General features: G+C 41.7%; 3 protein-coding genes and 1 long non-coding RNA gene across 4 annotated transcripts; 3 read left to right on the forward strand and 1 right to left on the reverse strand.

Moving 5' to 3' along the window:
* Window positions 1-1319: 1319 nt before the first annotated feature.
* On the forward strand, window positions 1320-7849 carry LOC140360408 (homeodomain-interacting protein kinase 1-like). The gene is made up of 3 exons (XM_072445616.1): window positions 1320-1478; window positions 2268-2450; window positions 7667-7849. The coding sequence occupies exons 1-3, from the start codon at window positions 1320-1322 to the stop codon at window positions 7847-7849; spliced, it is 525 nt and encodes a 174-aa protein (XP_072301717.1).
* Window positions 7850-10129: 2280 nt separating this feature from the next.
* Window positions 10130-16710, forward strand: LOC140360409 (homeodomain-interacting protein kinase 2-like). Its single transcript, XM_072445617.1, has 7 exons — window positions 10130-10138; window positions 10236-10328; window positions 10764-10912; window positions 11976-12150; window positions 14386-14571; window positions 16451-16629; window positions 16698-16710. Exons 1-7 carry the CDS (start codon window positions 10130-10132, stop codon window positions 16708-16710), a joined length of 804 nt encoding a protein of 267 aa, XP_072301718.1.
* Window positions 16711-17707: 997 nt separating this feature from the next.
* On the forward strand, window positions 17708-21149 carry LOC140360410 (uncharacterized). Its single transcript, XM_072445618.1, has 5 exons — window positions 17708-17736; window positions 19393-19516; window positions 19598-19705; window positions 20781-20876; window positions 20985-21149. Exons 1-5 carry the CDS (start codon window positions 17708-17710, stop codon window positions 21147-21149), a joined length of 522 nt encoding a protein of 173 aa, XP_072301719.1.
* A 46949-nt stretch (window positions 21150-68098) lies between these two features.
* LOC140360379 (uncharacterized) lies at window positions 68099-69660 on the reverse strand. The gene is made up of 3 exons (XR_011926918.1): window positions 69599-69660; window positions 68723-68877; window positions 68099-68337 (listed from the first exon to the last, which is right to left on the reverse strand). It is a non-coding gene; the product is annotated as an uncharacterized lncRNA (long non-coding RNA).
* Window positions 69661-72089: the final 2429 nt, after the last annotated feature.

Consider the following 72089-nt stretch of genomic DNA (forward strand, 5'->3'; position numbering starts at 1 on the left):
CTGACTCTGGACACCAGCAGGAGGCCGGTCCCTGAGGTCCTCAGAGTCCGAGATGGTTCATATGGCACTAACATATCCAAGATGTACTTTGGTGCTAGGCCATGGAGAGACTTGTACACAAGCAGAGCTGCTTTAAAGTCTATTCTCTGAGCCACAGGAAGCCAGTGCAGAGACCTGAGAACAGGACTAATGTGATGGTACTTCCTGGTTCTAGTCAGGACCCTAGCAGCAGCGTTCTGGATGTACTGCAGCTGTTTTACAGCTTGTTTGGAGAGGCCAGTGAGCAGGCCGTTACAGTAGTCTAATCTATTGGAGACAAACGCATGGATAAGTCTGGTTTGACACTATATTTTTGATTTTGGCAATGTTTTTTAGATGGTAAAAAGCTGCTGATGTTATTGATTTGACGTGGCTGTTAAAATTCAAGTCTGAGTCCATTATTACCCCAAGATTTCTAACTTGGTTTGTAGGTTTTAGAGCAAGACTCTGGAGGTGACCGCTAACACTTTCTCTTTGTTTCTGTGGGCCAAAAACAATGATTTCAGTCTTGTCTGAGTTCAGCTGGAGAAAGTTGTTTTGCATCCACACACTGATCTGTTGGATGCAGTGACAGAGTGAATCCACTGGTCCATATTCACCTGCCGACAGTGAAACATAGATCTGAGTGTCGTCTGCATAATTGTGATAGGACACATTTTCACTGCGTATCAACTGACCTAACGGCAGCATGTAGAGTTTGAACAGAAGGGGACCCAGGACTGACCCTTGGGGCACTCCACAGGTCAGGGTCATGTGGTCTGAGACACAGCTACCAATTTCAACAAAGTACTTCCTGTCTTCCAGATAGGACCTTAACCAGTTTAGGGCAGTGCCAGTGATGCCCACCCAGTCCTCTAGTCTCTAAGAGGATCCCATGATCGACAGTGTCAAAAGCAGCACTCAGATCTAACAGAATTAAGACTGAATAACAGTAACGCATTTTGACTGAGTACATGACTAAATCTCTTCATGACACCAACACATCTAGCCATTTTGTAATGTTAATAACTTATGTGGGGTTTCCAGGGAATGTTTTCTTTTCTTTTTGCCTCTGGTTCGGAAACAATGCTTTAACAGAAAAGCAAGGCTGCTTCACACTTCACTGGGATTGGTTAAATTGGCCTGTAAATCTTAGAAAATGTGACAGGCTGACCAGCATATTTTTGTTTTGTTTTTGAGAAGAAAAAGCACCAAATAACATTTCTTCAAATTAGCAAACCATTTTGCCGGTCGATTTTATTGACATTTATTTTAATGTTACAGTTATGGATAAAATGACCATGGAGGAACAGAAAAGCGTGATCCCTGCAGACAAATACAAGATCCTCCAAGTGCTGGACAAAGGAGCGTTTGGTCAAGTATTTAAGTGTCAGAAGAAGGACACACAGGAAGTTGTGGCCATCAAAGTGCCGTTGGTTTACCAGGACACGGAAAAGGAGGTAAGATTCAAAGCTATGTTTAATTATCATTTTAGCTGTTTCAAGTGGTTCTCAAGAGAATATGGTGAAATTAACTTTAATGAGCATTTATCCTTGTTACAACAGAGTTGTATCATTAGTTTCCTTAGTTTATTAGTTTTCTCATTAGTTTATTTTGATAGAGTCCTGCATGTTTGAGTTAATCATGTATTTTCTTGCAAATGAGACTCAATTCCTGTTTTCACCTACCCCCTATTCCCGCCGACATTCCTGTACGTTGTATGTACAAAAAGACTCCTTTCAAGTATTCAACTTGAGTGATAGTTTTGTTTAATCTTTTTACTTTAAGAAACAAAGACACATTAGATTTGATTAACTTAAATTTTACATTACACTTAAACAAGTAAAACTACTGTTACTTCAAATACTATTACTCAGGAAGAAGTACAAAGCACTGGTTAAAAAAATGAAAATAAAGTAAAAGTAAAATATCATTGGATATACAATGTATACGCATGTATATCTGATGCATATTTTTGTTAAAGTATGCTGCTAAAAACTACAACAATTTTATAAAAAAATACAATAACTAAACCTGGACTACATCTTGACTAAACCCAGACTAGATCAGGACTAAATTGAATATAATCAAGAAGATTTAGATAAACAGCCTACTACTATGGTACTCTGGATAACTGGATAAGTTCTGACATGCTGTGTGGCCGGGACACTTGGACACACTTTTACAGAGCATTCGACTCAAGTTCCATACTCGAGTCGACTTATAAAAATGTTCGATGTTCATTTTAGGAGAACTTCTTGAAATTGCTGATGGCAAAGTATGGGGACCAGAACAACATCATCAAGTTCTACGACTCCTTTAAAACTCCTTATGGAAGAGCCATGATTTTTGAGTGTCTGGAGATCAATTTAGAAGATTACCTGTTTGATAATATGACAGATTTGAGGGACATCTGGTCTATCATTCAGCAGGTAAGTTTGGAGTACAGACACCTTCACAAGATTTGTTTGATTTATTCTAACACTTAAATTACCTCCAATGAAACTCAAAGCAATAGTGGTTTTAGCCTTATTTTCACTGTATTTTCACTGTTCTGACCTTTGCTAACTATGACAGTATTTTGCATGTATTCATGAGTTTCAGCTTCCTGTTATGTGCAAATTTTTTAGATTGTTTTCCCATTTTTAACATAAACATGTAATTAGATGATTTGGTGTTAATGGCGTTAGCTCAAATGCCAATTTCACATGCTAATTATTAGCAATGCATATGTTTACTCAACTCTTTTAATTAAAGCCTTACACCATTTAATGTTACACTCACGGTCCTCCATAATTGTTCCAAAACCTAAAAACCAAGAGTTTGCCTTCAAAAATGCAAAGTGTGTATAATGATAATAATAACAGTAATAAATATAGCCACAAGTGGCAAGGATCAGGCCTTGCCATTCCGCCACCCCACAATAGAAGAGATGTTTTTGACAATATGACAATAAGTCTCGGCAACGCTGACCCAGTGCATCCTATCTATTGGAGATACCAGGTGAAAGGCGAGGGGGGATGGGTGGTGGGGCTTTTGTTGGTGTAGTCGGCTCGTGTGGGGGTTGGAACTAGGTCATATAGGGAATTGGAAAGGAAGTGACGAAATCCAAGATGGCGGAGCTCTTGCGGCCCAAATCACTTGCGATTCACCATTTTGCTACACGGTTTTGGTACACCTGGTGGTGAGAGAAATAAATTTAATGTCTCGCAGCTCTAAGTTTGCAGACTTGCTGGCCCGATGGTTAGAGACACGGCTTTGCGCAAAGCCTTCGAGGATTCGAATCCTGCACGGAGCTTTATTATCTCAAGTTTAACATTTTTTTGCAGTCTAGTTTGTTTTGGGATGAGTTAACTACACTTTTGCTAATACAAAGTCATGGTATAAACTAGTTTTAGCCAAACGAAGTAAACCTAAAACTTAGGGTTATGTTTAGGGGTTAAGGGTTAAGATTAAGGTTAGGGTTAAGGTTAGGATTAGGGTTAAGGTTAGGGTTAAGGTTAGAGTTAAGGGTTAAGGTTAGGGTTAAGGTTAAAGTTAGGGTTCAAATCAAATCAATTTATTTTTGTAAGGCCCAAAATCACAACAACAGTTGCCTCTGAGGGCCACAGGGAGAAATGAATCAACAATGTCTGTGGTGGCGATGAAGTCAGACAATGTCTGTGGTGGCGAGGGAGTCAGACAATGTCTGTGGTGGCGAGGGAGTCAGACAATGTCTGTGGTGGCGAGGGACGATGTCCCAGGGTCCTCTGTCCTTAGACTCTCCTTCTCGGCCAGGAAAAACTACAAAAAAAACCTCTTTGGGAAAAAAGCGTAGAAACCTGGAGGAGTTCCAGTGAAGGAGAGATCCGACTCTCACAGACGGACAGACGGACACGAGGGAGACTGGAGCTGGACCCACTCTTCAGGCAGATGAGGGACCGACTGAGGCGAACTGGACCCACTCTTCAGGCAGATGAGGGACCGACTGAGGCGAACTGGACTGGGCAGGGGTTAGGGTTTAGGGTTAAACCCAGACCCATGTGATTTACATTTTCACAATTCTTTGTTTCAATGCACGCCCATTTAAATTGTTTCTCAGCAAGACAACACCGCCAGGAACTCATTGTTTGGTCCTTGTACACATCAAATGCATCGTAAACTTCAGGTTTGGACCCAAGAGTGAAAATTATTGATGGATCAGCAGAATTAGCGGGACTGTTCGCCATGTTTACTACGGTCGACCACCTCTTTACTTCCACCCGGCTCCCGCCATGTCGTCCTCGCCATGTCGTCACAGGCATTGTCGTCACTTCCTCCTTTCCAATTCCCTATATGACCTAGTGCCAACCCTTGTGTGGGGAAGAGTTGATAAGTATTGACATAACTCTTGATCTTGCTATATTGGGCGTGAGTGGAGCCATCTTATGGCCTGATTTGATCAGACATTCAAGATGACTGAGAAGGCCCCTGGGTGAGGGTGGAGATGGGAAGGAGAATGAGGAATCTGTAGTGGGAGTAGATGTTGCAGGGGGAACTCAGGGCTCCAAGGCCTTTTGAAGATTGTTGTGGTGCTGTTGCTGATGAGTCCTTCGCTGGAGGCGGCGGAGGTGATTGTGGAGCAGCTGGAGCTGAATCCTTTGCTGGTGGTGGTGGAGCGGCTGCTGATGAATCCTTTGGTGGAGCCTGTGGTTGTGGTGCTATTTGATGCTGAAACATTGGCTTGGTCACTGGCTGATGGACCTGGAATTCTTCTCCCATTTCTCTCTTCTCTAACTATCTGTTCGGGACCCAGTCAAATGCCTCAGAGCGTGGGGCAGGTTCTCTGTCAGCACCCTCACTCCACCTCTGCATAGGTGGGGGCCATTTTCTTAAACAGGTCCTCTTGTTTCCAGAATAGATAGAAGTTCTCAATGTAGTGCAGTTCTCTAGGTGCACACTCTTTGGTCAGCCATGTGTTCATCTGAAGCGGCCGGCTAAACTTGTTTATCTTCCTGTCGATGTTTGGAAGAGGTCCACTTATAGATGTTTTATTTCCATTTTATCAAGCACGTCGAATAACTTCAAGAAGTCTCTTGTCAATCTTTAGTCTGTTCCCGTCCATACACATGTCATATGTGGTACATATGTCCACTGCACCCACATGCACAATCAGCTGTTTTACTCCTCGATGTGTGGCCAAAACATCCGGAAGGAGTGACGTTATCTCAGAAACAATGATGCCGGGAAAAGAGTGTGTTTAAATTTTTTTGTGCATCACATGACTTATCGCGCCATCCCCAATCAAAGCAGTTCCAGGGAACTTGAAGTTTGAAACAGATTCTCTGTCTGCTGCCTTTTGGCCACGTCATGTATTACATTTTTCCTTTGTTTATTTACTTCAGTCTCTTAAAGTCGTAAAAAAAAAAAATCCGTTTGTAAGCTGTGTTTTAGGTGACTTTACGTTATCGTTGTATTGCTTTGCACCGACATTGTTCCAAGATACAGCCTGGTTTTTCTGTTTTTTTTTGGGGACCGACACAAATTCACTCCGGTTTTAGTAGTTTAAAAAGTAGCCCTTTTTCTTGTAAAAAATGTGGAATTCTTACCACTGGATGACACTGGAATCTTCTCCCATGTCGCTGGCATTAGATATGTTGTTAAAACTTGTAAAAATCTTCTTAAAATCCTTGGTTTACTTAGAAAAGTCATAATTAAAATAGTTTGGAAGACAAAAACTGATTAAAAAGCAAAATAAATAAGGAAAGCAGCTATATAAGGCTGGAGCAAGCAGGAACGTGTCTGGACTCTTCGGAAGCAGGATATCTGTTAGAGATAATGTAGATAGGAGCATGGTCACTTAGGTCTATTGTGCCTATATCTGCTTCAGTTATTTTAAATCTGTTTTTATTGAAGATAAAATAATCTATTCTGGAAAAGATTTTATGAGGATTAGAAAAATGGGCTTACTAGTGTGCACAAGGGTTCATTTCCCAACAGATGTCAATCAATCCTTTATTCGTCATTCATTTATTGAACTTTTTATCTATTGTTCCTCCAGTGCCTCTTGAGTTTGACACGTTCAATAAAGGTTGAACACGGATTTTCCAATCGCTGCCATAGATTAGGGTTCCCGCAGAGTGGTTTACAATCAGGTCCATAATATCAGTATAGAAGGTGATATCACTCTCTGGTGGAGCATACACATTGAATAGAGTCTTTACATTCAAAAGATTTTTCAAAAGCTATTCAATTTTAAATCTTGAAATATTGCAACTCCCCTCTTGTATTTACCTCTGTATGACGAGTGAGATTTTTTTTATGACAACATTTTGTTAGTTTTTGATATTCAAAGTAGTTCAAATGTGTCGCTTGTATAATAGATATAATATATAAAGTCCATTCTCTCTTTTTTTCATTTTTATTAAAATATTTGATCGTTAGGGTTAGGTTGGGTTCAGTATGCCAATCACATTGAAGGATGCTATCTGTAACACTTGATTTTGCCATTCATCATTTTTGAATGTTTTTAAACTCTCTATCAAAAAAATATGAAAAACTCCCCGGACACTCCTGACTCCAATCCTCACAAAGAACTGGATATATTACCTCCCGAGCTCACCACTTCCCCTTGGTGTATGGAATATATGGGGCAAAGAAAACACACTTGCCTTTGTACAGGAGGTCTCCTTTAACCTTTGAAGCCTTCATGACACGTTCCTTCACACGATCATTAAGAAGCCTCGTGGTTTATCAGTTGTTGGTCTTGGATTGCCCAGGTGATGTGCTCTTTCAGTATAATTTCCTTCCTCCCCCTCCATTTGCCCCACAAGAAGTTGGGCCTACATGATCTGGACTCCAAATCTAGGATCTTATTTTTCATATTATTGTTCTCCATCTGCAGCGTCAACACCTTGACCCACAATGCGACCATCTTGGCCTTTATTGTCTGCACATCATCGATATTGTCTGAAATACGCTGCTCAGCTTAGTCCATGCGTGCGCCGCTTCTTCGTGAGAATCTTCATCTGGGCCAGCGGCACCCCGTCCACCCGCAAGGAAGAAATGTGGTCTGCCGCATTGGGCCCAATAGCCATATTAGCCTCTTTACTTATTGAGGAGGGCTGTTATCCAATGGAGCGGTGGGTCAGCAGCTTTATTTGTCTTAGTCCTGTAGTGCTACCAGACTTGAATTCTCCTTGCTTTTTCTTCTTTTTGGGATTAGATGGGTCAAACAATGATTTTAAATCTAATTTCTGTAGCTATGGGGCAAGTGCTTCTGCTAGGCAGGCCAACATACTGGAAGTCTCCTTGTGCACACTTTCACACAGGCTTCGTTCACTTACAACGATTATGTTAAATTTTCCCATTTTGTTGCAGCCGTGCTTCGCACAGCCATAAGAAACTAATAGGCCTCTCGCCAGTTTGTGGAACTCGGACCTAATATTATTCTAGTAAATACATGTTAATTTCTTTCTAATTTAAATTGTCTTAAAACCAGGCTCTGACTCACAGAGTACATGTACAGTAGTTTTCATTTGCCAAAACCCCTTTGATTTTTCATATTTTATGATATTCTGTGGTTAATCCTAATTTCTCCACTGAAATCTCATTTATTATCTATTTGTTTACATACTTTTAAAGGGTCTATTTGCCAAATCCCAATAACATTAAACTCCTGTCTGTGCAGTTGGCCACGGCTCTGGTCTGCCTAAAGAAGGAAGGGATCATCCACGGAGACCTCAAGTTTAATAACGTGATGCTGGTCAACAAGAACAAGCCCCTCCAAGTGAAGCTGATCGATTTTGGGTTGGCCATGTACAAAAGCAATGTTTGGAAGGGCAGGAAGATGGGCATTGTGGAATACAGGTAAAACTGGATCAACACTGCACATTTGAACTGAACAAAAAGTGTAAAAATACCAAAAACACAACACTATTTGATTTTTCTCTGACATGCCTGAATAAAAAACACAGTTTTTCTTTTTTCCATTCATTTTTATTCCTTTTAAAAAATTATGAAACGCACACAAAAACAAAAACAAATCAGGTAACATTTTAAAGAAGAATTTGACTTTTATTTTTTATTTTTTCCAGCACCGTTTATTCAATTTATGTTTGAATTATGGTTTTAAAGGCCCATTGCCCGTTTATTAACAGTGAAATAGATTATTACAATAAATGAAAGCCATGTTTGAAATATGTTCATAATTACAATAATAACATTCCAATTTCAGGTCCCCTGAAATAATCCTTGGTCTAAAACTGACTGAAGCCTTGGATGTGTGGTCTTTGGGCGTCATGACGGCAGCTATGGCGATGAAAAACCCCATCTTCCCCTCCAGCACTGAATTTGAGATAGTAAGTTGTTCCTTTCTCACGTAATGTATAAGACTTAAAAACTCCAAAGTTCTTTCTAAATTTATCTTTCGTCTCTTTCTGGAGCTCAAAGTCATCACCAAACTGATAGGCCCCATACCGGACCACCTGCTGCACCGAGCTTTGTGGAGCTCAAGTTTTTTTGAAACTGACGGGACAAGTTTCAGACTGAAGGTAAAGAATGGTCAGTGTGACCAATGTATTACAGGAAAAGATAACAATAACAACAATAATTAGCCTGGTTCACTGCACTTTTTTTTGTTTTATGAGATTTATGGATGTCACACTTCAAGATATGAAGAATTTAAAGTTGTAACACTGTCACACTGTGCGATGATCCACATGATCAGTCTACGACCAAAGTTTGTCTTTGTGAATATCAAGCTCTAGGCTCCGTGTGAAAGTCACTATTGCTGTCCCGATTAGCTGAGGCTAGCGCAACATGCTAGCAGTGTTTATGCATTTGTAATTACTGAAAGAGAAATGAGAGACTTGGGTTGAGCACTTCTGCTGTTACTTGAGGAGCGCTTGTGTTTACAATTATTTTCATGTTTGACAGAGATTGATTTCCAAATATGTTGACCCTGGGACGAGCGAGCCCCTGCCCAGGGTGTACCCCGCCTAAGGCCCACTGGGGTAGGCCACAGTCACTGGGGTGCGAAGTGGTAGAAGATGCTTCATATCAGTTGCATAAGATGGTACAAAGTTTAATCTTGGGCCCTGTTTCACTGTGAAACCTATTGACTACGGTGGCCAGCCGTCCCCATCTACCCGGCAGATGTATACAAAACCATTGATTTGTCCCAGTTGTCCAAGTTTTTGACTACTTTGAGACCCACCGACAGTTAAAAGGGCAATATAATGTTGTTTCTTTAGCCAAAATAAATAGAATCTGTCTTTAGAATAACCGGACCAGAAAAATCCACTGATTGGAGCCTTTAAGATTATATACTGACTCACAAGTGAGCCGTGAAAGAGGTGTGAATGAGCCATGAAGAGTGCATAAAAATGTGCTTAATTACTTTTTACAATTTTGTTATCCCAGTTAGTGTGAGGTTCACACCAGACTTTAAAGGATAACATTATGCTAAATACAACTGCCCACTTTTTGAAACCCTGCCCACTTTGCATGGTTTTTCAAACTGCACATGCCCAGATATGTCCCCGCATGGGCTGTAACCCTAACCCTAAGACGCTATAGTAACCAGATGGTCTTGTAGATATATAAAACTTTGATACATCTACATTTAAACTAAGCATTACAAGGGGCTAAGAGTTAAAGGTGCTATGTATAGATTGAGTACAGAAATTACCCAGCAGACTGCCCGTTCATGCTGTTTTGCGTCACATGTGCTCCCAACTGCACAACACTAAGCACAGAAACCCAAGGTGCAAAAGTTTCTGTGGTAAACAACTGAAAACTCTCTGTGGTGCTTTCCACATAAAAGCTCCAGCGTTTACATCCACAGAAAGGGCCTTATTGTGAAAAGGTTGGAAAATGGGGCAATGTTCTTTGTGCAAACACCACAAGGCCGAGAAGAGTGACTGTGGGGTCGGACGTAAATATACATTTGCTTCAGAGGCAACCCTGGCAAAAATAAACATGCATGAATTAGGCAATAGCTTCAGATTTAGAATCAAATCAGGCCCACATTTTGTAAATAAATTTGAGCTGACTGGCTTACAGTAGCAGCCATAATGGAGAGTGAAAGTGTCAGTCAAGTGCAATCCTATAGCTTCATAATCTATTTCTTGAGCCCCTGTTGACAAGTGGAATGAAACAGGTACCAAATCAGACCAGGAGCCAAAATGGGAAATGACATGCATTACAGGCTAACGTAACATTGTGTTGAATGATTTTTGTTTCTGAATGACTTTCAGACGGATGAAGAATATTTGGAATCTCACTTTAAAGAGTTTGAAGTCCAGACCTTCTACACAGAGTCGTTCACTTCATTAGAGGAGCTGGTGGAGGTGAGCAACAATCATCAAGGACCACTGTTAGCTTCCCCCATCCACTTAAAACAAGTGCCATACATACATAATAGTAGAGAAGTGAGAAATATAATACAAATAGTAATATTAAGAAACTTATAAGTAATGAAAAGGACACACTTTACATATCGAAAATGCAGGGAAAGTATACCTCGCTGTACTCATAATCATATACTACACTCCTGTCTACATTAGCATTTACATGTACTTATTATAATAGTACCTGCCAAATGCAGTTTTCAGCACAAATTATTTGCAATTTTACCTTATGGCCTGACACTTTTTTTTGTCAAAGATATGAATCATCATAAACGTTTTGTTTGCCTTATGCATTTATTATTTTGATGTCCACAATCCTGGTTTGAAATATCCAAACAACAACAATGTGATGTTTAATTGTTTTATCAACTGTAGACATTTGTGGAAGTGAACAACCAGCAAGAGTCAGAAGATCTGGACGCGTTTATTGACCTCCTCATCTGCATGCTGCACGTCGATGGAGAGAAGAGAATCACCCCTGCCCAGATCTTGGAACAACCATTTATTTCTGGCATATCCATAAAGTAAGTGCATGTGTCCAAGGAATTTTCAGACCGAATTGTGCTGATCTTTGGTAAATAGTAGCAATTACAATCAATTTTTTAATGTTTCCTGTGAATTGTATGTGTGTTTTTGTTTAACCCTTCAAACCATGTGAAAATACGTTCACTTCGCTTTCTCTCTGCATTCTTCTCTTTCTTTGTAATTCACTCTACTGCCAGTAGATAAACCTCTAACTGAATTGTTGATGAGGGAAACGCCTGACTGAGAGAATGTCATCTATTCTTTAAAAAATCACATTATTTTCAGTTCTAAAACATGTGATGTCAAAGCAAAGGTGCTCAAGAGCATGTTTAAAGGCCAATAACAATGCAAAACATTCAGAATATGTTACAGTAGTTTTACTTTTGTACTTTGTTACTTTCCACCACTGTCCCTCGTTTCATTGTTATCATGCAATTTCCCATTCATTGAGTGTCACCCCTGAATGTTTTTAAAGATCCCATATCATGCTATTTTTCCCGTTTTGTAGTCTACCCTAAGGGTATATTTGATAATAATAAGTGTTGTGCAACACCCATAACATAATAGTTATAATACCTTGGACTCCCCTCACAAACCCGGAAATGCAAGCGGCTTGGTTTGAGATTTACCCCTACCCTTGCAAAGAGCAATCGGCCTCCAACCCGTGACGTAGTCTCAGCGAGAGCGTGTGTCCTCCGCCCAGCCCCTGATGTAGCATGGAGATGGTGGTTATGACGCGTTGCTGTGAGTAGGCCCCATCCATCTGCTCATCCAAGGAAAAGGATATAGACTGTCCTCTCGCTAAAAACTGCCGGAATCAATTAAAAAAAAATACTTTGGGCACTGTAAGGAGGCTAAAAGCACTGAAAAGTCGATTTTGCATTGACCTTTAAACTTGTCTTGTCAGGAAAAGGAGCAGATCTTCCCCAGTGGCCTCCAGTTCCAATCAGAAAGCTCAACAGAAAGAAGGATTTGTGTGAGAATCACATTCATTTACGACTCTTTCAAACAATGTTGTATCGTACGTTTGTGAGCCTAACTTTGTTTTCTTTTATGGTGCAGTATATTGAACCCCTTGACTTCCGACGAGATCAAAGACATCCTCCCCAGAAAGTACAGCTTCATCAAACTGCAGGCCACCGGACAGTTCGGTCAGGTCTTCAAGTGTGAGTCCAAACATAACCAAAAGGTGCACTCGTTCAAGCTGCCTTACAGTCATCACAACATGGAGAAGGAGGTAAGAGCCAGGCTACATATTCAAATACTTTATAAAATGTCATGTATTTCCAGGGCTTGGATGTTTGTCATGACATGTTAAAATGCTGAGGGGAATATGCAGAGTCACATTCAGACGAGTTAATATCTTAAAACTGCATCATTCTTGATGTTGGGTGTTTTGTTCTTGAAGCTACTGGTCAACCTTAAAGCTGCACTGTGTAACTTTTCTGGTCGGGGGTCTGTCGTCTGATTTTCTCTATGGAGATGTTCTCATTTTTAAAGATAGGCCGATAGATTGGTTATCATTTGGGGAAAATAATCAAAATTTGCCCAAAATTGTATTGCTAAAAACCTCAGTTTATGGTTGACGCATCCATGAGGGTCCCACACGCCCTCTCGAGGGAAATTTCCCTGCAGTAAGCTTGATTTCTCCTGTCTGCGGCTGCATGAGCTGCACAGACAATAAATGCTTTCCATGTGGGAAGTATAATCCAAGCTAAATCTATCTTTCGCCAGTTTTGAAGTTTATAACTTCCTGAACACGAGCAGCAAATGTGACATAGGTAAAGGTCATTCCATAACTGTTACATATCAACAATAATGTAAACTAAAAGGATTGTTAAATGGTGCCCCTTGCGTGTACATTTTTGATGGAATGTGGCTTATTGATGACATCACAGAGGGATTCTGTTTTAATGCCTACTTTCTGTAACGTTTAATATTTATATTGAAATCAAATCAAAATCCCATTGCTGTCGTTGTGTCCTTGGGGCAAACATCTGGTGTGGTGTGAAAGAATAATGCATGAATAATGTGAGTTACAAAAAAACACATTTGTAATAAATTCTTTAGCATTAACTTCGAAACAACTTAACTCTTAAAGTCGAACCTCGGATTCAGGAGGAGCAGAGTGGTTTTCATCCTGGTCGTGAAACACTGGACCAGCACTATACTCTCCATTGGGTGCTCGAGGGTTCATGGGAGATTGCCCAAACAGTCCACATGTTGTTTGTGGATCTGGAGAAGGCTTTTGACCATGTCCCTCTGGGTGTCCTTTGGGCAGTGCTGCGGGATTATGGGGTCCGGAGCTGTGTTCGCATTGCCGGAAGTAAGTCAAACCTGGTCCCAGTGCATGTTGGACTCCGCCAGGGCTGCCCTTTGTTACCAGTTATGTTCATATTTTTTATGGACATCATCAGGTGCGGTCAGGGGTCGGAGGGTGTCCGGTTTGGAGACCACAGGATCTCATCTCTGCTGTTTGCAGACAATGTTGTCCTGATGGCTCCATCAAACCCAGACCTGCAACATGCACTGGGACGTATTGCAGCTGCGTGTGAAGTGGCTGAATCAGCACTTCCAAATCCGAGGCCATGGTTCTCGACCGGAAAAAGGTGGTTTGCCCTCTCCAGATGGGTGGGGAGTCCTTGCCCCAAATGGAAGAGTTCACTGCATCGGAGCTTTGGGAAATGACTGAAAGATCAAGATCGCGGATACAAGCGGTGGGGTGAGAAGCTCAGTCACGCGGGAGGAGATCGGAGTAGAGCCGCTGCTCCTCCACGTCGAGAGGAGCCAGCTGAGGTGGCTCGGGCATCTGCTCGGGCAACTGCCTCCTGGGTGTCCTCCAGGTGTTTCTGGCATGTCCCACCGGGAAGAGGCCCCGGGGAAGACACAGGACACGCTGAAGGGATGTCTCTTGGCTGGCCTGGGAACGCCTCAGGATCGACCTGGAGGAGTTGGAGGAAGTGTCTGGGGAGCGGGAAGTCTGGGGATCTTAGACTGTTGCCCCTGTGACCCGGCCCCGGCTAAGCAGAAGAAGATGGATGGACAACATAAATTCTAATACTAAAGGCTCTGTATTTGATTTTCCTTAAAAATGTGAAAAACAAAACTAGTTCATTTTTAACTCTGTGCAGTGGTCCAAATGTATCTCTCACATTCCTTACGCATCCTGAGCAATTATTTACCACAATGCTTTTCATGGCTGAGCTTCACATGAGCTGAGTTTACCTTCACTGTAAAGCAAACACACATTAGCATCGAGAGAATAAAACACTCTTTAATCAGATGCAGACAGCACACAGCGGTCTCAATGTGATCTTTAGAAATGTTTTTACAATATATATGTTTTAGGGAAAAACAGATCTGACTTAACTGCATGAAACAAAAATCACAATATATCGGTTACATTCACATTTTATAAGTGCGATTTATAAAATGTCTACTGAATGGATTTTGTCTTTTTTTGTGTGTCCAGGCTCAGCTGCTGAGGAGAATGATGTGTAAAGGTTTGGAAGATCAACACATCGTTCAATGCATGGCCTTTATAAAGACGCGTTTAGGAAAGGCTTTCATCTACGAAAACCTTGACATGAACTTGACCCAATTCATGGCCACCAATTGCCCCTTGACCCTCGGAGATGTGCGCTCCATAGTTCAGCAGGTAAGAGGCTGAAGTCTGCATCATATAGCTACTGTTCATTTTGACACTTTTACTATCAATGGGAATTTCTGCACTTATAGTTAAATTTTAGCAATCACCAATTATTAGATGATCTACAGTCTAAATTCAGTGTAAAATCAGTGAATCCTTGTCTCCTTTATTCATAAACCGTAAATCTCGTCCACAGGAGAAAAAGGCTTTGCACCACAGGAGAAAAAGGCTTTGCATTTTGGATATTTGCTGAAAATAGGTTCACTGGGATTTGTTTTAATGTTAAGGAAATATGTCGGTGTAATCCCTCATTCGTCCAGGCGTGTTCCATTGTAGAAAAAGCTTCAGTTGTAGTCATCTGAACTCCATCCATCCATCCATTTTCTACCGCTTGTTCCCTTTCGGGGTCGCGGGTGACTGGAGCCTATCCCAGTGACTTCGGGCCTTAGGCGGGGTACACCCTGGACAGTGGCCAACTTGTCACAGGGCCAACACAGAGACACAGACATTACACGCTCACATTTATTCACTAGGGCCAATTTAGTGTCACCAATTTTGCCTAACACATGCATGTCTTTGGACGGTGGGAGGAAGCCGGAGAACCCGGAGAGAACCCACGGTAACACGGGGAGAACATGCAGACTCCACCCAGACGTTCATATGACGTTGGTCTGGTCCGGGAATCGAACCCACAATCTCCTTCTTGGGAGGCAAGAGCGCTAACCGCCTTTGCCACCGTGCACCCCTCATCTGAACTCAGTTAGAAAAAATAGACGTTTCGACTCTCATCCAAGAGTCATTGTCAATAAAAGAATTTAGGTCGAGAACTCCGATATTTATACTATTCTGTGGTAAGTCCAGCCCATTGGGAGGAGCCTTCCTGATGAGGTAAGAGTTGTTTGTTTCAACAGAAACTTACCCTCTTTGTATCTACCGAGCCTATTCAACCCTTTAATGGGCTATTAGTCTCCCCTTTGTCTTTGTGAGACCCTGGCTTACCCACCCTTAGTACCTGATTAGCATCTAAATGTCCTGGTACTGGTCCTCTAACTCTCCAGGGGTTCAGAATACCATTGTAGACTACAGGAAGATTGAACCTTAGACCTCCGTTTCTGTTTAAAGAAGGTTTTTCTTTTTTAACAAAAATAGCTTCCTTAACTCCTCTTTCAAACCATCTTTTCTCCCTGCTTAAAACCTTCACCTCACCGTCTTCAAACGAGTGATTAGAGGCTTCAAGATGGAGATGCACGGCGCTCTGTGGTCCTGAACTAGTATTTCTTCTGTGCTGATAAAGCCTCTTGTGTAGAGGCTGTTTAGTCTCACCTATGTAACGTTCTTTACAACTTTTTTCACTGCATTGGATAGAATAAACTACATTGCTCTGTTTTTGAGTCTGCAACTTGTCCTTTGGGTGAACCAGTTTTTGTCTTAAAGTGTTTCCTGGTTTAAAATAAACAGGGACTTCGTGTTGTCTAAATATTCTCTGCAGTTTTTCCGACAGGCCAGAGACATAAGGGATAGAAACACCCTTCCTTCTCTGTTCAGTTTCCCTTTTGTCCTGCTTCTTGGTTCTCTTCACTTCTCTTACCACAGAATAGTATAAATATCGGAGTTCTCGACCTAAATTCTTTTATTGACAATGACTCTTGGATCAGAGTCGAAACGTCTATTTTTTCTAACTGAGTCCAGATGACTACAACTGAAGCTTTTTCTACAATTTTAATGTTAAGGGTTAAAACATTCAAATCTACAAATGTGTCAGTATTTCAAATTCTAAATCGGATGAAACTACTTTTCTGTATTACATTGGCAAAAATTGCGAAAATGCAGTGAAATGAAAAGTGAAATGACACCTTGTTAAAATGGTTGACTGCTTTCTCTTGTTCAGACTGCGACAGCGTTGAAATCCCTGAAGTGTATGAGAGTCATCCACACTGAGGTGACGCTGGACCACGTGTGGTTGTGCGCTCAGACCGCCCGGCTCGAAGTCAAACTGACCGACTTCCAGTCATCCATTCACTCCAAAAGCGCTGAACCAGGGATGAAGCTGCAAAACGTAAACTACAGGCAAGTGTTTTTTGATTTTTCTATAATATTACGTTATCTTTCTTTAATGCAACTTTTCTCCTTCCCAGAATAATTTTATAAAATAATAGTAGAAAATATAAATAATTATAAATAATAATACTGGGATGACTGGGATATATACAAACTATAAAACAATATAAAACTGTTAAAGGACAATAAAAATAAATCAAATATAGAAATTAGAAATAAATCATGAAGAAGAATATTTTTTTTTAAACGTTTATGTATGCTGTGTAATTTACATTGGTTTGGTTATTTTAATTGATTTGTATTGTATTGTGATTTAACCTGTTAAAAAACATAATAATAATGAAACAATAATTATTGGAAAAAACAAATGTTATAGAAAAAGTTACAAATATAAGAAGGTAATGAGTGGCAAGTAGCAGTAGGCAAGGCAAGTTTATTTGTAGAGCACAATTTGTGCACAAGGCAAATTGAAGTGCTTCACACAAGAAAACAATCATCAAAATCACATGACAGAAATCACAAAACAGTTTAAGACATGAAAGTTAAGAGTGCAAAGAAAATCATTTCAGTCATTTGCAAAGCTGAACAAAACTGTTTTTAGCTTTGATTTGAAAATTGTCAGAGTAGAAGCCTGTCTCACATCTTCAGGAAGACTGTTTAAGATTTTAGCTGCATAAAACTGAAATGCAGATTCCCCATTTTTGGTGGTGCCCAGAAGGCCGGTCCCTGAGGTCCTCAGAGTCTGAGATGGTTCATATGGCACTAACATGTCAGAGAGGTACTTTGGTCCAAGGCCATGGAGAGAATTGTACACAAGCAGCGCTGCTTAAAAGTCTATTCGCTGAGCCACAGGAGCCAGTGCAGAGACCTGAGAACAGAACTAATGTGATCGTACTTCCTGATTCTAGTCAGGACCCGAGCAGCAGCGTTCTGGATGTACTGCAGCTGTTTTACAGCTCTTTTGGAGAGGCCAGTGTGCAGGCCGTTACTGTAGTTTAATCTACACACTAATCATGTGCTGAGTAAGACCAAAGGTTTCAAGGACAGCATCAAGATCTTTAGCGTTTCTGTCACAAAAGTTATCAACATGAGCATTGAAACCACCAAACCATCAAAGTGTGCATACAACAGAACGCATCTCAGTGAAATCATCAATGAGACTTTGGCAGTGCTAGGAAGGCTTGTATAAAACAATTAAGAGAATGGATGGAGACTGTTTTAGCTCCATTTTAAAGGATGGTACATAGGATGAGCTCAGTAATTCACCGTTGATGATTGCGTAGTTTGCAATTCAAATAGTAGTTTGTCCTGACAAATTGCATGATTGTGCTGAACGCAGACCTGAGCAGGGAGAAAGAGAGAGAGCCTCGGTGACCCGTGATTTTTCATTGATGTTCAGGGGGTCAAAAATACCTGAGTTGTGGCAGAAAGAATAAAGTCTAAAGAATAAAGTCAAAAGAATCAAGTCTAAAGAATAAAGCCTAAAGAATAAAGTCTAAAGAATAATAATTCTAATGCGGCACGAGAGGAAATGTCCCATCAAAATAAAAGCAGAAGAGGAAGTGAAGGGATTCATTGCGCCTCTGCTGGCCAATTGTGAAAATACACAATATCTGCAATGCACTTTTTTCATGGCGTCTCAAGGAGAATATAAACCATGAGTTTCAAACAAATCAGACAATGTTGAGTTTTCCACACAATGGGTAGGGGGCGTTATAGAGTAAATTTGTTACATGGGTATTTATTTCCAATCAGACCATAAAACCACATTAGTGAGTGAAATATGAGCTCCGTAGATCATTTCCAATAGGCATGACTTGTCCTTGAAAGAACTGAAAATTAAGCCTTTTTTGAGGGCGTGTTACGCCGAGATAATAATATAAATAATATCAACATTCTTTTGAATAATTATTAAATTTCAATGTCTTTAGATGCAAAAGGTGTTGTATTGAGCGTGATCGGACAAAAAACCTAGGACAAGTATGATTTTGAAAAAAAAAGTCAAGCGTGGCGGTGCCACTTTGATTCGACATGACTGACTTCCTGTTTATCACAGAGCGATGCTGCCAGGTGCGTTTTACTTGTCAAAGGTAGCTCTATCACTGTCCCAAGTCTCATGTGCCTAGGCCAAACATTAAGCATTTCATGTTTTTTCTTTTTTGAACTAGTCGGCACTGTTGCGAGAACGCAACCTCCATTTTATTCGAGTTCGGGCCGAGCCGATCGCGTCTATGTCCCTATGTGTGGCATTCATCAATGTTAGGGGGTCAAAAATTGTTGGTCAAATGGGGGTCAAAAAGAGGGGGGGTCAAAAAGAGTTGTGGCAAAATTTTAACATGCAAAACAACAATAAGAAACCTGGCAAGAACAATGTCTCGATCCATTCCATTCTGGAAGGCTCAAGCCAATTTAAAGAAGAAATACATTTATTAATTAAGAATTATTTGTTACATGAGGATCTGACATTTAACACAGCAAGTTTCAGATAAGTTTCAGTAGGACCGCGCGTTATCTTTTCACATGGAATATGAATCTACTTTCTCAGATTGGGCAGCCTGACTCGCATAGAAATAGCACTAGGGGAGACATTGCGCCATCTCCTATCATAACAGTCTCAGTGTCCTTGACGTTTGACACAGATTCTCTCTCTGTTGCCTTTTGGCCACATCATGTATTACATTGTGGAGCAAGCAGGAAAGCGCCTGCACTCTTCAAAAGGACATTATGTGACTTTATTTTCTTACTTGTCTTTTTAATGCATTCCTATGACAGAGCTCCAGAAATCATTTTGGGACTGGCGTTCAGCGAGGCCATAGACGTCTGGTCTCTGGGAACCATGATGGCCTCCATGCTGCTTCGCTTTGACCTGTTCCCCAACCAGTCCGAGTTTGAGACCGTAAGTCATCAGTTCCACTCTAAACAAGAAAACTATCAAGTGCAATAATTATTTAAAATCACACATTTTCTTTTTTTCCAGTTGAAGATCATGGTCAAATATTTCGGTAAACTTCCTGACGAAATTCTCTCAGAAGGCCTAAAGACCGACTCTTTTTTCAAGAAGCACGGCCAGAGCTGGAAGTTAATGGTAAAACACAGATGACATTACGTTGAGTTACATTTTCTGGAGACTGATCCAAACTTTGACCATAATGAATACTGCCAGCAACACGTCATCGTTGGTGGGTGAGAACTTTCCGTTGACTCAATAGAAAATGCTACTTTTTCCCTTTTCCAACATGTTTCCTGACAATTTAATATACTTAATGTGTGTATTCAAGCACAACTTATCAAGTCACTGCTGAGTCTTAAAGCCGTGGCTGCAGAGCCGCGGTGCGGTCAAATAACCTAGCAGTTTCAGGAGCCGCGGCACGACCATATAGCCTGATGGCTAACCCTAACCTTAACCCTAACCCTGACCCTAACCTTAACCCTAACCCTAACCTGGCACTGTCAAATAGCCCAGCAGTTTCAGGAGCCGCGGCACAAAAAAAACATGCAGTTTCGGCCGTGCACCGCGGCTCTGTAGACACTCCCGAGTCTTATGTTGTAGACGTAGTGTTGGCTTAGAAAAGTAAACACATTGTTCTGTAGATGTAATAATACAGCAGGCAGGGTAAGCATCACGGTAGCATTTAGCCCACGCTACATTCTTGGCAATTTATACAGATTTGGGCAGCTGAACCACTTTTATTTATACAGATTTTGGCAGTTGAACCACTTTTATTTGTCTCTATGTCTTTGTGTCTGTATTTGGTACGATAAAACTCCTGAAGTCTGTGCTTGCTCTTGTAGTTGTTGGACAGTAGGCGGTAGAGCAGCTCTTCTACCTTAAAATTATTGGATTGCTCCTTCACAGAGGTCTGTTAGTGGGTGTTACCTCAGCTGTATTATCACTAACCCTGTGTCTATTACCACTTGTCTAACCTTAACCTAAACCCAAACATTCAATCAATGTCAGTTATATAATATTGAAGGATTTACGTCATGGAGACTGGATTTTTGGTCCCCACAAAGCCCAAGGTTCTCATGAAGTGACTGTATAAAGAATTGTGATGAATAACCACCCACAGAAAAATAAAATAAATGTAATTCGCCTCTTAAAATAACTTAAAACGTAAAACTGATTCTGTGTCATTAAATTCAACTCTTCTTCCTTTCAGACGGATCAAGAGTTTGTGAAGAAGTTTCACTTGGCCCCGGGAGACATACAGGTGTACCGTTCAGAAATGTTTTCTACATTTGAAGAGCTCATAAGGGTAAGCATTTTGTTTCTTACATGACAAAAAAACAACTCACACAAATTCACCAAATTTGATCAAATGAATAACAATGGTATGTTTGCATTTCTTATTTGTTTGTTACAGAACAATTCCCAAGCTTCCTGTTGCCAAGAAATGCAGAAGCTGCAGGATTGCTTAGCTCTGATGTATCAGATGCTGCAGATGAAGGAGGCAGAACGGATCACAGCTGCTCAGATCATAGACCATCCCGCTCTGTCCGAAAGGTCATTTACAGTTCACACAATGTGACTACTATGCAAGAACATGTTATTACACAGTATGTTAGGTCTTACTAGGATTGGCTTACATGTTGTTATGTTGTACTTCAAAGTTATTTAACGTAAGAAGATCATAATTTTACATTTTGTCAATTCAGTACAACAATGATGAGGAAACACTGTTGTAAAACACAATTAATAATAGGTTAAAAGTTCATTAAAAAAGGATTTTGCATAAGTTCCCTTCAAATATGGACTGTAAGTTGCATGATGGTCTCCATTGAGATTCATTCATTCATTTTCTTAGGGCCTTAGGGCCCAAAGTTACACCCTGGACCAAAGGTACACCCTGGACAGTGGCCAACTCGTCGCAGGGCCAACACAGAGACATAGACATTACAGACAACCATTCACTCGTACATTCTAACACATGCATGTCTTTGGACGGTGGGAGGACCAGACCCAGAGAGATCATGTGATGTTGGTCTGGTCCGGGACTCGAACCCATGATCTTCTTGGGAGGCAAGAGCGCTAACCATCTTCGCCACCGTGCACCCCCCTCCATTGAGATGTTATTTCTTAAAAAGGAAACAACCTCCTTCTCACATTCCGCGAGTCATATCCTTCCAAGCTCAGACATTTCAGTCCAGAAGGGGAATTTTTACTCTAATAGCTGACAATTATAAACAAAATATGCATATATACCCATAGGTCCTGTTTTGCACCAGGGAGATTGATAAGATATTGATAAGCTATAACAAATCTATGGAGATAAGCAGGGGACGGACAGGTAGTGTAACCCAAACCTGCATGCTATTCATGTAATTGTGTTAGAGAAAGTTTAAGATGTGCATTGTGAGCAGAATCAAAAGATGTTATTCTGATGGGTGTCTATAGAATGGACAGTAAACAGGAGGAGTCTTGGACTACTCCGATGCTTGTGAAGTCAGACAACTCTCTCCTAGAGAAGACCGAGCACAAACCTGATAGGTGAAATCAGGCCTCGGTCTAATTGCTGGATCTTGACTTTAAATGGTCACTGATGCAAAATGAAAGCAGACAGAGTGTCTCAAACTAGTGAGAGAAAAGGGCTCCTGACAATTGAATTCTGGTATTACAAATAGGAAGAGTTTTGTTGTTTATTGCTGCCAGTTGAGTATTAAAAAGTTAAGCTAAATTAAACCATAAAATCACAAGATGCTGTTTTTTTTTATCATGTTTTGCTTGATACTAATTACATTTGAATCAAGCAACTTATATCAAAGGTACACTATGAAACTTTTCTAATGGAGGGTTTGACACCTGCTTGTCTCCATGGAATTATTAAGGCTTTGACAAATACTTTTAGTCTAAGTTAAATGCCATACTGGGGAAAATTCTTCTCAGATAAAAGTTGCTTGTGCCATTCTCAATATAGCAGTTGCCTTGAGCTGGAAACTAATTTTAGTCCATCAGAACTGAATTGCCTCTACTTTTCCAAACATAAACATTATTTATTCAACTTCTGTAATCTCACTGTGGTGAATTCTTTGCTAATTTAGTTCTTGGACAACTCCGACCACTTCTCCAGTCGACTCTATTCCAACTCCAAGCCCTGTGATGGTGAAGTCCACCCCAAAAGGCCACACTCCACCAGTAGAAGAGCCCGAGACACCAAGCGCCAGGTAAAATATATATATATTTTTTTATACATTGTCTACAAGATTATGACAAAATAGTGACAAAAAATTAAATCACATGACTTTTTCTTATTATGGATGCCATCTTGAAGACCATTCATAAGATATTTTGTATTTAAACTTAAAGGCGCAATGGACGATTTTTCGGCAATTTGAGAACTCAGGCGGAAGTGCGCATGCGCACTCCCCCGTGCAGACTGATACAACACACACGTGCGTTTGTTTATTAGCGCGACGGATCGCATCGCATCTCTCGTCTCCCGTAGATTTCCGTCTTCTTCTGAGTCAGCTCGAACAGTCTTTCTCCATCTTCATTTTGTCCCGTACACTGAGGGAACTATATTATGATAGATCAATGCGCTTTAGACACACGGAAACGTGAGACGAGCGGCACGCGCCTGCAGGTGAGCGGTAGGTGCGTTTTATGATTGATACGTGGCAGGACTAATTGGCAGTCCAGGCCACGAGGAAATAAGACTCAGATTTGGGCCAAAAAAATCGTCCATTCAACCTTTAAATTGCCCTAGTCCTCACTGAAAAGCATGGATGGTAAACAAAAACTATCTGGAAAAATTTTGCAAACCCACAGAACGAAAAATTTAAAAGGTAAAGGAAAAAAGTTGGCGTCATTAGTCTTGTTTTGTCTTGACAGCAGAAATGTTGAGCGCCCATTACAGTCTCTAGAGAGAGCCAGCAATATGTCCTCTGGTCGCGCTTCACAAAAACATCTCACTGGAGAAGATCCGAGAAGAATTCCAAAGGTTTCAAACTCTGAGCTGGTACCTTCACCAAAGCTCAAAGACTGTGTCGATCACACATGCAGGGGTTCTTCAAGTAAGTGACATAGACATATCCAATGGTGTGTAAAGTAACCAAAGAGACTACTTCTACTTAAATGCACAATAGAATGTTTATTATTGCTGTAACTGGAATGTTCCATGGCATGGCATTAAACATATCCATCTTGGAATTGTTCATTTACAGGTGTTTTTATTGCAAAAATACCTGAAAAAGAATGAATTCATACTATGAGCAGGGTCACCTCATCACAGACTTGTAACTTGTTTTACCATCCACTAGAAAGGTTAGAAAGGCCTGGTCTAACAGGAGTCATACGTTACATAGGTGGTTTATCTGTATGGCGTTTGTGTTTCTCCCCATGTCTGGATGAGTTTCCTCGGGGCATCAACCCAAAATATGAATCATGGATAAAATCCTCCAGCTACGGTGTTCCTGGCCAAGTCTAGCATGCTGGCATTGAAGATGGGTCAAATGCCGTACTGAACCAGAATATTACAATAAGTAATATTAGTCAAAAGTAGGGGTAGTGAAGTACTGGATCAGAAACAACTCTGATAATGTTTTGCAAATGTCACTCAAGTTTGATTACTGCCCAACTCTGAATTGAGAGTCAAACTGAAAGCAAACGTTGATTTTACTAATATGTAATTTATCTGTTCAGGAAAGCGTTCGAAAAAGGAAAAGACAAGCCTTTTTCACCGGTTCTACTGCTGGCTGAGGAAGTGATCCTGTTGTTTCCTTTGTGACACAGACGATGATAAAAGGAAGTACTCTAGGCCAAAGGGAAGTATTCTGGGCCTAAGAGAAGTATTCTGAGCCACATCGCGACTGCACCCAGATCTTTGATTCCTCAGGGCCTCAACAACGCGAACAGAAATGAGGGGCAGTTTACAGTAGGTGTACACATCTTCCCAGTTTGAATGAGAAGATGGGTCTACTTCTTGGATTGGTAGTTATCTAGAGAGAACCAGGAGACATCTATGGTCAATCTCCAGCATTGTGACGGGGTGGGACTGTTTTCATGAAGAATTTACAGAGTGGGCTGGGCATTACATGTTTTGTATGCAGGCCCCACGCAACTGAGGTGGTGTCACAGGTGCTGGTTGTTCATCACTTCATTTCTTTTATTTATTCTGTTGCTGGTTGATTAATTGTCTTACTCCAAATGTCACATTGGTGAAAAGGAAAAGCGTGTGGTGTTATAGATCTGTCAGACGATTTATAAAGATCAAGGTTCATTATACTCCTATGATGAGTAAAATATCGAGGATTGTGACGTCGCCCAGTAGTAATGCACAGGTTATCTTTTTTGGGGCAGGTTATAAGATGCTGACTGCTGTAACGCATGTCCGCGTCGCACATGTATCTTTCCATTTAGTCATTAAATTCAGTTCCTCATTTGACTTTTTTCTCTATGGTTTTGAATTATAATACAACATAGCTATTTACAGTTTAAAGTTCCCATAACATGCAAAATCGACTTTTCAGAGCTTTTAACCTTCTTACATTGCTATTTGTGCTTCATATATGTACCCAGAGTGTTTTTTTGATTGATTCCCGCAGTTTTTAGCGGGTGGAAGACCGCGTCATAACCACAGGCACGCGTCACCATCCCCCCTCACCCCCCTAATCCTTTAGAGTGGGAGTAAAAGTAAAAAAAAATAATAATAATGAGTTTGCATTAGAAAATTAATTAATATTTCTTCTGGAAATGTGAGAGTTTAAATTTGCATTTGTGGATCGTTCACCGTGTGCATTCAGCCTTTGTTGGTGCAGAGGATCTATTTGACGAACATTCGTTTTTTCTGCACTCAAACTCATCCACAGCACAGACAGCACAGTTCATGTTGTAACTACTAAAGAATGCGTATAGGTATTTTTCAGGGTGACGCTATAATCTGCTGGGGGAACACCAACCTTGCCTCTGTGTGGAGAGGGCTCCGGCTTCTCACCAACTACAAGCCCCGAGCCCCCCATGCTGCAGACGGCTGCAAACTGGCTGAAGAAAACAACACATTTTACTTAAGGTTCGAGACCACCACCCCTCAACCCAACCCCAGACTCTCCTACCTACCCCACCACTCTCTCAGTTCAGAGTCAGGATGTAAACAGATTATTTCGTAAATCAAACCCCTGAAAAACTGCTGGACCAGTGGTGTCTCCCCGTCCACACTGAGACACTACAGAAGAGATGCCTCCCATCTTCACAAATATTTTCAACACCTCCCTGGAGTCATGCCGTGTCCCAGTGTGAAGTGCGTGTGGCAGATTATCAGCACAGGTGTTCAACAGGGCTGTGTACTTTCTCCTTTGCTCTTCTCCCTGTATACAAACTGCTGCACCTCCAGCCACGACTCTGTAAAACTGATACATTTTACAGACAACACCACCCTCATTGGGCTCATCTAAGGCGGGGATAAGTCTGGCTACAGGAGGAAAGTGGACCGGCTGGTGTCCTGGTGCCGCGGTAACAACCTGGAGCTCCATGCGCCGATGTAACAACCTGGAGCTCAACGCTTAGAAGACAGTGGAGATGATCGTGGACTTCGGGAAAGTCACATCCCCTCCTCACCTTGACAGACTTCCCCATCACCACTGGAGACTTCTTCCGCTTCCTCGGCACCACCATCACCACCCAGGATCTCAAGTGGGGGAGCCCACCATCATCAAGAAGGCCCAGCAGAGGATGTACTTCCAATGTATTAACATTGTCCATAAAACTCTTGAAAATAATAGGGATGTACACCGTACAACCATGGTATATTCTGCTTTGCATAATAGGGAAATGTCATAATGTTGTGACAAGTTGGTGTACTGAGTCTATCATAGGTAAATACCTTTGGTTTTATGTGTTCTCATCTTGGTCGCTGAATCTCTCCATCAACAGCCCTCAGAGGCGACTGTTGTTGTGATTTTGGGCCTTACAAAAATAAATTGAATTGAATTGAACAGGATTACTGTGGGCAGGAGAAGCTAGTGGGTGAGGTTCCTTCTCAGATGGAACTTCTGCATCCGTGGGCTGGTCATGAACAGACAATTCCGTGGTGGCAATGAATCAGGGCGAGTGTTCAGATAATGACATCTCTAACAGCCAGTGGTCAAAAGGAGATTAAGATATAATGTTCTGGATCTGCCCTTTCCCTTCTCAGGGTTCAGTTCATAAACAGGTCCTTATCCAGTGACTTCTCAGTTTGCCTGGACCCCCACAAAGAGTTAAGTTCCTAACTAAGACTAGTTAGGGAACAGAGTAAAAAACCTCAGTTTACTGTCATATAGCATTATTGTCCGTATTTTCTCGTCCGACCTCATAAGCATTGTATGTTTATTAGAGTTATGTGGGGCACCATGAATGAACACTTTACCAAATGTGGTTTACGAAGATTTCTTGACCAAATAATTAAACAGATAAATATGAATTTGGAATATGCAAATGAGTCGATAACAGATGGCGACACACACATATTTTCTTATAACATAGTCCTCTTTTTCATTTTGCATGAAGGGCCAGTGAAAACGGTCCCATACCAAAGAAATAGCCCTTTCAACACCATGATGGCCCATCTCATGAAGTTCTTTAAAGATCCCATATCATGCTATTTTTCCTGTTTCATAGTCTAAGGGTATATTTGATAATAATAAGTGTTGTACAACACCCATAACATTATAGTTATAAAATATCACCCAAACCTTGGACCCCGCTCACAAACCCGGAAATGCACAATGAGATACGCCCCCACCCTTGCAAAGAGCAATCCGCCTCCCCCGCCCAACCCGTGACGTAGTCTCAGCGTGGAGACGGTGTATGTAAACACAGGCTGAGTCTCCTACACAGCGGCACACGGGAATGCCAAGTTATCAAGTAATAAAAGCAATAATCACATTTCAAGCACTTGCACAGTCATCATAATAAATGAAAAACATCACAAAACAATGTAATAACAAACGCCTCGTCAGGAAATGTGCGTGAGTCGCATATGTATATGTAGTTTTAGTACTTAGAGCTCTCGCGCTCCATTGTCTTCTTTATTGTTGGAATAGTGCCAGCACTCAAATGTTTGTTGTAAGTTCCACCCCACAAGTCCGACGGTTCACAGCGCAGCAGGCTCTCCTGTCCAACGTGAAACTAACTTCACCGCGGTGGCTCTCTTCTGCGTACACGCTGTATCCGCGTTGAGCAACAGTCGCGGCGGCACCTCTCACCCCCCCTCCCCCTTTCCCCCTTGGCGCGGAGGTGGGTGGAAGGGGGAAATAGTGACAACGTGAGTAGCACCCGTTCGTCTGCAGATCCGAGGAGGAGGATATAGACTGTACTCTCGCTAAAAACTGCGGGAATCAATCAAAAAAACACTTTGGGCACATATATGAGGCACCAATAGCACTGTAAGAAGGTTAAAAGCTCTGAGCCCACCCTAATATACCATATATTGCTATGCAAATCACTGAATTAACATATTTAGCATATTCAGAAGGGTGAGACATGGTGCAACGGACCGGAAGAGAAAAGGAGGAAGAAGTTGAAATTGTCTGAGATGGAGGTGGATATGCTAATTGGCGCGTAGAGGCCCACAACTGAGTCTTTTAAAAAAAACTTCCCAAGGCACTGCTCTGCTGCTCATCTGAAGGCGTTCGGCAGCGCAGCCTGTAGCAGCGTATTTAAAAATAAACAAAAACTCGGGACCCACGCGCAATTTGATGGTGAATGGAAACAAGACTTCTTCATTCTATCAGTAATCTGTCATAATATGGACCTGATTGTGCCAAATGTGTGCAGATAAAGCAAAGAAGTGATAAATCTAAACCTTACTCGTATGAAAATAATGTAACAGTAAACCACCAAAAGGACAAGAAATTGAATGCTGTAGGCATGTGAAGTCAGAGGAGGAGCGCAGACCTCCAGCACCCCATGCTTCAGGTAAGTGTGCAGGGAGTATGGAGGAACTGTTAATGGTCCCGTTTGACCAACTGGCCATGTGTAGATATTTCACCTCTGCCCACATCTTCCCAAATTTTCCGCACTTTCCACGCAAGCTTCAGAGTTTGCGTGTGAGTCTGCACATTTTCAAGTATTTTTTATAGATCACACATAAAAAATACGTACGCACATTTCTGGCTTTGTTTTGTGCATACCAGGCTTTGCACAAAACATATAAGGCTGTTTTCCTACACAAACTCCTCTGTTATTAAACTGTAGCTTGTCCCACTCTGTCAGGAGACACAAAACATGGACCAAGCTGTTTGAGTTCTGAACCTGAAGGTTTTGTTTCTGCTAGTTTGAGTCTAATGATATGAGACTGAGCCTATTATTGGTTCAGAACTTGGTCCACATTTTGTGTCTCCTGAGAGAGTGGGAAAAGTTACTGTTTAATAAACGAGGGGGTTTGTATAGGAAGACAGCCTTATATGTCCAACTGTAAGTGGAGCTATTGGCATACTCATTGACACTGTGGCCCATTTTGCTGAAATACCCATGGACCAAGCTGCACTAGCCTCACCCTAATAGCCAACTGCCTGTGTGGCTACACTCACAGCATCATATGACAATTTTGAAAATTTGAAAATTCCTCCACATAAGCATCTATATCTAAGGGCAGATAAACTCTCCCTGTCTGGACGATGCTTCACAGAAAATTGGAAATCTGCAAGTTCTACAACCCATCGGAATCCTGTTGCCTTCAGCTTAGTGATTGTCAGTACATAAGTAAGCGGATTATCGTCACTACACTGAAGAAGGGCGCATAGTGCGCTCCAACACTGACTGATGCACATCAGTCCATTGAATAGGTGTACTGGAAGGGACACTGTTAGTTTTTCCTCAGTGTTTGTTGTGTTCTGCTGAGTTTCAGTGTTCAAAGGGCATTGGGAAAATCATACAACAAACTAACAATACAAGATAATCCATTTATATATTACCAATAGTAGTTTAACAGTCCTGGTATTGCTCTTAGCTCACCTTTTTAGGGCTCTCAGAGCAGCTGTATCCGCTGGGATCATTCTGCTTCCGTCAGCAGAAACAATCCTGCCCAGGTATCTCACTTCTGGTTTGAAGAGGTCACATTTTCTGATAATTCAAAAATGATAAATACACAGTTTGGACATCCATTTAAATCTAATGTGCCGAGCTCTGCATGTTTTCTTTGTCATCTCAGGGAACAGCTGATGCTGAAGTACCTGGTCTGAGGAGGTAGTGTCAAAGGTGCTAAAGCAGGGTTGAGTCGGGACGAGTTGGTACCAATGGAAAAAACGCAGTAGTGGGCGCTACAGGCCTGAGCAATACTGCATGTAGGGAACCTTGCCGTCTTACCTCCACTGTACTGTCACCTTGTTCAAAGGCCCTTTCTGCTCTCTAACATGTGCTTTACAACCGTAGAGAACAGCAGCTTGTTTTAACCTGTTACCATCCACCTATTTCGCCCTGTGCACAATGGTTGGACATACCCAAATGGCATTGCTTATTATAAGAGGATATTACAGCCCACATGCAAGTGTGATGCATCATGAAGGCACACACACACACACACACACACACGCACGCACGTGCATTACTCGGCCTTGATCCACAGCTCGGTACTACACCGTCCCAGGCGCGGAGGCGCGGAGGAGGAGCAGAGGATTCTTCTTCTCTTATCTGTGCAGGATGGCTCACCGTGGGGGCGTCACGCCCTGGCGCTCGGGAACAACTCCATATACGGGCAAGATCCGGGACTAGGATCGCAACCAGTTCATGACTCATCCATCCTGCTGCCTCGGAGGGAGACCACGCCTGCTTCACCATGAATAACACTGCATAGTCTTAAACTTTTGTCTTGCTCTTGGCTTCAGCTCGTAAGACACACCGCTGTGCTCCGCTGACCTAGGCGCCAAGACCCAGATATCTGTTGTTGCACATTTCTAGAAATCTCTGTATCAGGGCAATAAACCTTTCTACTTGGAACCGTCGTTTCTCCTGGTCATCTCTCTCCGATGCATGAACACGCAGAAGGGCACAAGACGCCAAACCCCTTCAATCATTAGAAAGCTTAGGCCTTCTAGTTTCTGCAGATGTGCACATGAACACTGTCAGGGCTTCATTACTTACACTACAGATGCCCAAATATAAACAAAACATCCTTCTTTTAGTCTCGCCTGAATATTGTCAATCTGTAATGGTCCTGAGCATGACATACTTCATTGTGTGCTTATGCTGTTCACTGTACATGATGTTTATCTTGTTGACAATAACTGTGTAAAGTTTAAGATCTCTGGGAACAGGCATTTTGGTGCTGTTGACCTTTTTGTATCAAAAAGTATACAGTGATCCCTCGCTATAACGCGGTTCACTTTTCGCGGTCTCGCTGCTTCGCGGATTTTCATCATGCATTGTGTTCTGCATTCTGATTGGCTAAACAGTCTCTCCGCGTCTTCTCTACCTGTGTGTCAATAACGTTATGGATTAATATGTACACGTACGTAAAACCGCTTGCAAAATTGAAGTTTGCGAGGCCGGTGAGAGTGCGCGTGTGAGCTGCGGGAGACGCCGGTGAGAACGGCGCGCGTGAGAGGCCGGTGAGAGCGGCGCGCGTGAGAGGCCGGTGAGAGCGCGCGTGTGAGCTGCGGGAGAGGCCGGTGAGAGCGGCGCGCGTGAGCTTCAATGTTTTATGGAGTATATCATTGTATAACAACTGTAAAAAAATAAAGGTTTCTACTTCGCGGATTTCGACTCCCGCGGGTTCTTCTTGGAACGTAACCCCCGCGATAAACGAGGGATCACTGTATTCGGAACAAGTGATCCAAATATGTGCCAACAATTTTAGCTCCTCTATGATCATAAAACATACATTTTGATGTTTTGTAGGCCACTAATACCTATTATAACTGCTAAAAACAATGTATGTTAAAATATGTAAGTATGAGTTTACCCATGAATTTCCCATATAGAGGTGAAAATAAATAAAAATAATAATAATAATATTTTTATTTTATTTTTGTATTGGTATAATAATACATATATCTAACAAAATGCGCGTCCAAAAGGCTAATAAAAATCAGAAAACGTTATGCGTAAAATCTAGTCGCCTCCTGCCCAAAAATCTGTCTCTTTACAGCCGTTACGCATGTGAATACAGAGGATTCTGTGTGTGGGACCCCTAAGTCCCGCCCAGCATTCTAAAGCTATTCTTATTGGCTAGAATAATATGTCAATCAAAGTTCGCTAAGTCACTGCTAACTTTAGCTATGTGGCTAAAAACAAGTTAGCTTTGCGCGTCGGAAGCTGCGCATTTTTGTCGTCCGGAGGCTGTAGAGAACAAACCCGTGGACAAAAACATGGTCTCATGTGGTCTCATTCTGTAGGTAACAATCTGACGAAAAGATCGATGCCAAACACCATCTTATAAGTCAAACAGGTCATTTGTTATGGACGGAGAAATGCGCCGGACGGGCCTTAATCCTGAATATCATCAGAGAAGAAAACTTTGTTTACTTGACAATATCTCGAAATCGGAAAACTTCAGGAAAAATACAAGTGGATATTGTTTTTCAATGGTTCCTTATGGACAGACTGAGCAAAGGATGTACAGAATTAAAGCTGTTTCGTTCGTCATAAACAGCAAACAGGTAGGACATGCGTTTGTAAAAGTTGAGACTTTCTCACAAACTATTGGCAATTGCTTCTTGGGGCATATCATTCAATCAATGACATATTCGTTTTGTTGAGAAAATAAGCTTTAAAATGATGTATGGCTTGCTGGTTTTGACCACGGAAATAAAAGTGATGATGTAAGAGAATGTTTGAGGTATGGAAAATGCGCAACGGCGCGCAGGTGGATGGTAACAGATTAAAGGTGCACTGAAGACCACTCCAGACCAATACAATACAGAATTCACGTTTTTGATTATTAAAGGTGGTATGGACGATTTTTTTCAGCAAATTTTTTATCATATTTCCTCGTGGCGTGGATAAATCATTTGTCCTGCCACGTATCAATCATAAAACGCACCTATCGCTCACCTGCAGCCGCGTGTGGTTCGTGCCCACGTTTCTGCGTGCCTAAGCGCATGGATCTATCATAATATAGTTCCCTCAGTGTACGGGGCAAAATGAAGACGGAGAAAGACAGTTCGAGCTGACGCAGAAGTAGACAGAAATCTATGGGAGACGAGCGATGCGCTCCGTTGCGCTAATAAACAAACGCACGTGTGTGTTGTATCAGTCCGCACGGGGGAGTGCGCATGCGCACTTCCGCCTGCGTTCTCAAATCGCCGAAAAATCGTCCATACCGCCTTTAAAGTTAGTTAGAAATATAGGTTGTCATTGAATCACATAGTGAGCTAGTTTGTGTGCAATGGATCCAGACAAAGCAATGAAGACCAGTGGCATTGGCCAGAGGAGCATCTGTCTGTGCCCAAAGTTTTTGTGAAGCTACAACAGCGATAAAGGAAAAATGGGACTATTACAGAAGAATGTGTGAATCTGTGGCTGTTTTGGATCATTTCTGCTGGATATCAAGGATGTTTCTTCAGGAAAGATGTGGATTTGACAATTCTGGCACACAGCTTTATTATGATTATCTGTCTGACAAGGACGTTGTTATTGTGAGTATCTCTTCATATGTGTGCGTTTTGTGTAGTAAAGCATTAAATGCTTGCAGTAGAGCTGTCATAGGACTTGTCACTCATTCAAACGGTTTCAATCAAATAAATTACAGTAGTAGTAGTAGTAGTAGTAGTAAATAAGGCAAATAAGATAAATATGTGAAGGAAAAAACATGGCTCACTGAGTTTGTTCTTACAGTGTTTCAAATACAGGCATTTATATAAAATATGAATAAACAATGTTGGTCTAGGCTTGTTTCCAAAATGTGAAAATATGACAAAAATTGCAATTGGTATAATATTTTTTAAAATATATTAGTCGTTGTCAATTAAATATTGTGGATGTTTTCAAGTCTGCTTGCCTACTCACACTACTGGTATTGGCTGGATCTTAGAGTAAGGGATGCGATTACAGCTGCATGCCATGTGAAATGTTAATCAGCAATAGTTCAGCCTGTGTGGCAGTGAAGTTTCTCAGATCCATCTGAAGGCTTGTGCCGGGATTGACACTAGAACTAAACCAGGACTTGACAAGGACTGATACAAATTGAAACAGGAGGACTTCGGGTGTGATTTTGAAAGGAAAGGAAAGAATGTTCTGACATTTCTGTTCAGGCAAAAAATAGCCTCCCGAGCTAAGCCTAATGGCCCCTTCAGACCACGGTGTCAAAAGCGTCGAGTTTACATTCAAAGTCTATGTAAAAACGCATCGAACGCCTCCTGCGTTTTCTACGGCGCGATTTTTGTGCTACGCACGACCCGGAAGAAGACCCAAAACAAACCCCGCAAGATAAAAAAAAATCCTTAAGACGCAGCTCTTGTAGCAAATAATGATATTGACTAAACTCTGCTCACCTCTGAAGTATATGTGGGTCCCAGACAAGCCCATAGCCTCCGCTTTTGGACTTTGTAAAGTTAATAAACCAAAGCCATGGTCCGCCATTAAACTCCATTTATACCACGAGAAAAGCAACACAGCACAATTCCTCCACTGCGCATGTGCGCAGGACAACTCAAACGCACGTCTGCTGGTGAGTGTATTTTACGGACGTGCGTCCGGGGCGTCTGTCTTCAAATATACAGGCGTGCAACTTCTGCGTCGGCCGCGAATTTGACGCCGCGGTATGTACGTAGCTTTACATGGGGTTACCCCCCATGAGTCCGAAGGTTTGCTAGTCCGAAGGTTCACAAGTCCGAAGGTTTTAAAGGTTCACTAGTCCGAAGGTTCACTAGTCCGAAGGTTCGCTAGTCCGAAGGTTCACTGGTCGAAAGTTCGCTAGTCCGAAGGTTCATTGGTCCAAAGGTTCACTGGTCCGAAGGTTCACTAGTCCGAAAGTTCCTCATAGGGCTAAAGTGAAAGTGCAGACGGCATCGGGATGTAGTCAGTCTGTAAAATGCGCACGAAGCACGAAGACACGCACTGGGGCTCGTCACGTTTAATGTACCAGCTGCTCACAGGTGGCACCGCAAGTTGTACTGTGTATATTCAAATAACAAGGGAACATATCGAATCCTCCGCTTTATGCCCTCATTTGATCATAAGAAAAATGCGTGAACAGAATCTTCCGTTCTATAAGATAAGATAATCCTTTATAGTCCCACATGGGGAAATTTCATTGGTGCAACGCAGGAAGATACAGAGGCAGATACAGAAGAAAAGAACAGATCATTTATAGGAAGTCTGAAAAACACTTTCAGTAGAAGCTCTCCTATAAACAAAAACTCCCATAGACAAATAAATAAATACATAAATACCATTGCATGTGATCACGACAGTAATTGCACATGAATATGTGTCACGACGGCACATGGATTGCACATGAATCACAACAGTAATTGCACATATGACGGAATTGCACATGGTTAGGTCAGTATTGCGAGTGTTCAGAACTAACAGTGTTTGTTATAAAGTCTGACAGCAGCAGGAAGGAAAGACCTATGAAACCTCTCCTTCCCACAGCGAGGGTGGATCAGTCTCTCACTGAAGCTGCTCTCCAGAGCGGACAGAGTGTCCTGCAGTGGGTGAGACTCATGGTCAAGCATAGATGTGAATCTAGCCAGGACCCTTCTGTCCCCCACCTCCTGCCACGAGTCCAGAGCACAGCCCAGGACGGAGCTGGACTTCTTGATGACTTTGTCCAGTCTCTTCCTCTCCCTCTCTGTGATGCTGCTGCTCCAGCAGGCCACACCGTACAGGAGGGCTGATGCCACCACAGAGTCGTAGAAGGTCTTCAGGAGTGGCCCTGTCACTCCAAAAGTCTCCTCAGGAGAGGAGTCTCCTCAGGAGGTAGAGCCGACTCTGGCTCTTCCTGTACAGTGCGTCTGTGTGAGTCCAGTCCAGTTTGTGGTTCAGATGAACACCCAGGTTCTTGTATGAGTCCACTCTCTCAATGTCCCGTCCCTGGATGTTCACTGGTGAGGGGGCAGTGGGGTGGCGTCTGCGGAAATCCACCACCATCTCCTTGGTCTTCCCCGCGTTGATGAGGAGGTGGTTCCGCTGACACCAGCAAACTGCAGTCCATGGCTGAGCTCACGGTGGAGCGGAGGCGGTCCAGGACCAGCCGCTCCAGTGTCTTCATCAGATGGGACGTGAGAGCCACTGGCCTGAAGCTGTTGAAGTCTTTGGCGCGCGGTGTCTTAGGCACAGGTACCAGACAGGAGGTCTTCCAGACCTGTGGTACCACCCTCAGCTTCAGGCTCATGTTGAAGACATGCTCCATAATTCCACACAGTTCATCTGCGCAGGACCTAAGGAGCCTGGGGCTGATGCCGTCAGGTCATGCTGCCTTCCTCACTTTAATCCTCTTCAGCTCACTCCTCACCTGTGCAGCTGTGACAGTCAGTGGATGGCAGGGGGACTGTGTGCTGGGGGGATGGGTGAGTCCAGGCGAAGTGGGGAGCTGATGGTCCGGGGCAGAGAAGCGAAGAGGAACAGATGCAGGGCATTGTCCAGCTGTGGAAGAGGGAGCATGCAGCTGTGCAGGGGGAGGGGCGGGTGACCGATCAAATCTCAAGAAGCGAGCATTTAAATCACTCACCCACTGTAGATCCCCCTCTGTCTGGGCAGGGGGGATTTTGAAGCCCAAGATGGTTTTCAGGCTTCTCCACACTCCCTGAATGTTCTTTTGCTGCAGCTGCTCCTCCATCCTCCTCTTGTAGCCGGCCTTAGCCTGCCTGATCTCCCTCCTCAGCTCCTTCTGCACAGTCCTCAGCTCCTCCTTGTTCCCTGACCTGAAGGCTCTCTTCTTCTTCTTCAGCAGAGCTTTCAGTTCATGGTTAATCCATGGCTTGTTGTTTGGAAAACACCGCACCATCCGGGAGGGAACAAGGTTCTCAAAACAGAAGTTGATGTAGTCTGTGATGCACTCTGTGATGGTGTTGATGTCCTTCCCATGTGGGCCATAGAGCTCAGTCCAGACAGTGGTGCTGAAGCAGACCCTCAGAGCCTCCTTGCTCTCAGCAGACCACATCCTCACCTCACGGGACACCACAGGCTGCCTGCGCACGATGGGTTCATACACAGGCCTCAGATGTACAAGGTTGTGGTCCGAGCTGCCCAGGGGAGGGAGGGGGGAAGAGGAATAAGCCTCTTTGGTGTTGGCAAAAAACAAGTCCAATGTTGTGTGTTTGCAGCCTACAAGTGCAGGAGAGCAGTGCTTCACAAGCATTTTCAGCATTGGCAGACGGGGCCACATAGACTGCGATAAAAATCACATGTGAGAACTCCCGGGGCAGATAATATGGCCTCATGCCAATAGCCAATAGTTCAATATCCTTGTTACATAGCTGCTCTCTCACTGTGCAGTGTTCGGGTTTGGACCAGCTCGTGTTCACATACACAGCCAGACCTCCTCCTCTTTTCTTTCCGCATTCTTTTGTTCTGTCCGCCCGCAGCAGATGAAAATTGTCCAAACCTACAATAGAGTCTGGCATTTCTGCTGTTAACCAGGTCTCTGTGAAAATCAAGACGCTGCTGTCCATATAAATCCTCTGGGACCGCATGAGGAGAGCCGCAAGTAGAGCCCGTTGCGCGGACTCACACCTTCGGACTAGCGAACCTTCGGACCAGTGAACCTTCGGACTTGTGAACCTTAAAATTTCGGGAAAATTTTGGACCCGTGAACCTTCGGACTAGTGAACCTTTGGACTAGTGAACCTTAAAATTTCGGCCGTGGCTGGAGAGCCGCGGCGCGGTCAAATGGCCGCGCAGTTTCAGGGACCGCGGCATTTCCCTTATAGCCCGTTATAGTCTCATGGCTAACCCTAACCTTAACCCTAACCTTAACCCGGCGCGGTCTAAACCGGCGCTAAAACGCGGTCAAATAGCGGCACAGTTTCAGGAGCTGCGGCACGCGGCCGGCACAAAAATAACATGGCAGTTTCGGCCGCGGCACTGCAGACACTCCCTAAAATTTCGGGGATATTTCGAACCCGTGAACCTTCGGACTAGTGAACCTTCGGACTCGTGGGCAGCCACCTTACATGGTGCTTACTACAACCTCAGGCATGGGTCTCCAAGCTACAGCCCCCGCAACTGAAGGAGAGGATGGGCTGAAGGACGCAACGCTTGACCAAGTGATGAGCTTAGGGCTGAGATGGCTTCCATAAAAGCTGAAATAAATGAAAAAGATTTGCTCAAAAGGAGGTGGATGTGACCAGGGCTTTGCAGACAGTACAGTGCATGTCAGTTTCACCACATTTGTGAAGAACTCAAGAGGAGACCCCTTCGTCACTGCTTTGATTTTCCAGCCACTTTGGAGTAAATGTTGCTTGCTTTTGTACATCACCTCCAAAACCCAGTGGAAGCAGATGTGCTCCTTAAAGGCGTAATGGACGATTCTTCGCCGATTTGAGAACTCAGGCGGGAGTGCGCATGCGCACTCCATCCGTGCGGACGCATATAAAAGCAAAGCACGACGGATCGCATCTCTCATCTCCCGTAGATTTCCGTCTCTTCTGAGCCAGCTCAAACTGTCTTTCTCTGTCTTAATTGTGACGGAGCAGCGTAAATGCCGGTACATGTCGGCCTCGGTGAAACTGAGATAAACAGTGTTTTAGTTTTTTTTCCCCAAATTTGTGGTTTTCGTTTTTTTGCATTATGTGAAAGTTGAAGTTATAAAGGAGCCCCTCCGTGCTTCAGATAACAGTATTCATTACCTTAAAAGTACACATTAAGCTGTTAAAAATGGATAGCTTTCGTGTGCCGCGCGGGGGCGTTACCCTTTTTTCAGCAGCGTACTGTTGATCTTTTTCCACCAATCAGCTGCGAACCACATGGCTACAGCTACGTGTCCTCCGTGTACTCCTCTCATGGACTCCTCTCAAGAGACATTATTCATTCTCCAGACTTTCTCCAGAGCGTATGATTCCCTGGACTACATTGCAACGGAACTGAGGTACTTTTACTCTAAAGTATTGCTTTAACGCTGTGTTTTAAGGTGGTCCGGAGCAGACACAGCAATGCTAAGCTAACATGCTGCTTCAGTGCACTCTACATTATAAATATGGGCTTGAATTTAATATGACCACTTTCTGAATAATTAACATCACGTAGTGTCTTGAAACTAGCTGTTTGGCATGGTATAATGTCTGCATGCATGCTTTGTGTGTGTTTTATGGTGCTTTGCGTTAGTTTTCGTGGCTAAACCTGTGTTTATCTCCGGGCTGTGGGGCTAAGTTGGAAGCTAAACTTTGCTATCAACCTGTTATCGGGTTATTTTTCGGCGTTTTGTCCGTACAAATTGTATACTTATGTAGTATTTCTTCTTGACCCGTAGGTTGTGTGGGTTGTGCTTTGTGTGTTTTATGGTGCTTTGCGTTAGTTTTCGTGGCTAAACCGGCTGTTAGCTCCGAATAGAAAAAAAACTACAACTCCCGATACCACTTCTGGTCACGTGGCTTACGTACGTCGCACGTCAGGCACGCACTGCGTCACTCGAACCAATCACGCGCTTGCCTGGCCAATATCAGCTTCCTGTGTGTCTCTCCGTGCACGGTGTTGGGAGAGACGACAGGACGGCTGAACCAGGTAAGCTTTGCGAGTAAAACACACGCTTTTAATCACTTTAATGTGCGCCGGTTTTAAACTCGAGTGTATGTTCATAGACGCCTTATCAACCGCTGCCGATGCTGGATTTTTAGAGCGCAGGAAAGTCTGTCTGAATTGTCTGTCTGTATTTTCTTGTTGTTGTGTTACATATTGATTTGATTGTTGATATATTTATATATATATATTCATTACCCGTACCAACCGGTTATTTTATCTTAACGAAAGGTATTTATACAACAATAATTAACATCACGTAGTCTCTTGAAACTAGCTGTTTTGGGATGGTATTATGTCTGTATCTTCGTGTTTTTTACTGTTTTTACTGTTTTGTTTCACTTTTCAGAATTGGCTCTCAAAGCTGGATTTTATCAAAATCTATGCAGAAGATTTTGATAAAATCTTCTGCATAGATTAGATTAGATAGTACCTGCTGTAATGGCATTACAGCAGGTACTATTTATTACACATCATTTACTTAACTTCACTTTATTAAATGTACAATAAAGTGCAAATGCAGAATAGCAATTATAGATTGCTATAGATATTAGTATTATTTTGTCTTACGCTAGCTGTTTTTATTTTATCTTTATTTTCCTCCTCCATTCCTTATTGAGAAATGAGAGGTTCTGTGTATAGGAGTTTTTGTTTATAAGAGTTCTTCTATTAAGAGTATTTTCTTAAACTTCCTATAAGTTATCTGTCCTTTTCCTCTGTATCAACCTGCGTTGCAACAACTGACCCCGCGCGCAGAGGCGCGCCGACCCCGCGCGCAGAGGCGCACAGAGCGACTTTTCAGAACAGAGCGACGCGCGCCGGGTCAGCACAGAGCGGCGCGTGCGCAGCTTCCAAGGATCAAGAGTTATCAGCACTTCAGGTATTTATATTGAAACTCTCACATTGTGTTAAAAAAAAAAAATGTTAATGAGTGTTTTATGTTAAATAGTTAGCCATTTCTTAAATGTCCTGTTATTTGCGTACAGCTTTGATGCCAAGAGACCAGGTGTGGTTCTTGCAAAAAGTCACTGTGAAGCAGAACCTGTGGAATTTCAGCTACTATGCAATTCAGCAGTTCTGCCTCCGGTTGACAATCTCCATGTCCTGGTCCCACCAGGACTGAACATTGACAGGCAGACCTATCTGCATGAAAAAATCAGACCTTTCTGTACTGAGACATCACATGCCCAGCGCCGAGAGTCACAGCACAGAAGAGGATGTGGATGTGATCTCTGATGTAATTGGACTCTGATGGTGTACATATCATATCTATTATCTCATTAATTAATGATGTACATATCACCATTTCCTATTGCACTACATAACTTTATACCTTTTATATTTCATTATGTACATATCATGCCGTTTAGTGCTCAGTGTTCAATGTTTTGCTGTTTGTGTTGCACTGATTCACCTGTGAATTCTGTTCATTGACAAATGGCAATAAACCCTATTGCGATTCTGATTCTTGGATTATAAAAGGCCCTGAATAGCATCAAAGTTTTTCCATTTCAATATAGTAACTTCTAATTCAAGTTCAGTTCATATCAACAACAACACTCCTCTTGAGTCTTTAGTGACAGCTGTAGGGGGAAGGTGCTGTCAGTGTGACAGGGGGAGGACTGTCACAATTTTGTCCCGTACACTGAGGGAACTATATTATGATAGATCCATGCACTTAGACACAGGGAAACGTGCTGCTTTCCTGGGGACGACCCAGAACGAGGCTGAAGGTGTGCAGTAGGTGCATCCTCTGATTGATACGTGGCAGAACTAATCGGCAGTCCACGCCACGAGGAAATAAGACTCAGATTTGATGCAAAAAAATTGTCCATTACGCCTTTAAAAAAAGGTCAGGGATCATGAAGAAATCAGAGATGATCCAACATTATTGACACTTAAGGAGACATTTTCATTATTTTGTAACCTATTTGTTTTAAGCATTTACCTTCATTAATATGATGAAATCAAACTAAATATGGTAGCTACATAGCCTATATGTTTTAAGCAATGTCCTTTTTTATTGATATGCACTGCCAGTGCCAGATGCTGTTTTGTGTAAATGCCTGGGTAATGTAACAAACATTTTAGTTGTCATGGCAATGTATAATACATTGCACTAAGGATAATATTCTCATAGGCATCTATAACTTTAATTAATTCTATTTATTTATTTACTTATTTGTCACACAAACTTAGTAACCCCATATTGGCATTATGTTCATGCACCCTTTAAGGAAACCTTACACACGGGTAGCATAGCGGGTTATGTGTGGACACAACAACAGTGTGCATTGATGGGAACTGCGATTGGACCTCACCTTTTCCTCAGTTGATGACACTCTACAAACTGAACTTTTTCAGCCCAAAGTATATTTGAGATTGACTTTTTGATGTGACTTTGGCCTCAGCAATATTATAGAATGTCTTAGGTTGCTGATTATAATGACGTTATTTGTTGGAAGGTGACAGAACGTGCCTTTGTCTGCAAATACTGGTGTAATTATAGAGCCTGGCCGCACACACTGGAGGCAAATCCGATAAGTCAACCTTGTCTTATCAGTTATACAGGAAAAAGGGAGATAAGCAGAAGCACCGCCAGTAATGATGCTGTAGATCTGATTTGTCTAAATTAAACTGTGATGTGGGGCCCAAGGTCTCCCCTCCGTTCTCCCTTAATAGAAATGCGTACATGGTTCTGTTAGTGTAAGCCAGGACTGTATGGATCCTTTCAAACATTAGGGCTTAAATGCATTGATATATATGCATCTCACAACTTAAAATTAAAAGGACACTTTTTTTTAGTTAAATGGATTTGTGCTTGGAATTGCCCGTTACTGTATCTACCTCTGTATCTACCTGCGTTGCACCAATGAAATTTCCCCATGTGGGACAATAAAGGAATATCTTATCTCTTACTTTGTGGTTTTGCACTTGAGTTCTATTGACACTCATTAGAGACCAAAATTCTGCAAAACTCGAATAGAAGATAAAAACCTAATATTTAACTTTGCGATAGTAGAAACAAAAAAAATTATGGGTGTGCTTCTATGGCACACAGACCATCTTGGTCCTGGGCCTCCAATAGTTGAGTTGGACCGAGGCCCAGTTTCCCATGATTGTTGTTTGTTTAGTTTTTTGCGTTGCTTCCAGGGCACATTCTTATCGCTCTGCGCTGCTTTGCGGCAGCCCCACTGGTTACAGTGGGCCAGAGTGCCCATCTAAAGCACTGCTCTTTCAAAGCACAATCGTGTGATGCTGCAAACACAGTGAATAACAGCTTGACTGATGATTTGGTGTAAATGTAGCATGCGTAAGGACTGTGTGCTCCGTGTGTTTCGAAGCCTGCTCGTTAACGAGGATCATTACCTGCCGTGGCACCGGAGGACAGCGCGCTTCATTGTTGGATTGAAAGGCTTTTACCTGCGCATTGTATGTCAGAACGCTGTGCGTAATGTGCGGATTGTCCCATGGGTAGGGTTCAATTCAATTCAATTTATTTTTGTAACGCCCAAAATCACAACAGTTGCCTCTGAGGGCGACAGTGAAAAATGAATCAACAATGTCTGTGGTGGCGAGGGACAATGTCCCAAAGTCCTCTGTCCTTAGACCCTCTTTCTCAGCCAGGAAAAACTACAAAAAACCTCCTTGGGAAAAAGTAGAAACCTGGAGGAGTTCCAGAGTGAAGGAGAGATCTGACTCTCACAGACGGACGCGAGGGAGACTGGAGCTGGACCCACTTTTCAGGCAGATGAGGGACCATCAGTGTCGAGCTGGACCCACTCTTCAGGCAGATGAGGGACTGTCCATACGGGGCAGGGACCACTTCACCAGGAGAGGGGCATCTGGGTCCACAGGTCCTCAGGAGTGAGAAAAAGAAAAAGAAGGCGGTGAACAGTTTGCAAGTGGAATCAAAAATTAAATATTGTTTGATAGAATAAGTAGTCAGAAGAAGAGGATAGTGCTCAAGCTGTCATACTTCCCCCAGCATAGTTGCTCCTAGGGCAGCATAGCTGAAGCTGTGGGTTTATATTTCTGTTCCTAACTGGTCTGACCATAAGCGATTTTAAAGAGGAACGTTTTAAGCCTGGACTTAAATGAAGAGACTGTGTCAGCATATTTAACATGGATAGGGAGCTGATTCCATAACACAGGCGCTTGGTAGCTAAATGCTCTACCTCCTACTGTACTTTTAGAGACTCTTGGGACCACCAGAAGGCCAGCATTTTGAGAGCGAAGAGCTCCGTTTGGATGATATGAAAGGTGGACCTCGGTCTCATCCCAGGACATCTGTACCTTTGCTTAAGGCGAGTCTAAAGTCACGCTTTCATAAGCTAATTTCTCCGTGAATATGCGTTGGATTGTAATAAAAATACAGATCATTTTACAGCTTCACTTAAAAAAATATACAGGTGGTGTGGTGTGGCTACTGCAGGTCAGAGAACTCCAAAACATGCATCATACTGTGCATGTGGCCTCGTGATCAAGTTGCGTTTTTTTTTAGTGCATGAAATGGCAAAGTAAGCTCTGTTTGAGGCAGCCTACTGTAGGCTACGACTTTTAATATTATTTGAACCAAATGTTGTATGACATGGGTTAGACAAGTTCTGTGTGCTCAAAGCCTGAAGTTGGCCTAGGCCTATCCATGTTTTTCTGGTAGATATGCTTTGTTTAGTCGTGGTTTTAACCTAGTCTTGGGCCAGGTCAGGTTTATGGTAAACACTGAGTTTGCTTTGCCTGGTTTTTGTGCTTTTAACTCGTAGCAGATGATTCTGTGCAGTTACATACGCATGAATATCACAGGTTTTCTGTACTGGTTCGTACATGTTTTTACCCAAATATATAAAATCTAGTTAATGTAAAAACTTAAATTCCGCCCAATTTAGATACAATCTATTGGGACTGCTTCAGCACCACTGTCTGGACTGAGCTTTATGACCCACATGGGGAGGACATCAACACCATCACAGAGTGCATCACGGACTACATCAACTTCTGTTTTGAGAACATTGTTCCCTCCCGGACGGTGCGGTGTTTTCCAAACAACAAGCCATGGATTAACCGTGAACTGAAGGCTCTGCTGAAGGAGAAGAAGAGAGCCTTCAGGTCAGGGAACAAGGAGGAGCTGAGGACTGTGCAGAAGGAGCTGAGGAGGAAGATCAGGCAGGCTGAGGCCGGCTACAGGAGGAGTATGGAGGAGCAGCTGCAACAGAAGAACATTCAGGGAGTGTGGAGGAGCCTGAAAACCATCTCGGGCTTCAAAATCCCCCCTGCCCAGACAGAGGGGGATCTACAGTGGGTGAATGATTTAAATGATCACTTCTTGAGGTTTGATCGGTCACCCGCCCCTCCCCCTGCACAGCTGCATGCTCCCTCTTCCACAGCTGGACAATGCCCTGCATCTGTTCCTCTTCGCTTATCTGCCCCGGACCATCAGCTCCCCACTTCGCCTGGACTCACCCATCCCCCCAGCACACGGTCCCCCTGCCAACCACTGACTGTCACAGCAGCACAGGTGAGGAGTGAGCTAAAGAGGATTAAAGTGAGGAAGGCAGCATGACCTGATGGCATCAGCCCCAGGCTCCTTAAGTCCTGCGCAGATGAACTGTGTGGAGTTGTGGAGCATGTCTTCAACATGAGCCTGAAGCTGAGGGTGGTACCACAGGTCTGGAAGACCTCCTGTCTGGTACCTGTGCCTAAGACACCGCACCCCAAAGATCTCAACAGCTTTAGGCCAGTGGCTCTCACTTCCCACCTGATGAAGACACTGGAGCGGCTAGTCCTGGACCACCTCCGCTCCACCGTGAGCTCAGCCATGGACCCGCTGCAGTTTGCATATCGGTCTGGCATCGGAGTGGAGGACGCTGTCATCTCCCTGCTGCACCGCTCTCTCTCTCACCTGGAAAAGCCTGGCAGCTCTGTGAGGATTCTGTTCTTCGATCTTTCCAGCGCCTTCAACACCATCCAGCCGCTGCTCCTGAGGGACAAGCTGGAGACGGCTGGTGTGGAGTATGACCTGGCAGAGTGGATCCTGGACTACCTCACAGACCGACCCCAGTTTGTGAGAGCACGGGACTGTGTGTCTGACACTCGGACCTGCAGTGTGGGGGCGCCCCAGGGCACTGTCCTCGCGCCCTTTCTCTTCACCCTTTACACTGCAGACTTCAGACATGACACGGACAGCTGTGTCCTGCAGAAGTTCTCTGACGACTCTGCCATCATCGGACTCATCACGGACGAAGATGACGCGGAGTACAGAGGACTGGCGCTGGACTTTGTGGACTGGTGTCAGCGGAACCACCTCATCAACGCGGGGAAGACCAAGGAGATGGTGGTGGATTTCCGCAGACGCCACCCCACTGCCCCCTCACCAGTGAACATCCAGGGACGGGACATTGAGAGAGTGGACTCATACAAGTACCTGGGTGTTCATCTGAACCACAAACTGGACTGGACTCATAACACGGACGCACTGTACATTAAGAGCCAGAGTCGGCTCTACCTCCTGAGGAGACTCAGGTCTTTTGGAGTGACAGGGCCACTCCTGAAGACCTTCTACGACTCTGTGGTGGCATCAGCCCTCCTGTACGGTGTGGCCTGCTGGAGCAGCAGCATCATAGAGAGGGAGAGGAAGAGGCTGGACAGAGTCATCAAGAAGTCCAGCTCCATCCTGGGCTGTGCTCTGGACTCGGTGCAGGAGGTGGGGGACAGGAGGGTCCTGGCTAGATTCACATCTATGCTGGACCATGAGTGTCACCCCCTGCAGGACACTCTCCGCTCTGGAGAGCAGCTTCAGTGAGAGACTGATCCACCCTCGCTGTGTGAAGGAAAGGTTCCGTAGGTCTTTCCTTCCTGCTGCTGTCAGACTTTATAACAAAAACTGTTAGTACTGAACACTCGCAATACTGACCTAACCTAATACTGATGTGCAATTCTGTCATATGTGCAATTACTGTGCAATTACTGTGAAATTCATGTGCAATCTATGTGCTGTCGTTACACATATTCATGTGCAATTACTGTCGTGATCACATGCAATGGTATTTATGTATTTATGTATTTATTTATTTGTCTATGGGAGTTTTTATTTGTAGGAGATCTTCTACTGAAAGTGTTTTTCAGACTTCCTATAAGTGATCTGTTCTTCTGTATCTACCTCTGTATCTACCTGCGTTGCACCAATGAAATTTCCCCATGTGGGACAATAAAGGAATATCTTATCTTATCTTATCTTATCTTATCTTATACAATGGGACTGCGTGTCACTAATTCCATCAATTAATGATGCCTGGGAATTTTTCTATTCTGAAGTGATGAATTGACAAACATGCAACATTTAAAATTCAAAAAGTTAAGGGAAGGACTCTGCCTTGGTTGGGCTCTTAATTATTGGGTAAGAGATAAAGCGTGAGATAAATTTCATATCAGTAATCATCCTGATGACTGGGAAGCCTATCGGCGACTATGAAATAACTGCAAAACCAGGACTAGAAATGCGCAATCCAGTTATTACTAAAACACCTTGTCTCAAAAAAACAATAACCCAAAGGAATTTTATAAAAAGTGCAGTTCTAAACCACAACAACAAAAATCAGAAACAGATTCATGTCAATAGTTTTAATTCTAAGCCAGAAGAAATATCACAAATCTTTAATGAATATTTCTCAAATATCAATCAGTCACAATCAACATATGTGGCCAGCCGTATGAATACTAGGAACAAGTCTCCCCAGAGACATTTTATTCACAGATTCTGAAAGTGTACTTTCAAAGCTATCCAATAATGTCTCACTCATCATATAATATAAGTTGTGGTAATTTGAACGTAAACCCCTCTGAAAGTTTTTTACAGAGAAAACGGCCTCTAAAGATTCTCACCTGAGTGAGCCCAGAGTCACAGGGGGGCTCATTTGCATCTCATTGAGATAAGCCCTCCCCTCTTCACACTGACTGTTTTTGGTGCATTCAGAAAAACCTTAGATTTAATAAATGTTTATTACACTAATCACTAACGGTAACAATCTACACAAACAGAGTTAAACTTAAAAGCCAGTTCATTAAGAACATCTTGGACCATTTATATTCACCATTTAAAAAAAAAAACCTCTGCATTGTCCGTTTAATATTAGAGGCCTTATTTATCAATGATTTCCTATTAGTCTGCAGTCTATCAAGTTTATCAGAAAGCCCTTTTAATTTCACGTTTGGCAAGCTGTGATTTAGAGTCAATAACACTGCTAGATCTCACAGCAGTGCGCTGAAGCAGTGTTTTAGCTTAGCTTAGCTCCTGCTCTGGTGCCCGTGGCAAAAGTGACGAGACAAAAGTGACAAATCACGAAAACTAACACCAAACCACCATAAAACAGCGTTAAAGCAATCTTTTAGAGTGTAAGTACCTCAGTTCCGTTGCAATTTAATGCAGGGGTCCAGTGCTGCAGATCTCACAGCGCCCAACAGTGCATTGTTTTAGCTTAGCTTAGCTTAGCTTAGCTTAGCTCCGTCCGGCTCCGGTCGGAACAACAGGATTGTTCCTGTTGTAGACGAAAGTTCCCCCGGTCCTCATGGTGTTTGTACACCATGAGGACCGGGGGAACTTTCGTCTTAGGCATTTGGTGAATGTAGTAGTGGTAGAATCATAAGCTCTGGAGAAAGTCTGGAGAAATGAATGAAATGTCTCCTGAGGAGAACACGTAGTTGCTGCTGAAGTAGCTGATTAAGTAGCTATGTGCTTCCAGCTGATTGGTCAAAAAATAACAACGTTGCGCTTCTGCAAAAATAGGTGACACCCCCGAGCAGAGCACGCAAAGACCCGAAAACTACTCATCTTTAACAGCTTAATGTGTACTTTTAAAGTAACAAATACAGTTATCTGAGAGGAGGAGCTCCTTCATAACTTCAACTTGCACATTTTGCCAAAAAACGAAAATCACTCATTTGAAAAAAAAAACCCTTAATTTGTCTTTTTCTCTGTTTCGTCGGGGCCGACTTGTGGCGGTTTTTAGGGTAGCGAGTCACATATGGGGACATAACAATATGCAAATTGAACTCTTTAAAACACACCATTTTTGTTTTAAAGTGATTTCCCCATAGGTAGTTTGTAAAATGAAAACTACTACTGCAACTCCCTCCTCTCTGGCATCTCCTCCCATTCCCTCCATAGACTCCAAATGGTCCAAAACTCCACTTCCCGCCTCCTCACCCACACCCGCTCTCCGCTCTCTCCACTGGCTCCCCATCAAGCAGCGCATAAACTTCAAAACACTCCTCCTCACCTTCAAAGCTCTTCACCACCTAGCCCCCCCTACCTGTCTGACTTCCTCATCCCCCACCGTCCCTCCCGCGCTCTCCGCTCCTCCTCCACTCTCACCCTGGCTGCACCAACATCCCGACTCAAAACTTTTGGTGACAGAGCGTTCTCCCGAACAGCACCCCGACTCTGGAACTCCCTCCCCCAACCTGTCCGCCACTCTCCCTCACTCACAACATTCAAATCCTGCCTAAAAACATACCTCTTCACCCAAGCCTATGACTTACCCTACCCCTAGCCTCCTCTACCCCATTGTCTACTCTTCTACCCCCTGTTACATCCCCATCATTTTCTTTCTACTTCTTCTGTCTTGTTCATTTTATCTGTATATTATTGTGTATTAGATGTGCTGTCCCCCCCTGTCTGTAAATACCCCCCCTTTTTTGTATATTTTAAGCGTCTTTGGGTCACTGAAAACCGCTATACAAATAAAAGTTATTATTATTATTAGGCCCGAGCCGAAGGACGAGTATCGTCCCGGCGAGGGACTTATTATAATTGGTATCGGGGTCTGGAAAAACGCAACAATCGAGTACTAAATAAAGACGAATATGCTCGTGGGTGGTATCGAAAATTAAGCATTTATTTAGTGAGTTTATGGGACACATTTTACATTTGAGATCTGTGTTTTTCTAGTAATGTAGATTAACTTTTGAGTTTGTTGAAATGTACATTTTTTGTGTTTAATGTCCATGCTATAATCCAGTTATTGCACTGTAAACTGTTAAGTGTGTGTGTATATATATATATATATATATATATATATATATATATATATATATATATATATGATAAGATATTCCTTTATTGTCCACACATGGGGAAATTTCATTGTTGCAACGCAGGTAGATACAGAGGGAAAAAAAAACTCCTATAGACAGAACCTCTCATTTCTTAATAAGGAATGGAGGGGAACAATAAAGATAAAATAAAATAAAAACATATACATAAAAATATATAATATATATAATATATATACATTAGAAATATATATAATACATGTATATTATATATATCATATATATATGTATATCATATATATATATAGTGTATATATTTTTACATTTTTTTAAATTTGTGCTCTGACATCACTAAGTAGATGGAGCAATGAGTAGAGTGTTCAAATCTCGCCGTATCCCCACTTAATTTGTGTCTTGTTTTTCTTTTAGTTTTTAAAACTCATCATGACGTCACTAAGTGGTTGGTTAGAGGTGTGCTCTTTGCGGTGGCAAGTACCCCGCGGTCGCAAGGGGGACGAGGGCCTTTATCGCCGCGTGCGGCTTTAATTATAATTGGTACCGGGTGGAAAAACACAAAAATCAAGTACTAAACAAAGACGGATATGCTCGTGGGTGGTATCGAAAATTAGAACTTAGTGAGCTCTAATTTTGAGTGAAGGTTTCGTGAAAAAATATTTAAAGACGGCTCAGTAGCGCCACCTCAAAAATCAAATAACATGGGGCCAATGGGAGCCCGACGCCAAAAAAAGTGGCCTTAAAAATATGAAGCTCACTCCAAAAAATAGTTCATGGGAGGACATGTAAAAAATAATAATATGACCCTGCCCTAAGTCATACAGGAAGTCAGCCATATTGGATAAACTCAGCGCTGACAAATGTGCACCTCGTCGTACATTTGGCATTTTCTCTTCCAGTTTCGATCGAAATCCCTTCAAACTTGGCCACAAAACCCATGAGCAAAGTAATGTTTGAATTCTGAGGCTGATACATTTTATGGTATGGTCATCGTGAATTTTAAACAAAATCGCGATTTCTGGAAATATTAAAAAAAATTCTACATTTCTTACACATTTTTTGGGGGGAAAGTTTTGACGTAGCGTTTTGGGATATTTCAAAGCTGAACACAATGATATGCAAATGTAGTGGCTAGCTAATAAAATGGCTCTCTAGCGCCCTCTCCAAATTTGATTTTTAAAAATTCATAAAACACAACTTATTTGTCATAAACAGCTGAAAATATTTATAAGGATTAAGTGTGTGACCAAGCACAATGTGACAAAATCACGTGACTCTAGCTTGAGGTTTTATAGGAGAAAAAAATTGCAAAAAAGTTTCCATTCTTATTATTATTTTTCTATTTTTCAAGACAAGTAAAACATTATATTATGACCCCACCCTAAACCCAACAGGGAGTCGGCCATTGTGGGCGGAACCCAGTATTTTACACCTCATATTTTATTTTTTCCCACTTTGGATTTTCAGTCAAAAGGCTTGAAAATTTGTCAAAATCAACTTAACACATGTGTGATTAGAGGTAATTATTTTCATTTTTGATACAATTCCAAATGTGGGCGTGGCAAGCTCGTTGACAAAAATGGCAATTTTTTGTGATGAAACTTGCGTTTGTCTGGAATGACATGTCCTTTTTCCCGGCATTAAGATACGTTTTGTGTAAAATGATGAGCTGAACACAATGATGTATAACTTATATAGCTAAGTTATACAAAGACTCTACAGCACCCACTAGAACACAAATTAGATTTAAAAAAAATCATAAAACACCACTTATTTGTCATAGACAGCTGAAAATATTTATAAGGATTAAGTGTGTGACCAAGCACAATGTGACAAAATTACATGACTCTAGCTTGAGGTTTTATAGGAGAAAAAAATGCGGAAAAAAGAGTTTCCATTCTTCTTCTTATTATTTTTTCACCCAAACCACCCCAATTTTGACCCCCTGAACGTTAACGAAAACTCAATTTTTTCGACAAATGATTCAGGTTCGGTGAAATTTTTATTTTTTTGGTGTCTAGAAATATGAATCACGCAAAATGACTCGCTAGCGCCCTCTCGAATTTAAAAAAAAAAAAATCATAAAAAAATATTTATTTGTCGTAGACAAGTGAAATTATTTATGAGGATTAAGTGTATGACCGGGCACGATATGACAAAATTACGTGACTCTAGCTTTAAAAAAAAAATGACTTCCGGTTTTAGAAAGTGCACTTTTATTTTGAAGAGCTACTCGGCGGAATTAGCTTGACAGAAAAATACTCGGCAGAAACAGTAAACGTTATCACAGAGCTAAATCGACACAGTTTTTTGTATTAGCTACTCCTCTGAAGAGGCACAAGGTACGTTTTACATTGTATTATAGCACAAATGTTGTATTTTGTGTAACCAAAGCCCACGTTATTTTAGTTTGTTGTAGTTAATTTATGTGTTTTTTTGACAATGTCATATCAAGCTAACTTTTCCTTTATTTTGCTAAGGTGTAAGAGCATGGCATTTACGCACTCTTTTTGTGTTTCCCAGCTCTTACGGTGTATTTGCAAGATTTATTGCCATTAAATCTAAAATTCATCAGTAAAGTGTCAACCTACATATATATAGTTCATAAATAATATATCATAAATCAATAATATGTATATATATAATAAAACAAATATATAATACATTATGTATATATAAATATATATATAATAAAATAAATAACATAATATATATAATATGATAAATAAATAATACAATATATATATAATATGATAAATAAATAATATATATTTATATATATAATATATGTATAAAATGTAAAGTGAATATATGTACACACGCGGCTGTGAAAATGTTCCAAAAGTAGTGTAAAGGTTTGTGCTGTTTGTGAGGGAGGGGTGATGTAGGCGGGGGGATTAGAGGTGTGCGCTTTGCGGTGGCAAGTACCCCGCGGCCGCAAAGGGGGCGAGGGCCTTTATCGCCGCGTGCGGCTTTAGTTATTATTATTATTACTACGAGTGCTGGACCGGACGGCATTGAGGCCAAATTCATGAAATTTGCAGATTACATACTTATGTATCCCTTGGCAGAGCTCTTAAACAAGTTCATGACCATCCATCTGGAAGTGTGCCAGAGTAACGGCAGTATTTTAAAGTGGGAGATTCCACAGATTCAACAATTCCCCATCTCGATCATATGTGCTGTTCAAAAGATATTTCAAAACACAATTTTTTATCAACATTCATTACATATTAACCACGATAAGATGTTATCCCCCTGTCAATCAGGGCTTAAGGATAACAACTCATTGCATTACTTAACCTCACCAATGATATGTACACTGGTTTTGATAAGCAAGAGTCTACCAGTGCAATTGTGATTGATTTCACACATTTTGTGCAACACTTTTGCACACAAAAATCCATATTCATTCAAAGAGCTGGAATGAAAATTGATCAAATTAATAATAAATTATATTTTTTTTCTCAAAAATTATAATTTATAAACCTGAATTTAAAATAATTTAAATTAATTTACATTTTATTTTAAGTATTGCATGTGAGAGTGAATTAACATTTGTGGATCATTCACCACATACTTTCTGCCTTTGATCTTGCTGAGGATCTTTTTGACGCTAACATTCCTCAGTTCTGCACCCTCCCAACTAATTCACGAGGCAGCACAGTTCCTCTGGTAACCACCTGGGCAGTGTATGTTAAGGAAGCCCAGTTCCTCTGTTAAGCACTAGGGGCAATTTACATCTATAGTCTTTTTACTTGAGCCTGGGTTCGGCTCATGGATGTGACTCGGCTTCAGTATCACCTGCAATAATAAAAATTAGGGCTGGGCAACGATTAAAATTTTTAATCGCGATTAATCGCATTATTTCCCTGATTAATCCCGATTAATCGCATTTTTACGTGCAAAATTCAAAATGAATTCAAAAGAAGTGTAAAGTGCATCAGCATTTTTATTCAGTAGCAGTTAAATAAAATATTAAGTATTCACTTGCCACAAAATCCTGAGCCACAATCATTAAAGATTAACAGGCCACTTCAGAGGTAACGTCAGAAACATTGTAATCTCATTAAACATTAGACACTCAAAACACATTTTAGGAGCAGCATAACCAGTCTAGTACCAAATGTCCCTAAACCAGAAAACACTTCAGTACAGTTTGTACATTCTTAGAACTTGACACTAAAGCGCCATAACATTAGTTGTGCAAACAAACACTTAACCAGTTAAATAAAAATAAATACATTGTGTACATTTTAACTTAAACAATGTTATCAAACACAAAACTAAAGCATATTGCCACTGCCAGGGCATTGAAAAGAACCAGAAAAGTTTGTAGATTCCTAAAACTGGATGTTTTTTTACTCCTCTGCACTAAGCCAGATGCTAATGCACCAGATTATTCACGTTTTCATCTGATAAAGACGCACGCCGGGCCCTTCCCGCGAATCTCCCCAGCTACGGCGCCCGTCGGGACCTGCTCACGCGGTGCTCACGCGGTGCTCACGCGGGCCCCCGTCAGGACCTGCTCACGCGGGCCCCCGGCGGGTTGCCTTGGCTGGCGCCTAGCCGCTGACTTTGTAAAGTTAATAAACCAAAGCCATGGTCCAACATTAAAATCCATTTATACCACGAGAAAAGCAGCACAGCACAACTCCTCCACTGCGCATGTGCAGGACAACTCAGACGCACGTCTGCTGCTGAGTATATTTTACGGACATGAGTCCGGCGCATCGAGAAAGTGCGTCCGGTGCGTTTTGTCTTTCTAATGTACACGCGCTCAAATTCTGCGTCGGGCGCGATTCGTCCGCAGCGGTTTGTACGAGGTTTTAGAACTGGTGCGGACCAGGGGAATCCAACCTGCGTTAACGCGCGTTAAAATAATTGATCGCGTTAAATAAGTGAACGCGATAATAACGCATTAACTTACCCAGCCCTGATAAAAATACTTTAATATAATTAGTTTGATGCATTGACGGATGACTGACCATTAAAGTCATGCCCTGTGAGTGTTGAGGTGGTATTTTCATTTGTTTAATTAGTAGTGGTTAAGTATTTGATAGAGATATGGTTAGCTACTACAAAGCTTTGTGGCTAACATGCTTTTTCTGCTAAATGGGTAAGAGTTCATGTTTAGTCCATGATACAAACAATGTGTGTCTCATTGTTTCTTGTGAGATGGGGCATATGGGACAAGTACATATGCTGTGCAAAACATAGTATCATTTTAAGATGCAGTCACTATAACATATTTTGCATAAGGTGCTAATCTAGGGAGACACGATTATTTTCTTTGTGTGTGTATGTAAACAGGGATTTTGGTGGCTATGAGAGTATAAAGAATAAATAAATATAAAGTCAACATTCAAACATTTAAGGGCCGACGTCTTCTTCTTCTTCATCGGTGTTTTATGGCGGTTGGTATCCGAGTGTTACATTACCGCCACCTACTGTAGTTGTCCATCTTAGACTTTGGATTTATGATTTTCTTCTTTAGGCTTTCAACCCGAAGTTGATGTTCTGATTCAAAGTGAAGTGAGCAATTCACTTTGGCCACCATGGTCAGGACGGAAAGGAATGGGCCGGGATTACCCTAGGTTTACATAAATAGATGTTATAATGTTTACTGGCCTTTTAAATAGTGTCCCACGTGTGTTCCGATTACATGACAGATCGCCACTGCAGTTTAGCAGCATCTCTCTTATTACTTATGATTCACAAACTGTTGGATCAACCCTCTACTTTCTCCACGGCATAGCTGAAAAGGGCTGTCGAGCTAAGCGCTCCCCGGGGCTCTCCTAAAAGAGACTGCACGCCTGAGCGAGAGGTGCGGCCGAGCGGCGTGATGACACGCTGGGAGTGAGCGGAGAGAAGCGGCGGCAGCTGCTGTCTCTTTTCCTCTCGGTGCTAAATGAGTTTAATGTCAAAATGTTACAACTTTATTTCTTTATCACCAAAGCAAGTTCCCATGTTTGTGATTTCTGTTCATTAGCAATGGCATTGAACTTTTTCAGATTCTGATTAATAGTGCCTGCATATGTTTTATTTTGAATGTCCCTTATACTCCATCATATGTTGATGTTGCTGTTTATATATTTATACATAATTTAATGAGTGTACTTACAATCATATTCAGAATCACGTCTTTAGTGCTGGCACCTAAAGGCATATTATACCCATATATTGGGTTAATTGCGGTGCGCAGCTCCGCGCGACTGAGTGAGAAACGATAGAACTTCAGATCAACACTACTTTGAGACTAAATAAATCTGGTGTTTATTCTACGGATAGAACTTCTCTCCGTTTATTTTCCCTGCATCAACTGCCACATAAAACCTTCACCATTGTGATAGTAGTAAAGAGTGCGATATCATTAATGACGTTTTGGGCCTCTTTGAGCCGTGTTTCGTCGTAAATCGAAGCAGAAAAACTCCGGGGCTTGTATGGTGAGACACGGGAGCCTGGTGCAGCGCGGAGCCAGGGGAAAGGGGGCGGGAGGCGGCAGACGGGAGGCGGAGAGGGGGGAGGGGGAGGGGAGGGGGGATGATGATGCGTGCCTGTGGTTATGACGTGGTCTTGCCCCACCGCCCATCAGTTTGGAGATTCGAGGAAAGGAGATAGTCTGTAATATAGCTAAACACTGCGGGAATCAATCAAAAAAACACTCTGGGTACATATATGAAGCACAAATAGCAATGTAAGAAGGTTAAAAGCTCTGAAAAGTCAATTTTGCATGTTATGGGACCTTTAAACGCTCCCACGTTTGTTTGTATTTAGTGGTGTCAGTTCAGGTGTACAGATAACTACACAGACGTAGAAATGTTAGTTAGTACATTTAAAAGGTTTTTTAGATCTTGAGAAGTATATTTTGTTATAAAGTCAAATACAATATTTTTCAGTTCCAAATACCTATGACTAAATGTTTATCTCTGTAAATCAACTCTGAAGTTGTAATGCACATAAACTGAAGCAAAGTATTGGTGAAATTACACCTGTTTTTCTTAATAAATTTCAGTTTATGAGAACAAACGTTTTGTAATTTTTTTTTTAATCGATCCAGTAATTGCTTCAGAAACAGCGTAGGCTATATAAAGCTATTTATTTCTTATATTTTGTATTGTTTTATGTTTTACAATATGTTTGGCCCACGACCCAGCCTGAGTGTCGAAATTCGGCCCACGGCCCAAAATGAGTTTGACGCCCCTGGGACTCTAGACCAATCAGCGCGTGTAGGTGATGTGAACAATGACCTCCATGGATCTGTTACTACATAACAAGCTTATGTGTGGTAACATAACGCTAAGTTTTATGTATATTAGGCCAGACCATGAGCTAGACTTTAAGGTGAACCCCATATTTTAATAGATCCATGGGTGAACCGGCTTGAAATCATGATTACGCAATTACAGCTGGCTCACTCCTTGCCCTGTGCGCACCATGGAGCTAATAAAATAAGGGAGTGTCTACAGAGCCGCGGCGTGCGGCCAAAACTGCCATGTTATTTTGTGCCGCGGCTCCTGAAACTGATGCGCTATTTGACCATGCCGTTTTAGACCGCACTGGGTTAAGGTTAGGGTTAGGGTTAAGGTTAGGGTTAGCCATGAGGCTATATGGCAGTGCCGCAGTTCCTGAAACTGCTGGGCCATTTGAGCGCGACGCGGCTCTGCAGCCACGGCCATAAAATAATGCTTTTTATCAGGTCATTCACTTTTTTCTAAAATATTTTTGTTCTAAAATTACATTGTTTTTAAAAACTCTTCTTCAGATCATTTGCAATGTTGTGCCTTATTTATTCGCTGCACACTCTGTATTAAGCTACTAGAGTAGCCAAAGCTGCCCTGGGGCAAACTCTCAATCTGCGCCATCAGCTCCTCCGACCACTCACTCAGAACAATAAATATTTTTGCTTAGTATAACCCTACAGTTGACTTATGTTACAGTATTTGACTGTGTTTTAGATTGTGAACCACATTGAGGAAGACAGGACTTAAATGTCTATATAACGGGAAAATGTCATGTCATTCTATCTATGTTGTTATTGTGTCACAAGTCCCAGGACAAAATTATATTTATTCCCTGAACACTTGTGATGAAAGGTTTCTACTCTGAAATGTTTTGCTTCAGCTAAAATGTTTAAATATATATATATATATATTTACTATTTTCTTTGATTTTTAGGGGGTAATTGACTGATGATGGGAGTTTGCATGTTCTCCCCGTGTTACCGTGGGTTCTCTCCGGGTTCTCCGGCTTCCTCCCACCGTCCAAAGACATGCATGTGTTAGGTAAAAATTGGTAACTCTAAATTGGCCCTAGTGAATGAATGTGAGAGTGAACTGTCTGTAATGTCCATGTCTCTGTGTTGGCCCTGCGACAAGTTGGCCACTGTCCAGGGTGTACACCGCCTAAGGCCCGAAGTCACTGGGATAGGCTCCAGTCACCCGCGACCCCAAAAGGGAACAAGCGGTAGAAAATGGATGGATGGATTTATGATAAAAACAGTGTTTTATATTTATCAAAAGAGGGGAATTGTTGTGGAAAAATAGGTCATGACATGTCATGTCAAAACCTCTATGTTGTTTTCCTGTGAACAGATGATATAAGAATATGAGTTACTGATAAATGTGGTCCGGCGCCTCTGTATCAAGCCATTTAGTGCGTTAGGACTTGATATGTGTAAAAACATCTTCGATGTTTTGATTTATCTCTTTTGTAGCTGATTTGATGTGGGTTTTGTGCGTACGTGGCAATTTATGCCACTGCCTTTAAAAGCATGTGTCTTGTCATTTGTTCTGGGGGTAGGGACAGATTCCATTGATAAGGACAGATTATTTACTGTGCACGAGTAAATAAAGATCCACCTTTTGAGAGATTTTGAGAGACTTTTGCTTCATCCTTTTTTTGGTCATTGTTTGCAGATATTTTCCCTAACAGCAGATATGTGATCGACCACAGGAAAAAACGCCACAAGTCGGCCCAGACCAAACAGAGATAAAGCATAAATACGATTTTTTTTTTCAAATGTGTGATTTTCATTTTTTTGCACAATGTGCAAGTTGAAGTTATGAATGAGCCCCTGTGTGCTTCTGATAACACTATTGGTTGTCTTAAACGTATACATTAAGCTGTTAAAAATGGGTAGTTTTCGGGTCTTTTTCCAGCGCTCCTGGGGGACGTCACCTTTTTCTAGCCAGCGCATGTTGATCTTTTTCCACCAATCAGCTGCGAACCACGTAGCTACTGATTCAGCAGCAGCTGCGGTCTCCTCAGAGACATGATTCATTTGTCCAGACGGTCTTCAGAGCTTACGATTCCCTGGACTTTATTGCAACGAAACTGAGGTACTTTTACTCTAAAGTAACGCTGTGTTTTAAGGTGGTTTCGTGATGTCACTTTAGCCTCGTCACTTTTGCCTCAGGCACCGGAGCAGAGACAGCAATGCTAAGCTAACATGCTGCTTCAGTGCACTCTACGTTATAAATACGGGCTTGAATTTAATGTGACCACTTTCTGAATAATTAACATCACAGTCTCTTGAAACTAGCTGTTTTGGGACGGTGTAATGTCTGTATCTTCGTGTTTTTTGCTGTTTTTTACTGTAGCCCGCGTTAGCCGGTTTAGCTTGTTCCAAACTTCTTTGTTTCACTTTTCAGAAGATGCGCTCACAGCTGGAGTTCATCAAAAACTATGCAGAAGTCCATTGCATTACAGCTTCGACTTTGCACAGCAGGTACTAATTGTTACACATAATTTACTTAACTTAATAATAGCAATTATAGACTTTTACTGTATGAATAGATGCATTTTGATGTTTTGTAGGCCACTAATACCCATTATAACTGCTAAAAACAATGTATGTGAAAATGTGTAAATATGAGTTTACCCATGAATTTCCCATATAAAGGTGAAAAAAAAAAAATTATAATATTTTTATTTTATTTTTGTATTGATATAATAATACATACATCTAACAAAATGTGCGTCCAAAAGGCTAATAAAATCAGAAAACGTGATGCGTAAAATCTATTAGCAAAATGCAGAAAAATCTAGGCTCTGACAGCCTTACGCACGAGAACAGGGAGAATTCTGTGTTAATAAACCCTTTGTCCCGCCTACCTCTCGAAAGGTCTCCTTATTGGTTAGAATAATATGTCAATCAAAGTCTCCTACGTTACTGTTAGCAGCAGCTAATGGCTAAAAACAAAGATGGACGCACGCTTCGGAAGCGCCGCATTTTTTTCCTCCGGAGGCTTTAGCAAACAAACCCGGTGACAGAACAATTTGTGGATGGTCTCTTTCTGTAGGTAACAGTCTGCCAAACATTATCTTATAAGTCAAACAGGTAATTTGTTATGGACGGAGAAATGCGGCGGACGAGCCTTACTCCTGATATCGTCATACAAAGAAAACTGTTTGCTTGACAATATCTCGTAATCGGATAACTTCAGGAAAAATACAAGTGTTTTTCAATGATTCCTTACGGACAGACTGAGCACAAGGATGTACAGAATTCAGGGTTCAGAATAAGCGGTATCGCATCGCAAAATGCGACGCAATTTCTCTCAAATGCGATGCATTCGTCAGAAAAAAGTGATTTTGTATCGCAGCTTTTGCGATACAAAAATGTGTGTTCAATTGTGTAACCAAAGCGCCTAAAAGTACTGATCACTCGTCAATCGATCGTCAATAACGGCATGACACATGTAGGACGCTGTGTCGACATGACGAGTCCCGCTGCTGCCTCAGATCGCGAGTCTGAAAGTGGGAGGAGCCACGTGCGGTCTTTGCAGATCATTCACATGCCAAAATATTCATATTTACACTGCCAAGTGACTACAACCTCGTTTTTAACAATCAGATGCGTAATTGTAATTCGCATGGGGAGGACATCAACGCCACCACAGAGTGATTCACGGACTACATAAACTTCTGTTTTGAGAACACTGTTCCCTCCCGGACGGTGCGGTGTTTTCCAAACAACAAGCCGTGGATTAACTGTGAACTGAAGACTCTGCTGAAGGAGAAGCCTTCAGGTCAGGGAACAAGGAGGAGCTGAGGACTGTGCAGAAGGAGCTGAGGAGGAAGATCAGGCAGGCGGAAGCCGGCTACGAGAGGAGGATGGAGGAGCAGCTGCAGCAAAAGAACATTCAGGGAGTGTGGAGGAGCCTTCAACCCCCCCCCCGCCCACCCCTCCTCCTGCACAGCTGCATGCTCTCTCTTCCACAGCTGGACAATGCCCTGCACCCGTTCCCCTTCACACCTCTGCTCCGACCCATCAATCCCCACTTCACCTGGACTCACCCATCCCCCCAGCACACAGTCCCCCTGTCAACCACTGACTCTCACAACAGCTCAGGTGAGGAGTGAGCTGAAGAGGATTAAAGTGAGGAAGGCAGCGGGACCTGACGGCATCAGCCCCAGGCTCCTTAAGTCCTGCGCAGATGAACTGTGTGGAGTTATGGAGCATGTCTTCAACATGAGCCTGAAGCTGAGGGTGGTACCACAGGTCTGGAAGACCTCCTGTCTGGTACCTGTGCCCAAGACACCACAGGCCAAAGACCTCAACAGCTTCAGGCCGGTGGCTCTCACGTCCCACCTGATGAAGACACTGGAGCGGCTGGTCCCGGACCACCTCCGCTCCACCGTGAGCCCTCACGTGAGCCCGTTCTCGTAAATATCCACATTCACAGACGTAAAGAATGTACATAATATGACAAAAGAATGAATACAGATTTTGTGTAGATTCAAAGCTGTGTGAAAATTGAAAATTGTGAACGTGTGTGTGAATGGGTGAGTGGTTCCTTGTAAAGCGCTTTGAGTGTCTTAAGTAGAAAACTGCAATATAAATGTTACAATTTTCCACAGGTACAGACTCTGGGGTCTTATTATCCTCTAAGATTGATGCATTCATTTGCTTTCACCGTGGATTAACAGTCAATGTGACACAGCTTGAGCAAACCCTTTTATTGGCCCCCAGACAACATCCCTCACATAATGAAGAGAATAAAACAGAGGCAAACACCAGGATAAACCTTTAATATATCGTTAATACCACTTCAAACCGATCTGTGGGAAGACAGAATTTCCATTTACAGCACAGATCACTTCTACTACACTGCATTCCAAATTATTAGCAAATTGTGTTTAAGTGCTGTAAAGGTATTTTTTGTTTGTTTTCCAGTGAAACTCATGGATGTAAATGTGTCTCAGGGCTCTTTGGGTCAGTGAAATCAAACTCAGAAACCTGTGCCAATTAGTTTGCCAGGTAAGTCCACACTATCAAACAGACCACCATTTTCAAGCAATTTGGGAAAGAAAAATGCCAAAAGCTTGAAAAAGTTGAATGCCTTGGACAAGGTATTAAAACCTTTAATATTCCACAGAGATTTGTAGCTGATTCAGAGCACACAGGGATTCATGCAGATAAAGGCACAATGAGGAAGGGTTCTACCAGAGATATACATTGATTAAGAGAGCAGCTGCTAAAATGCCATTACAAAGCAGCAAACAGGTATTTTCAGCTGCTGGTGGTGTTTGCACCATGGTATAGGCTCATCCAGAGGCTTGCAGTTATGCATAAACCTTCTCTTCAGCCATCCTTAACCGAGGCTCACAAGCAGAAACGGCTCCAGTTTGAGCAGAAATACATGAAGACTAATTTTCTTGATCAGAGATGAGTGCAACTCTGGATGGTCCAGATGAATGGAATGGTGGATGGTTGATGGACGGCCACCATCTCTGAACAAGGCTGCAAAAAGGAGGTGGAGGAGTAATTTTGGGCCGGAATCATGGACAGAGAGCTGGTCGGCCCCTTTAGGGTCCCTGAAGGTGTGAAAGTGACCTCTGTAAAATATGTGGAGTTTTTGAATTACCACTTTCTTCCATGGTACAAAAAGAAGAACTGTGCGTTCCGTAACAAAATCATCTTCATGCATGACAATGCACCATCTCATGCTGCAAGGAACACCTCTGCATCATTGGCTGCTATGGTCATAAAAGAAGAGAAACTCATCTGAATCAGAATAAGAAAAGGTTTATTGCCATTGCAAATGGACAGAACTCACCCACATAGGTGTGTCACATAATGTGGACCCCATTCTCCCCTGACCTCAACCCTATTGACAACCTTTGGAGCATCCTAAAATGAAAGATCTATGAGGGTGGGAGGCGGTTCACATCCAAACAGCAGCTCCGGGAGGCTATTCTGACATCCTGCAAAGAAATTCAAGCAGAAACTCTCCACAAACTCACAAGTTCAATGGACGCAAGAATTGCGAAGCTCCTGTCAAATAAGGGGTCCTATGTTCAAATATAACTTGACCTGATCAGTGGGAGGTTTGTTCAATAACATTCAAATTGTACTTTAAAGGTCGATGACTCGAAAATCATGATGACTATCATTTATATTGACTATCTGGCAAAATCAGCGAAAAATATAATTTGCATAATAATTTGGAGCGCAGTACTACTGCCACCTATACAGTATATAGTTGTCCATTTGAAATTTGTTTAGCACAATAAATGGCCAGCTAACAGAATCAAATACCTTCTCTTCTCTTACAGTTTTCTTCTGTTGCATTTGTATCTGGTCCATTATGGGTAAGGATCATCTTATGTTACCTTGCATTTGTTGTCTGATCATTATGGATTCAATTTGGGAGTATTTGTTCCATTCTTTTGGACATGAATAAAGTGTATACATGAATGTCTGTGTGGCAAGACGAGGGTTTTAGTATTATTTTGATGACATTAGAGCCAGATTAGATTAAATTAAAAACCAACAACGCTACTGGAGATTAATCCAGAAAAATAATTAAAATAAAGGACACACAGGTAAGTTCATTGAAAGAGACAGTGCTGGATGAATAAGTTGCAGGTTTAACTGGTTGGTTCACAGTCTTTTGTCATCTCCATTCACATTACATCAAGTACGTAGGTTCACATTGAAAAAGTTACAAATATAAAAGGAAACAGTGAAGGGCCAGTGCCACTGGATCTTCGCAGCCTAAAGAGAGAAGTTAGAAATTGGGCTGATGTTAAGTTGGTTAGACCTCAAGGATGAGCTGTACCCCATTAGGCCCCCCACAATGAGCCATTACGCTCCTGCCCGACCCGCCCGGTTCCAGCTACACCGAGGATTCCAGCTGGGGACATGACAACCTTGCAGCCGGCTACACGGAGGACTCTGGTACCGTCAGCCGGACCACACTGAAATTGAGGCGCAATAGAGGGTAGCGACATGCGGCGTGTGGCACCCTGCATCGCAACGGCACTAAAAAGACATAATTGCTCATTTAAGGTACTAATAATGCGTAGATTTGCGGGACCTTGTAAAATACTTTTACCTGGCCCTTAGGAGACAACCCCCGCAACCAACATGACTACAGCCGCAACAAACAGGGTTAGGGTTAGGCGGAAGTGGCAGACAAGGAACGCAAGAGATAGGAGGGAGATTATATAGCAGATCTGCCGGCATGATGGGCACACTGCTTCATCTGCATTTAGAACAAAAATCGTGGTTTATGAGGCACATTTGTGTCAGTCTTTCCCTGCTTTAGGTATTAAAGATTTGATGGTTTCTTTCTAACGAGGAGGGGAGTTTTTGTGCCCAGTTAAAATTTGGTAAAAGTAAAGGGGTAAGTGTTTCTTTTAGAGCTTTGTACCATTCTGAGGTGAATCCATCACTTCTCGGAGATTTATTGTTCTTTAGTCCCTTGATTGCACTTTGTATTTCCAACACTATTGGATTTCATTAGAAAAAAAGTGTTTTATAGAAAGATTTCAATGATTGAATTTGGCCATGTTTGGTAAAAAATACATTTTGCCGGTCTCATAAATATATTTGTTGTTTGGAAATTTTCCAGGCTAATAAGTGAGAGCGTTTTGATCCACTTTCATGATATCTTTGTTTGGTAAAGAGTTATTTCCTGTGAGGTCAGATTTATCCTCTTTTTAGCCTTTTAATTTCCTGTAGCACTTGGGGATTCCCCTTCTTGGCATTTACCTCCAGCTATTTTAGTTTTTCTTGCGAATCATTTAGCTTTTTCTCACTTTGTTTCTTTTTTTCCTCTTTGGGCATCCCAAAGGATGGGCGGGGAAGATTCATCATTGTAATTTTCCTCCAGATAAGTCAGTTGGCATTGAACCTCCCTTTGTTTTGTCTTTCCTCCAAGTCTACAGTAATGTAGATAGGAGCATGGCTACTTAAATCTATTGTGCCTAGTATATGTGGCTCAGTGATTAGATTGTATGTGGATTAGAAAAGCTGGACACTGGAGCGGCTGGAAAGGTAGAGGACCAGGACCAGGACATTTCGATGCTAATCAGGTACTCAGGGTGGTTGAGCCAGGGTCTCACAAAGACAAAGAGGATTCTAATAGGCCATTAAAATTCTGAATAGGCTAGCTCAGTAGATACAAGGGGGAGTTTCTGTTGAAACAAACAACTCTTTCTACTTCAGGAAGGCTCCTCCCAATGGGCGGGTCTTACCACAGAACAGTATTAATATCGGAGTTCTCGATCTAAATTCTTTTATTGACAATGACTCTTGGATGAGAGTCGAAACGTCTATTTTTTCAAACTGAGTCCAGATGACTACAACTGAAGCTTTTTCTACTATGGAACACGCCTGGACGAATGAGGGATTACACCGACATTTGTTTTATTCTATTATCATTATTTTATTATCTTATTTTTATCTTTATCTTTTTATTTTTATATATTTTATTTCCCCCTCTCCACTCCCTATTAAGATAGGAGAAGAGTTTTTGTTAATAAGAGTTTTTTTTGTTTTTTTCATAAGAGTTCTATTAAGAGTGTGTTTTTGAAACTTCCTATAATCTGTCCTTTCCTCCTGTTTCTACTGCGTTGTAACAAGGAAATTTCCCCTTGTGTGGACATTAAAGGATTATCTTATCTTATTTCCCCATGCTGGTGGCTACATCTCTTATCGCTGTTCAGTTCTCTGTGTTTCCCATCTTCTTAAGGAGCATCTCTGGCTCTCCTATTGTTTTGAACATGTGTTTTTTACCTTCAAAAGTCACCAAAACCCATGCCTCCGTTTTCTCACATAACCTTTTACGTAATATCTGGGGTGAAGAACACTGGTTTGCCTTTGTACTATCGTGGTTTATCAGCTGCTGATCTTGTTTGGCCCAGGCGATGTGCTCTTTCTATTGTAATGGACTGTGATGAGCTCTGGGATCACCTTTTCAAGGTGTAGGTAACATACTAGTACAAGTACTGTAAGGTTATGAATGTCCACCCACTTGTGAAGGAGGGGGGGCATTCAAGGTTGATATTGCTTAAAGAATTGTTAAAGAATTCAAACATGACACACTGCATAAGTGTGGGTAAGTTTGAATCGTATTTTTAAGAGTAGAATGGGGCACCAGCCGGATAATCGAAAATTTTAACAACTCTATAATCAGATATCTAAATTAATTAATTAATTAGAAATGAATTTGCTTGTTGATCTAAAGGTTTGAGAATGTAACCGTGACATTGACCCCTTTTTTAGAAATGAAGAAACACTTTACCAAATGTGGGTTACGAAGATTTTATGACCAAATAATTAAACAGATAAATATGAATTAGGAATATGCAAATGAGTCGGTTTACAGATGGAAAAGACTAGACATGATTGTTCTTGATCTATCTAGGTGTGTGCTAGAGTTAATTCAGAAATTCAGCCAGCCTGTGAAGTGCATTCAAAAGAACGGAACCAGAAGCTGTGAGGAGACGGGACTACATGGAGTCCAAGAGCCTGCATGTCGTTCGTGTCGCCTTCAGGCTTCACTCAGGGGTCACGCTGCAGCTCAGTCCACACGCTGGCCAGAGCAGGGCTGCTCTGGAGCTCGGCTCTGACGTTGTCTGGCCAAAGAAGGACTGGATCAGGTTCTGCGATCTGCATTCTCCTTGGCTCTGAGGCGTTCCTAAATGAAAAGGCCGTCGTGCTGCTCCACCGATGTGGCTGATCTAAAAGGCTGTGGACTTGAAAAGTTGCAAAAGGTTCTTGCTTGATTTGCCTGATGCAGTATCAATCACGTTTTTAAAAACGGGCACAGGTTTCTTAGTTCCGGGAGGGAACATTAGCTTCTCTTGGAAAAGTCTTTGTCCCGTAGCGTAGCATTGCTCACGCTAGCTAGGCCCGAGGCCTGCTCCCAAGGCCCGGTGTCATGGAACTTGCTGGTGGGACCCTGAATGGAGGGTCGAGGTTCGAAGGAAACTCGGATGGAACTCTGGATGGAACCAGGTGTAACTCTCTGCTCTTTCCTTTGTCTTTCCCCGCGGGGGTTTTGGCGCCGTGGCTTCAGCCAATCAACATGCACGCTGGGGTCAGAGCTGACAAGGGGACGAGGTCTGGCTTTAAGCCACAAGAGTTACACGAAAGGTAAAATTGTCCACACAACAAGTTATGAAACAGTTCAAATGACATGTAAAACACGATAACACAATATGTACATGTAAAGTCATCTGGTGGACAATTTTTTGCAATCTGATGATTGTCTACCAAAACCACTAAAACCGCAGTCTTTTAGTGTTTTAGCCTTTGTCTTGGAGAGATCATTACTCTCTGTAATCCAAAAGGAGTCATTTGATGAAAAGTTATTTTCAAAAGTTCAGAGCGTCTTGGAGACTCCACGTTGGGGACGGAGCTTGGTTTACCAGCAGAGGATGGGCCGTTGGCAAGCCCCCGGAAGCCAAGATGGCCGCCATTGAAACCTATGGAGCTGCTCATTGGCGCATGGTTCCAAAAAAGTTTTTTAGTTCCGCATTACTTCCTGAACAGTGGTATATCTCCTCCCACTTTTGTGACGTCATCGCCGTGAGGCTTTGGCGTCGGGAGCGCGCACGTCACAGCAGCGTGAAAGACTGAGAAGAGTCAACACGGACTTTTGGAATAATTCGGCTTGAAATATTCTGTTTACGTAACGTATAATGATGGATTGTTATATCCATCTATAAATATACATGTATCATGTTGTAAAGCTCTGATATTTAAGAGAATTATAAAGAAGTGTTAAGATAAAAAAGTCTGGTTTAATGACAATGAATTACATTTAGAGGTTTAATAACGTCCTCATCATTTTCTGTAGTTTTTGGTTTGGGTATTTATTTTGTTATTAACTTTTCAGTTATTTATTTACATAATATAATTTGGCCAATATGCATTTTTTTTAATCAGATGAGAAGAAATATAAAATATAATCATCGATTCTGTTACATAATTGAGTTAAGCAGTATTTAATTATATTCAGTTTCCTTTTGTGTCGTTTTTTTTTATCATGTCAATCTTTAATAAATACAAAACACATTTGTTTATTAATGTATTTAATACAAATAATGAACATGAATGAACTTGTTCAATAAATGCAAATCTGATTATAACTACAAATGATAAATTGATTTTAGCCAGTTTTAGTTGAGTTTTAAAGCTACAATGAGTTTTAAAGCTACAATGTGGGAGTCCCTTATTAAGGAGTTTGAGTCTGTGTAATGTTCATTATTATTATCATCATTAATATAATCAGAAAAGGTTTATTCCATTGTCAAAGAACAGAATTCACAAACAGTGGAACTTGCTTTGGTGATTCAGTGCAACATAAAAATATTAACAATGATAAAACAACCTGTATAAGTAAAATAGAACAAACTGAATAAAATAAGGTATTCCTTTATTGTCCACACATGAGGAAATGTTGTTGTTGCAACACAGTAGATCCAGGGGAAAAGGACAGAAAACTTATAGGAAGTTTAAAAAACACTCTTAATAGATCGATCTTAATAGAAGAACTCTTATAAACAAAAACTCCTATAGACAGAACCTCTCATACCTTAATAAAGAATGGAGGGGGAAATAAAGATAAAATAAAAACAGCGTAAGACAAAATAATACTAATAATAATGGTAAAATAAACACTCTTTTTACATCAGTTATATGCACATGAATGTGACATTATTGTGTTAAATACTGAATATCTCAGTATTTAACAAGACTTTGTTTCCATGGCTACGCAGTCTTCTGTACTTCAGTAACTGCACCGTTCAGCTCCATCGTATGACTGAGACAAACAGAACATGTCACAGCTTTAGATTATACAAGTCATATAACATACACTTCATATGTTTTAGATTATACAAGTCATATAACATACACTTCATATGTTTTAGATTATACAAGTCATATAACATACACTTCATATGTTTAGATTATACAAGTCATAGAACATACACTTCACATGTTTAGATTATACAAGTCATAGAACATACACTTCACATGTTTGTCCTGAAGCTGCTTCACAGACACATGTGACACAGCAGTGGCTCTTTTGAAGAACAATTATCATTTAGTTTTTTTGGTCATAACAAAACAGACATTTTATAAATTCAAAATACTGATTCTACACAGTTTACTTTTAGTCGAGGCAGAAGTTATTATTAAAATACCTTTTGCTTTGGAGTCGTCAGGAGTTTACTTGAGATGACTCTGTGTCTGCAGTGACCTGTAGGGACCTGTAGTGACCTGTAGTGACCTGTAGTGACCTGTAGTGACCTGTAGAGCTCTGGACAGCACAGACAGACTAAACTCACTGGTCAGCACTCTGAAGATGAGAAAGATACTCATTAGAACATTGATATATTCTGCACATTTAACAGAGAAAAGCTGGAATATGTTATTGACAGATTTACATTTCGCTCTGTAACACAAAAGTTCCTCTTTTCACATTAATTTTTAAAGCTAGAACCAAAAGTCATTTATTTATGCATAAGTTTAAACCTTAGAAGTTAGAACATAACTCACATGTTTGCTAAATCTCTACATATTCCATGGAAGTAAATCCATGACATTTCTATAGAAAACAAGCGTGTGCTTTGTTTAAACATAGCACACGTCATTATGAAATATGTAATAAAACCTCAAATGTGGTCTCAGCCCCTGTAAGTACAGCACTGTCACTTTTAAACACCTTTACATTTATATATGTAAGATATGACCCATTTCAGCAGGTTATATTTGAATTATTGGTTGTGTTTTATAGCACATAATACAAACATCACTTTATTTCCCTTCTTTCTCTAGTTTTCCTTGATCTGTGCATAACCTCTTGTCTCTTAGAACATTTAGTAAGAGAAATAATTAGTTATTTATTTGCAGAAGCACGAGCCATCACGACGTGTTATTGCATCTTTGTGTGGCTAAACTTTAGCTTACGTTAGCTCGTGTTAGCTCGTGTTAACTTGTGTTAACTGTGTAATCGTTGTTTTACACTTCATATGGAACGATGTGTGAAACGTGAGGAATGACATACAAACACAACTTACGTGTATCGTGGTCTCGTCTCGTCACATTCTTCTGTTTGTGTTTAGTTTCCGTCACGTGTTCTTCTGAGGCTCGTTCATGAGGGTCACGTGCGCGCTCGGTGCGCGTACACCGTTCACCGGAAGGTTAAAAATGTATTTTTTAAGTATTTTAGAAACAGTTGAAGAGTGAAATTCCTTCTATTTTATTTTTAGACTAAAAACAATTTAGCATGTTTGGTAATTTTAGAGGCCGAACTCCTGAAATGGTCCGACCAAAAGGCTGCATTCTGCGAAGTGGCCACTACTCAATTTGGAGCCAGAGGCAGAGGGGGCGTACCCTATCCAGATATTATAATAGATCCATGGCCGTTGGCAACTGCGCTGGGTCTGTTAGCCTTGTTAGCTTGTGAGGTGGGCTGTTTTCCACCGGAGCCATGGACCGTCAGCTTTGTTGGTTTCTCCGCGTTCTTTGGGATTCTGTGGGTGAAACAATGATTTTTAAGGCAAATTTTCATAGCAGCAGAGCAAATATGTGTCTGACCGCGGATAAACCACGTACATGTCAACCCGGAGACATTTCGAGTTATTCACATATTCTGAAAGTGTGAATTCAAAGCTTTCCAATGATGTCTCACTCATGCACATCTGATCATATTTGAGTAAGTTGTGGTCATTTGAATGTATACAACTCTCAAACCCATTCACTGAGAAAACGGGGCTCAAAGTTTTTCACCTGAGAGAGCCCCGAGTCACAGATGCTCATTTACATCTCATTGGGATAAGCCCTCCCCCCTGTCACACTGACTGTCACACTGACAGACTTGAATCAGAATTAGAAGTTACTATATTAAAATGGAAATACTTGGATTACAAAAGGCCCCGAATAGCATCAATGAATCAGAATAGGGTTTATTGCCATTTGTCGATAAACAGAATTCACAGGTGATTCAGTACATAATAAAAATGTATTAATCCAAGAATGTGACATTAATCCAATATTTACAAAATGTACAATCTGCAGATGTTCAATGGTTTCATATACTGAAATACTGAAAGGTTCACAATCTATGGTTGTATAAATTGCAATCAAAGTTCAACACGAGATTCAGCATAAAACCAGTGTAGGAAGTGCACACACATATTAAATAACATTTGCACATCTCAATGAAATAGCAATAAACTGTCCATGAAAGAGCAAGCAACAGAGTTTTTGTATTGTCCAAAAGATAGCGCTGTGACTGATTTGAGAGTTTGCAAAGTCTGTGGTGTCTTTTGGGTGGGATCGGACGGCTGAATCAGCCCCTACCATACCGCAGGCGACTCATGTTGAAGGATTTGTAGGTTTGTAAAGTTCAGTGAATCAGTTCTGGTTCCGGGTCCAGGCTGGTCTCAGCTCGCCATCAATTCAATCTTTTGTTCTGGTACCCCACTGGGCACACCTGGCCTGCGGTCAATAGACAGGACCATCAGTGAAATACCCAAACATTAGCTAGCTTCTATGTCATTTAGTTCATCTCTTTAAATTAACTAATAGTGCAGTAAATACAGTCATCAATTCAATTGTATGAATACATTATATAAATACCTTTCGCTAAGATAAATTACCGGTTGGTACGGAGCTAACAGGTTGATAGCAAGTTTAGCTTCCAACTTAGCCCCACAGCCCGGAGCTAAACGCAGGTTTTGCCACGAAAACTTAGGTAATGCATCATAAAACAGACATAAAATACAACCCACACAACCTATGGGTCAAGAAATACTACATATTTGTACCGAAAAAACGCCGAAAAATAACCCGATTCAGTGCACTGAAGCAGCATGTTAGCTTAGTCTGCTCCGGTGCGCACCGCCTTAAAACACAGCGTTTTAAGCAATTAGAGTAAAAGTACCTCAGTTCCGTTGCAATGTAGTCCAGGTAATCATCTCAGATTTACTCTCCAGAAAGTCTGGAGAGTAAATAATGTCTCTGAGAGGAGAGAACAAGGTCTCTCCCCAACCGCATGTGAAGAGGCACATAGCTGTAGCCATGCGGTTAGAAACTGATTGGTGGAAATATGTAAACAGTACGTGGCTGAATAAAGGGTAACGCCCCCCGCGCGGCACACGAAAACTACCCATTTTTAACAGCTTAATGTGTACTTTTAAGGTAATGAATACTGATATCTGAAGCACGGAGGGGCTCCTTTATAACTTCAACTTTCACATAATGCAAAAAAACGAAAATCACAAATTTGGGGAAAAAAAACTAAAACACTGTTTTTCTCAGTTTCACCGAGGCCGACATGTACCGGAAATTAAGCTGCTCCGACACATATGTGTCTCTAGACCAACATTATAACTGGAAGTCTGAATGTTGGACTTTCATTGTCTGAAATTCATAATGATCAAAATGTCAAGAAATAAAAGCTTGAATTATGCCAATGTATGTGTCAAGAGTCGAGATAAAATATGAGTTTAACTTTCTGAAATGAGTCACAAACAATTTGGAACTTTTTTATGATATTCTAATTTC

This window comes from Eucyclogobius newberryi, unplaced genomic scaffold, assembly GCF_026437365.1.
Source record: "Eucyclogobius newberryi isolate DKJ021-1_F unplaced genomic scaffold, fEucNew1.0.hap1 SCAF_15, whole genome shotgun sequence".
In the NCBI taxonomy this organism is placed as follows: domain Eukaryota; kingdom Metazoa; phylum Chordata; class Actinopteri; order Gobiiformes; family Gobiidae; genus Eucyclogobius; species Eucyclogobius newberryi.

What these genes read in the sequence shown, in the direction of transcription:
- LOC140360409 (XM_072445617.1), top strand. An exon ending in ATTTCTGGCATATCCATAAA is followed by an intron (nt 10,913 to 11,975) that starts GTAAGTGCATGT and finishes TTTATGGTGCAG; the next exon opens with TATATTGAACCCCTTGACTT. An exon ending in TGCGCTCCATAGTTCAGCAG is followed by an intron (nt 14,572 to 16,450) that starts GTAAGAGGCTGA and finishes TCTCTTGTTCAG; the next exon opens with ACTGCGACAGCGTTGAAATC.
- LOC140360410 (XM_072445618.1), top strand. Translation starts at nt 17,708, where the DNA reads ATGAGCATTGAAACCACCAAACCATCAAA. An exon ending in GCCAGAGCTGGAAGTTAATG is followed by an intron (nt 19,706 to 20,780) that starts GTAAAACACAGA and finishes TCTTCCTTTCAG; the next exon opens with ACGGATCAAGAGTTTGTGAA. An exon ending in CATTTGAAGAGCTCATAAGG is followed by an intron (nt 20,877 to 20,984) that starts GTAAGCATTTTG and finishes TGTTTGTTACAG; the next exon opens with AACAATTCCCAAGCTTCCTG.
- LOC140360408 (XM_072445616.1), top strand. Translation starts at nt 1,320, where the DNA reads ATGGAGGAACAGAAAAGCGTGATCCCTGCAGACAAATACAAGATCCTC. An exon ending in ACCAGGACACGGAAAAGGAG is followed by an intron (nt 1,479 to 2,267) that starts GTAAGATTCAAA and finishes TGTTCATTTTAG; the next exon opens with GAGAACTTCTTGAAATTGCT. An exon ending in TCTGGTCTATCATTCAGCAG is followed by an intron (nt 2,451 to 7,666) that starts GTAAGTTTGGAG and finishes CTGTCTGTGCAG; the next exon opens with TTGGCCACGGCTCTGGTCTG.